This window comes from Glycine soja, chromosome 7, assembly GCF_004193775.1.
Source record: "Glycine soja cultivar W05 chromosome 7, ASM419377v2, whole genome shotgun sequence".
NCBI lineage: Eukaryota > Viridiplantae > Streptophyta > Magnoliopsida > Fabales > Fabaceae > Glycine > Glycine soja.
Genome location: NC_041008.1, coordinates 12,565,269 through 12,633,841, shown reverse-complemented (window position 1 = coordinate 12,633,841; position 68,573 = coordinate 12,565,269). Strand labels below are relative to the sequence as shown.

Sequence of the window (68,573 nt, the reverse complement as noted above, 5' to 3'; positions counted from 1 at the left end):
TGAATAGTATAAATCTATGTCTTATATGTTTTCCATTTCTCTTTTCTTCTAATTTGACCTAAGGTTAATTTGTTTTTTTTATAAATATTTTCTGTTTTGCAAAATCTGTTTCTATTGTTTAAATCTATTCTTTAGATGATAACTTTGTTGTTTATGAAAAAGGCTTTAAAATTTTAAAATCTTAATTCAATTCTCATTCTTGTGATATCTGCCTTTACAAAAAAATCACATAGAAAACAGAAAATACAATTTTATCATTTTATGCCTGATAACTGCTAAATAATTGTATTTTGATAATAGAAAATAAGGCAAAATTGTCTTTAAAAATAATTATTTAGCAGTTATTTGCGCTTAAATATTAAAGAATTGATGTTTTGTTGAATTTTGACTGCAGATATAAAAACTGGAGGTGTAACAAGCAAAAAGGCCAGAAAAATTGAAGAAAAGAAGAAAATCTGAAGCAGGCCCAGCCCAATACGCGCGCTGAGCGCGCGTCACGCGCTAAGCTCATGATCCAACAGAAGCGCGCGCTAAACCTGCAACACGCGCGCTAAGCTCGCGATCTAACAGAAGCACGCACTAAGCCTGCAACATACGCGCTAAGCGCGCGATCTACACGCGCTTAGCGAGGGGGTGTCGCGCTGAGCGTGCCTACGAAGGCCCAAAGCCCACTTCAGCAGCTATAAATAAAGAGTCAGTCTAAGGGACAGGACACACCACGACAGAATCCCCTCTCCTAGGGGTTTCATTTATTCTCTTTCTTTCTTCCACCCCCTTCTCATTGTAAAGCCCTCAATGACCATGAGTGGCTAAACCCCTTTAGTTAGGGCCTGGCAGGCCTAGAAGCCAATGTGATGTATGATGTACTCTTCACTATTTATCAATGCAATACCAGGTTTTTTTTTCCTATTTTCTTTTCTGTTTTTATCTTGCATACTCATCTTTATATTCTGTTAGGGGTTAGATGCTCGGGAGAGGGTAACTTCTAAATAAGATTTAAAGAAGATATGCATGCATTAGTTTTAGGGGTTAGACGCTCGGGAGAGGATAACTTCTAATAGAACAAGAAGAAAAGATATCATAATAAAATCATTGCTCGGCATAGAGTGATTGCATTATGCCCATGCGTCAAAGCAAACATCTAGAATTAGAACGTCATGCATTTTATCTATTGAGTCTTTGCAAAGGCATTTGGGAGATAGATAGGTAGAATAGGCTTGTCATCGTGAGGCATCAGGGGCAAGTAAATGAATAGATGTGGGTAGGGTAGAATCACTTGAATTGATAAAGAAAAAAATCATAAACTCATACATCCTAGGCAGACAAGGCAAGTCAGTTCCTAATATTATTTTATCGTGAATTTATCCTTTATTTAAATCTTTTATCTTTCTTATCTTTCATCTTTTTCTTTATCTTTAAATATCTTATCTTTTCTTTAGCTTATCTTCTATCTTTCTTTATCTTTTATTTTAAATTCTTATCTCTTGCTTTTAAATTGGATTTGCATTAATCTAAGTACAAACAAAGTCCCTGTGGATTCGACACTCGGACTTCCGAGTACTTTACTACTTGTGACGATTTGGTACACTTGCCAACGAGTTAACAATGCCAAACTTTTTATAAATATATAAGGCTAATTCTGGTAGCTAAAATTAATTTGAGAAGGAAAAAATGGTTCTTCAAGTCTTATAACCAATGAACAACTTGGCTTTGGTCATGTTAAGGGTATAACTCAATTGGTTGACTAAGAGTACCTGAGTTGTTACAATCCCCCTACACTATCTTCGATTTCCATTGATAAAAGAAAATTTTGGCTTTGGCCATATTTTTAACTAGTGCTATGAAACATTTTAAAACAACTTAAATATAAATTATGAGCATTGAAATTATTATCTATTAAATATAATAAAAAATGATTATTATTGTTATACTCTCTCTATCTTATTATAATTATTATGTAAGAGAAAAAAATTATCCAAAAATAATTATCATTTTATCTTTTCAATATAACATTAATTACATTTTTAATCCCTCATAATATTATTGGTAGACAACAAAATCTATAAATGAATTAATGATGATATAAGGTTAATTTTATAAAAATACTAATTTTTTTTATTTATTTATTATTTTTTCTTGATCCATGTAAAATAACATATGACAACTATTATTTTGAAATTGAGGGAATAAATGATTTCTTTTAGTTTAATTTTAATGCATTATTAATGTATGACTTAACAATTTTTATAGTATTAATTAATTAAAAATCATCATAAATATGTTTTAAAATAATTATTAAAAAGTCATTAATCTTACCGATATCATACCAAAATCCTGAATCCATAATTTGATCAGAGCCGTTTTGAATATTTAGATTTTTTTTAAAATAGTAATTTTATCAGTGTTCTTATTAACTACTAATATCATCACAAATATTAGGGTCGGTCTATTGGTAGAATTTTAATTTGGATAATTTATATATGATTCTAAATTCTAATTTTATTGCGATCATTATATTCTTTTTTTGGAAATTATCAACGTGAAAGAAAAATTTCAGAACCAACATATTCATCTTAAAATAGCGTTAGAGTGCAATTGTTAGTAAGATGTCTAACATTTAATAGAAATATACACGTAAAGTAATATATAAGTGACAAGCATAGAGAAACTTAACCTGTATGTTTTAGACTAAATATGGTATTATGTGGTCAACTTGTGATCATTGGTAAAGATCATTCCAATATTTTATCTTCTTATACTTCCAAACAAGTGATATCAAAATTAGATTGATGGTGCAACTAGAGAAAAGTCCTAACGCCTGACAATGTGATGAAAGTGCTGGTGTGACTAGGTCTTGAAGTTATACTCACAACAAAAAATTAACAATAGTAAAAAAAACAATTTACACGTAATTTTAAAAAATTGTAGTGACACAAGTATTAGTGACAAAAATTAACAATAGTAAAGAAAACTTTGTCAACAATGTTTTAATTGGTCCCATGAAAAGCAGTGCTAATAATGGAATCAAAGATAGAGTCATAGAGACATTGTTATAATTACAAAATATTTGAAAGAACTATTTGCAATTAGTTAAAACTTTATTTCAATTTATATATACATATATATTAAATCGTAAAAATTGATGATTTTTTTTTATAAAACTGTTAACATCATGCCATTTTCTCGTATATTGTAATAAACCCATGGTTCATTTTCAAATAGAAAATGTATAAGCAAAACTTTAGGCTTGTAATTAATAACTATTAATTAAACGAGCAACCTAGTCATTACTTAATTAGGGATGATTAGTTTATGGTATGAAATTTATTAACCATATTATTTTAGCTATTAAATGTTACCTCCATCCCAAAATATAAGACTTTTTTTTTTTCAAAAAAATTATCTCATTTTATAAGTTTATTTTTAAATTTTCTCTTGTATTAATTATTATTTGATCAAAATACCTTTAATTATTTTACAACGAATGTTATAAATTAATACAAAGATAAGTACATTCTCTCTCTTATGAGGATCGAAGAAAATGATTAAATGGAAAAAAAGAGATAATATGTTCCAATAGTTTTAAGGATAATTTTAAAAAAATATTATAAATTATTAACAAATTTGATGTTATTAATTAAATAAATTAACTTTCTTAATTAAAAAGTATGAATCTTATGTTTACGGAGGTAGTATGATTTTACATTTCAAATTTCACTTTCTGAAATATGATAGTAATTTTATTTGCATATGTATAATCCTCACATCACATCAACATAAAGATTTTTCTATTCATCTTATAGGCACTAATGACTCTGCTGACGCAAAACCAAACATAGGTTTTATAGGTCTTCTTTGCTAACACTAATTATGCTTAATCCACTAGGGAGTCACCGTGGACTTAGTCTCCAACCTCCTAAATCCCTTCGAATAATAGAGGAGCACAACTTCATCTTGAAAAAAAATCCACAAATAAAGGGTGCCTAAAAACCTAACCCTAAGTCCAAAGTTTTCAATTATGCCACTTCTAATGAGGTCAAGAACTCAAGAAGTACATCTTGCTCTTTTTTTCCTATGGCATTGTCCTTTTGGCCGTAACCATGTTTCAGAAAGGGATATCATCTTGTTGTTTGACCTCACAAAGTAAAACCAATGTTGATTAAATGATTTTTGGCCAAGGATCACCAAGGTATTGGAGTTCTTCCATCTCATTCTTGGTTAATGATAAACCCCTTTTTTATCTTAATTTTAACAAGGTTTTTGACATAATTTTTATGATAATAAGCATATGGATTGATTGTTTTAGTTTAAATTGTGTTAAATTTGTGCAGATCCTACAAATTTCCAAAGGATTGAGAAAGATAAAAAAAAGGGAGCTAAATGTTAATTTCTATATGCAGTGCTTAATCTATTCATGGGCGTGCTTATCAGACTTTGTTTCGGATTTGGAAGCATAACCCCATGCACAAGGTATGCTTATTAGCCAACAGTTCAAACTTGAAGTATGACCCTATGCTTAGCATGGGTTGTGCTTACTCATGCATATTGGTCAGTGCTCCGAACTTTAAGCACAACCCTATGCATAATTAAGTATGGGTCGTGCTTATCTTGCATGACAAAACTAATTCCTTTGCCTATGAATAGCTTAGGTTTTAATTGTAAAGGAGTTTTTTTCTTATTTTTTCGAACAACAAGGGTTTTTGAGTGAGAGAACTACATCAAGAATAATTGAGGTTCTAATTTAAGGATTTTTTTATCTCTTTTATTATCAATGTTATTTTGTATGTTGTTTGGCTATATTGTGGCCATAGTTTGCTAAACCATTAGAGATAGGATTTTGATGTAGCCCATGTACTCTAATCCCCTATTTTAATTAACTTTTCTGATGTTATTAAGTTAACTTTGTTATTCTACTATTCTATCTTTTATGTTGGAATTGGTCATTCTAATTCATAGTTGATTACTTGCTAGTGACCATCTACTCATGATTAATTGACTTGTAGAATGATAGGGTTCATATATAAAACTTGCATGATATAACTGGTGGCATGAACCTCCTTTTTTACAAACTTCTCTCTCATTCATCCTTAACTCTTATTAGAATCCCCAAATGATCAATTGTGAATTAATTTAGAGGAAAAAGTATTTTCAGACCTTGACCATAGGCTAATAATTAAATTAAGAGGTAATTGGTTAATAATTGATAACTTAGGATTCTTAATTAAAATTGGAATTAGGAGAAAATGGGTACATGAGAATTCATAATCCGAGTTTGTTTTTACTCATACATTTCTCTCTAAGAAACTATTGCTTGACTTAATTTTTATCTCTTAGACGTAATTGATAAACAATCTTCAAACTCAAGATAAAATCTGTAACATTATTTAGTTTATGCAATTTGAATTATTTAGGAACACAACAAGTCTCTAGAGTATGATATCCAAACTTTTGAGTCTACGATACTACTACGTAAGGTTCACTTGCTCTTGTGTGAGTACATATTTATGCATCGGTTAACCTTGTAAATGGGTTTTTTTAGCAACATTATATCAATGTCCTATGAAAAAGATGTTCCACGTGAATTAGAGGGAATACAAGTTGAGAAGTGATATATGTAAACAAAATAAAAAAAATTGAGAATTGAAATTGATGAATCTTACATTCAACTATTCAGTTTTTTATATGACAAGTTGAGAAGTGATATATGTAAACAAAATAAAGTATTGTTGATTCTCTATCTCTATGCTTTTTTGTAAGTACACAACCAAAATTGAGAGTCCTATTATACATATTGGTGCTAATTTGTGGGAGGGAGGTTAAAGATATATACATGGCTATGGTAGAATGCTCATATATTAGAAAAATGTCAGAGAATGGTCATAAACTCAAATGAAGATAGAATAAAATTAAAGTAGTGTTGATACTGAATTTGAACATATCAAAGGAATAAATATTTGTTACAAGATGAACAATAGATAGAAATTATAGAATCCTTCTTTGAGGAAGAACTAGCTTCTTCATTTAGCTCCACCAAATATTCCTTCTAAAAAATTCCTTATATATATTCCACTCGACTCCCCTCTTTCCACCTATATAGAAAAAAAATGATTAATGGATACTATATGTTATTTGATACTTAAAGAGATAAATATATAGGAGAGAGAGAAGTATAGATATATAAGTATTATGATATGATAGGAAAAGTAAATAAAGAGAAAAATAAGTGTTAATGGAGTGTTTATAATATAATAGTCCTTTTGGGATTATGTTAACTTATAGTGTTTCTAATTTGTCTGCTAGAACAGTGGTGATGGTGGAAGACCAAGTAGTGGAAGTATTTTTGTTGGTGGTTTTGTATTGGGAGGACTAATCGCTGGAGCATTGGGTTGTCTATATGCACCTCAGGTATGTCTGCAGAACCAACTTTGTCCATTTTAAACACGCCACTTACACATTTTCTGTATTAATTAATGTCCATCACATTACTCTTATAAAGTTGCTAGAAAACTCCCATCATTATGTAATATGTACTCATGCATCAAATTTCAATATGATTTCTTCATTTTTTATTGTGGCACATCTGCATAGACTTGGTTCTATTTGTGTTGGCTCTCTTTGTAACCACACATATATGTTGGCTTTCAACAACTACTGGGGTTTGTTTTCACATGCTTGAAAAGAAAGAGCTTCATGAATGAATTTACTAGATTTGTATCCTAGGAGCAACCTTCCATTTTCTTTTATTTATTTTGTTTTTAAATTTTGTTAACTAATATGCTTGGGATATGCCTCTATATTTGTAACGCTATAGGCAATTATATTATAGCTAAGACTACTTTTGAATAGGATAAATGATGCTTTCTGTCACACTCCAACATGGTCAGTTTTACAAGGTTGATGGTTGGTTGTTGCTGTTTGTCGTGTGATAATTTTTTCTTTTTAAAAATGTTTGTTATTTGATATACTACTGATCAAAGAAGAAAAATAAAAAATAAGCAGATTAAGAATGTTTGATTTCTCATCTAGGCTCAAGTACTATTGTTTCATTCAAGCAATATAGTTCCCATTTCCACATGGTGGACATGCCTTGCTCTATATTATAATTACAACACAATGGATAAAGTCAAAGTATTTGAACCACATACTGATTACATTAGGTGTATGGCAATTCATCCTACCCTTCCTTATGTGTTTTCATCATCATCATCACTCGTAGTGGAAATTGGAATATTTGCTAGTCGTTGACTTGTTACCTTAGAGAATAAGACTTATATGGGTCTGCCTTTTTGTTTTTTGAACATTATGAATTTATGATATTGTGGTTGATGTGTTACTTCTTCACCTTATTTATTTGATGTTTGCATTGGTACATACAAGATTGGAGAGATTTATTTTGGTGACTATAATGCATAGATTTTGATGAGAAATTAATATGCTAGGTGGAGGCATTTGAATGCTTTTATAAGACGACTCTATGAAAAATCGTTTTAAAATATCTACTTTTTAAGACGATTTTTGGAAAAAATCTTCTTATAGTTCTCATCAATTTTTATTTTTTTATTTTTTAAAATGATTCTGAGAAGGTTCTTTCAAAAACCTTCTTATAAAATTCTTAATTTTTTAAGAAAATATATTCTAAGACAATTTATAGACAAAACCGTCTTAGAGACTGTACCATTTTAAGATGATTTTTGGGAATCATCGTAAAAAATTTTGACTTTCTATAGCATTGGCTTCAAAAATGGTTCAGAACCATCGTCGAATGTACTTTTTCTAGTAGCGTGCCTATATATCAATACTGTGTAGAATTGTTTCTATCTCCCCTCTACTCATTACTTGATTATAAAACAAGTATTTTGACCTACTACTCCTAGTTGTACAAGTATTCTTAATATAACTTCTGGTACTTTCTTAGACTCCCTGAGAATTTAAGAAACACAAGTATTGTTTAACACTAAGTCACTCTTGGCTTTCACAAATAGTAGTTTGAGTGAATACAAGTATTCAATAACATTCAAGGAGTGGATTAACAACAAAGCTCAAATAAAAAATGACTTTGCTTAGACAAGAATAAACAGATGAAAACTTTGTATTAGTTGTCCAATAATTTTAGTAGAGTTTTGCTTCAGATAAGTTCTGGCTTTTTCGTCAGTTTTTTTTTTCTTTTTGGGTAGAGATTTCCTTTTATAGACTACAATGAAGGATTCACTATGGGGTCATCATAAATTTCTTGAAAAGACCATTGTCTCACATTGAAAGATGAGGTTACGTGGCATGCTCTGATTTGTGAGGATTTGCACGATAGTACAGACAACACCATGTGTTTCTTGTCTTTGGCAAAAGTGACCTTTTGAGAATATTTTGTGGGTACCTTATATTCTCTTCTATTTTTTCCTTTCCTTAAATTCAAATGTAAGCAATTCAAGATAAAGAGAGGCAAAATGAATTTGTATAGGGAAGAACACATGTACTTCCCATTTTCTTTTAACACAGACTTTTTGCTCAATGTTGATAATTTCAAAAGGTGTGTGATGCTTATTGATTTTAATTCGTTGGACGTTGGATAGATAGTAAATAGGACAATAACTCTTGGACAATACAAAGTATTGTTAAGTCCTTTAACATTTGATGTTGTCCACTTGCCAAAATCTCATTAGAGCATTAGTAATTTATACTTATTGTCATTCATCAAAATCCAAGATAGATGAGGAGAGTAGTTGTCTGGACCATAACAATCTCCCCCTTTTTTTGATAATGACAAAAAATATAAATTTTGATGTGTATTAAAGTTTTAAGAGAGTTGGATGAATGAATATAATGCATTTAAAACTCCCCATAAGTTCAATCATGGCAAAAATATGACAGATAAAATTCATGAGGAGGCCACTTTTATTTAATAAAAATATCTCTTTACACTTCAAAATTCGTTCTTCTCCCCCTTTTGTCATAAGAAAAAATAGGGTTTGAAGAAGTAATAGAGAAGGACATCATTGTCAGTTCTGAGTAGGTGGTAGTGAGAAGGTGAAGGTGAAGATGGAGGAGGTGGTGGTGTTGGGCCAATGGTTGGTGGTGGAGATTCAAGAAGTTGAGGTGCAATTAGAGGTTGAGGTATAGGTGTAGGTGCATAAGCAACTCCAAGCATGGACATTTGAGCCTGTTGAACATTTTGGAGGAAAACGACACCAAGATTGGAGAACTGAGTGGTGATGGAATTCTACATGGAGAGCCAAAATTGCTCATTTTCTTGGTGTTGTCATTCAACGAAGGATTCCATTGCTTGCTATATCATGTCTCGCACTTGATCCCTAGTCAAGTAGTAGGTTATGCATAGTTTAAAGGAGTAGGTCCTGAGACGGTGGAGTAGACGATGATGACATCTAGTTCTCCCTTGTCTCTAGAAGTAGCCTCATTTAAAGTTATTGATTGCTTGGATGTGGGCTCTAGAGTGTCATGCTCAACTTCATCCGCTATGGCTGCATTGCATGCCTCAAGAGTTTCATCTAGGACACTAGTCTTGGTAAGATCAATGATGACCGTACAATGGTGTCATCCATAGCTTTAGTGGACACTTCAGCTTGGATGGAGGCAACATTTTCTTTCATAGCAACAACTACAACTTCATCTTCAACCTTTTTTCTTTTTTGAGCTTCATTGAGCTGAGTCATATGAGCTAAAAAATTTTCTTCAGTCATTTTCTTTAGACTATAAGTTCCTCATATTAAATAGTAAGAAGTTCAAGTAGGCGTTGAACGAATAAGTCATTGTCAGCATCCTTTGTAATGCATATGCAAGCATCATAAAAGTGATACTTCATAACTGGATGCAATACTTGAATGATGTCACGGTGCTTAGCATTATCACTTCCATCATAACCCAAGGTGGAGGTTTTCTAAGTGTCTATCCACACAATCTGATTCTAGAAGATCTTGGCATCATAAGCATTAAGAGCACGAACAAGCCTTTTCCTGTTTAACAAGGAGCTTCAATTCTGAGGGTGACTGATTATTTCCACTTTCATTTTCCTTAAAGGCATCTCCTTGTTATAGTACAACTTGAATCCTTTCCTTTTTGTAGCATCCCAAATAGGTAAACATGGACACACCTTGTTAACAATTATCTTGACATCGGTGGCCCTTGAGATGTGAGGACCAGAAGGGTAGGTAGTGGCTTGATCTCTTACATACATTTGTGCATAGAGGTTGTCAAGAGATAAGCGGTCTTCTTGAGATAGATTAAGATCAGCTAGATGCACTGGTAAGAGCTTTATGATTGACATCCATATATGCACCTTCTGTAAGGGGTCCCTTCTGTGCTTCTCAAACAGATCCCTAGTGATACTATTTTGTGTGCTTTTCTTGTTTGTTCTTAAAGTTTACGTCAAGCTTCTATTGGTGAGACCTCTATTGAAAGGCGAACTCATTGTTGAGTGCCAAGTGCAAGCCAATATGGTGGCATCTTGATAACATTTGGCTACATTGGACAAGTCCATTGTGGGAGTGGAAGATGAACTATGACATTTGTTGGTATAACCTTAAAGGCCTCAGGAGGCGTGTGCTCATAGTCATACTTCATCTATGTAGGTGCTTGGACATTGATGGTTTCCTTTTAAAAAGGTTCAACAAAGATGAATTCAGAGTAAGGAATTTCAGGTATATGATTACCATTAATGAATGCTAGAGGAAACCTCTGAACATTTATCAAGGGTTCCCTTGGATTAGCTTTTCAAAACCTCTCTAGATGGATGAAGGATGAAGGTGGAGTCGATTGTGTAAATGGAACATGCTTTTAGAGAGAAACGATAGGAGTATCATCAGTGGACTTACTATCTGATGATGAAGCTTGATTCTCTTTGTTCCCTTTGAAGGAGATTGCCCACCCCTTCTCACCAATCTTGGGATTGACTTTCGTGGTCTTTGTCTTAATGCGTCTCGGTATCAAAGAAGGAATGATAGATTCTCTTGGTTCTGGGGTTGGTTGGACTTTTTTTTTTACTCTATTTGGGGTTGCAGCAACCAAGGCATCAACTTTTCTCTTATGAAGAGTAACTCGTGCAAAGCCTTCTTCCTTTTTAGACATTGATCTTCATCAACAATAATTTTGGCTAGCCTCTTCTGCTTTTGCTTGTTTATGGCATCCAGGTCCACCTGAGGAGCTTCCTTTTGACTTTATTCTAGAACAACCTTCATAGCTTTTAGGTTAGTTTTGCTAAATTTTTGTTGTTTAACAACGACTGAACCCTTGGCTATTAGGGTGTGCTTGGAATCACCGTCTATCTTGTTGAAGACATGATACATGTCTTGATCCCACAACATCTTGTTTATGAGAGGAACATAATAGATGTTGTCCAGACCACCCGATCCTTTCAAGTTTCTCAAGATGTTGATGTAGATGGTGTGTGGCAGGTCAAAGGGAAGATTCTCCATCAAGTGAAAAAAACAAACTTGTGAAGATCTGACATAGTTGTTTTTGAGTCTACCTTATGGAGAACACTCTTGTTCAAAATGTTGGACCAAATTTTGTCCTTCTTGCACATGAGGTTATACACTATAGTCTTCTATTCTCCTACTTTCTCAGCATTTTCCCTATAGAGTGCATTTGTTACATTGGAGTCGTAGTTCTTCTTCCATTCCTCTTGGTAAGTACTTCCTTCACAAGGACACCCAGTTGCCTTGGCAATGGTGTCACTGAATAGTACCACTTTAATTCCCAGAACTTTGGATGCTATTGTCTTTTTGTTAACAAACTCAACTTTTCTCTAGAAGTTTCTGATGAGTTCTGGGTATATTGTTTGCAGCTCATTGAAGAAATGCCTAGCACCACAAAACAATAGTGTGTCATTGAACCTTTGACCAACTTTTTTAAGTTCTTGTATGTCAAAAAAGTGTTCAACATGGATGGATGGTTCATTGTCAGTGTGGATGGTAGTGATTTCTAGGGTTGGAATTGTCTCAGTAACAGGGGAGTTGGAGCTGACCATTGTAGAGAGTTTGAGAGTTAGGGTATATATTTTAGAGAGGAAGATTAAGTGTTTCAAAATAGTGAGTAATGCCAAGAGTCTTTGACATTTAAATGTTTGATAATGGAACTTTTCAAAAGCAATCATTAAGCCTGCCTCCTAAAACTAACTCAGCAAAAAGCGTTACAACATTTTGATATAAAAATGTTGCGTTTTGTATAATAGAAATAAATGCATGATTAGGCGTCCATATATTGAACATCGTGAGTGTTTTGACATCCATTGGATGATAGGACTTTGGATGCAACAGTGGATGACATATAGAGATTAAATAATTCATTAGCAGAGATCATTCCAAGTCGATTTCTTAACAAAATCAACCTTTCTCTAGTTAAAGTTTTTGTAAAAATATTAGCGAGCTGATCATCAATGGGTACAAACTATAAATCCACTGTTCTATTTAGAACATGATCTCTTATGAAATGATGCTTAATTTCTATATGTTTAGCTTTAGAATGCAATGTTAGATTTTGAAAGACAATAGCAACTTTATCATCACAATGGATGAAAATTTTACTCTCATAAATATTGTAGTCTTCAAGTTGATTCTTTATCCAAAGTAGTTGAGCACAACAGCTTGCTGCTGACATATATTCAACTTCAGCTATGGACAGTGCAGTTGAGCCTTGCTTCTTGCATATCCATGTCACTAAGTTTCCACTGATAAAGTGGCAGCTTCCACTCGTGCTTTTTCTTTCAACTTTATCACCAACATAGTCACAATCATAGTAACTTGTAAGTCTGAAACTTTCTCTTTTTTGAACAGAAGACCAAGATAAGAAGTTCCAATTAGACATCTAAAAATGTGTTTAATTGCAGTTAGATGAACTTGTTAAGACTTTTGGCAAGCGTACCAATTGCCGTTGTAGGTTTCACATTTATAAAAGAGTTCGTCTCCACAAGGACTTGAGTTTACTTAATTCATTTGGATAAAGGTTATTAGTTTAATAGTTATGTACAAATTTAATTGAATGTCATTGGTTTTGGTTTGATTAACTAAAGACAACATAGAGTAAAATAAAAGTAAAAATAACGGATTTATGAAAAATATGGAATTTAGTGTGTCAGAAATACGTAAATTATAGAAATAATAATAACTACTTAAATTAACTTAAGAAGACATAAGACTGGATTTCATCGTTCTTACCCTTAGTATCTTAATAAGATTAACATGTATAAATCATTTTCTAACATTACTGATGCACACATAATTATCCCAAGTCGATTCCTTGCACTTGGAACCTAAGAACATTTACTAAATATTGATCCCTCGTATTTACAGTAAATATCCTAGCATTACAATTATATTCTCGTGCTTTTTACAATCAAAATGTTATGTCCTATTCCTAGTAATGTAACATAGAGAGTAAAATCATTTGGTTCAAATTCTAAGATTACTTTCCAGTCTCACTTAAAATCCAATGTCATGACACTAGTGATCAAATAGAATCAAACATTAAGAGTAGAATGAAATTACCAATAATGAGTATAAAAGATTAATACATATATAATATCAAAAGAGATACATAAGGGTACAAATATTACATTCAATCCTTAAGAAAAACTAATCGATCATTGTGCAAAGCACAAGACTAACAAGAGAAATGATGAAGGAAGTAATCCACGATCACAACTCTGCAGCGCCTCGGCTCCACTTTTCCTCTTCTTCTTCTTCTTCTCTATTGGTTTTAGGCTGCTGGTTTTTGTTTCTCTTCCCCTGCATGGCTATTTATAGAAAAAGCCATCTAGTGCAGGAGAAACTCGCCCAAGCGAGCCACTTGCTTAGGGCTAAAGGTATCAGCTCGCCCAGGCCAGTGGCTTACTTAGGACTGAAGTTTTCTCTTTAGCCCAGACAAGCTAAATGCTAGCCTGGGCGAATTTGGGGTCAGAAACCTTCATTAAAAGACCATTTTGCCATTCCTTTTTAGCTTTGTTTCTGGATCTAACAAACAACCATCAAAACCTACAAAATTATGGATGAAACTTTCATATTTAAACAACAATATTAGTAAATGTACAATATATATAAACAACTAGATTTAAGGGTATTTTATAAGAAAACTATTAATCAAAGGATAAGTGCTAACAATTCAATCCCAAAAACAACTAAAATTTGGCACTTATCAGAACTTCCCTTGGTTCTTTTTGAAATCTTGCACATAGACAAACAATGAACATAATATCCGGCTTGGACGTAGTGAGATAGAGCAGTGAGCCAATCATTTCTCTATATTAAGTCCCATCCACTTTTGTTGATTCCTCATCTAGTCCAAGGTATGTTGTGGGATGCATTGGAGTCTTTATTTCTCTTGCATCGTCCATGTTGAATTTCTTCAGTAATTCTTTCGCATACTTGGTTTGATGATTGTAGAAATCTTTGGGTGTTTACTTCATTTGTAGTCCAAAAAGAATTTTAGCTCTCCCATCATACTCATTTCAAACTCTGTCTGCTTTAGCTTAGAAAAATCTTCACAAAGCATTTCATTTGTAGCACTGAAAATAATATCGTCAACATATACTTGCACCAATAAAAACTGAGAGTCATAGCTTTTGGGAGAAAGTGTTGTGTCAATCTTTCCTTGCTCAAAACCATTTTTCAAGAGAAATGAACTTAGTTTTTTGTACCAAGCTCTAGGAGCTTCCTTAAGTTCATATAAGTCTTTGTTGAGTTTAAAAACATGTTGAGGAAAAGTTTCACTTTCAAATTTACCAAATTTTCATATGTATTTTGTGACGTTTATTTGACATTTTAGTTAACTTTAAAGTAGCTTTAAATTCAGTTTTTACTTTGTCTTAGGTAGAATTTTATGTTTTAGTTATTTTTAATGAATATTTGATAGATTTTCAGCCAAATCTCCCACTTAAGCGCCCAAGCTCCAAATGCCCAAAATCAACAAAAAGTTCTAGAAGGAAAAATTGTAAAAATTGAAGATAAAAGCTAGGAAAATCAAGAGTAAAATATTTTTGAAGGTTAAATCAGTTGAAGAAGAAATAATTATTTGAATTAATTAGAGATATTATTTGTAATTTATTGTGATTGTCATTTTATAAATAGGAGGCTAGGCATTCATTGTAATGATGTAGAAGTCCCAAACAGTTCTTAGAATTATATTTTAGACTTTCACCTACTAGAAACCTTCATTATTCTATTAGACACTCTAGGTTTCATCGTATTATTTTTATATTTTAGGTTGTAGGAGAGTACTGATGGATCCAGACAAATTTATTCCAAATTTGGGGGAATATTTTTGGGTGATTTTCTATTGTAGGAAAATGAATAAACAACACAAGTTAAATTGAGTCACAAAACATGGTTTTACTCCAGCCTAGCATGAATGTCTAGTTACATTTGCAAAAAAAAAAATATTAATTTACTTTAAAGAATAAAAGCTGGGGTAAACCATCATCAAAGGAAATGAATGTGCTGAAAAGAGTAGCAAAGCAAAAAAATTGGTGTTGTGAAAAATTCTAAGTTGTGGTTTGTTAATAATTTTGGGGAATGAATGCTCTCCTAGATCCTAAGTTTTGAATCCTAGAAAATCCATGATTTCATTGTTAGCCTAGTCACATTACAAGCTTAATAAAGTCCTTAGTGATCCACATTGTGCGTCTATGATAGCATTGACTGAGATGATGTGCAAACTTGAGAAATTCATTATTCAATTGTTATAATTCAAACACTTTTACCAAGACACTTGTGGGATTGAGAGAACCACGAGCCTTGTGAGGACTGAAGTTTGGTGATTATTTCTTGTGATCTATCATTCTTGCTAACCATTTCATTTGAAGTTCATCATGTCATGAGACCTGTGAATTTGACAAGCATATTATGGAGTTGCAAGTTCAAATAACATTAATGTGTTAAACCAATCACCTATGTTTAATGATGTTTTGCAAGGTCAAGCTCCTCTAGTGCAATTGACAATTAATGGAACCCCACATAGTACGGGATACTATCTTGTAGAGGTATTGATCCTGATTGAGCCACTTTTGTGAAGACCATCCCAATGCCACAAGGAGAGAAAAAAAAGTAATTTGCAAAATATCAAGAATTGGCAAGAAAGGATGTGGAGAAAGCATTTGGTGTCCTAAAATCTTGATTTGCAATTATATGTGGTCCATCGCGTAATTGACACATCGATATGATGAAGAATATTATATTGATATGCATTATATTGCATAACATGATTGTTGAAAACTTACGAGATACATACAATGGTAATGTTTATATTAATTATGATCATATAGATGAAGAGATTTCAAACGTCGACGTATCTCGCACTGCTCCTCTTGACTTTGTTACATACCTACAAACAAGATGTTATATCTATACAAGAATAATTCATCAACAACTTTAAGCAGACTTAGTGAAACATATTTGAGCACATTTCAATATCAACAATGATGAAATTTAATTTTTCTTGGTGAATGTTTTATGAATGTTATGTATTTTTTGTGGGTTTAACTTTAAGTCATAAATAAAAAATTTAATTATCAATATTTTTCAATTTTTAGTATTAAATATTTGATAATTAAAATGTTTACAATTGATTTAAAAAATTCATAAAATATTTAAGGGGGTCCATGTGGGACCCACAAAAAGTGTCTCAAGATCCCAAATTGGAATTTACCATTAGAACAAAAAAAAAAGATCTTGTACCACACATGACATTATAGGCCCACCAAAAAGTACTCCAAGATCCTAAAATGGGATCAATATTAAGGGGTGGTTTGGTTGGGGTCAAATTATGGAGAGAAGGAAAGAAAGGCAAAGAAGAAAGGAGGAATGTACATGAAGTGGTGATTTAGTTGGGAAAAGATGTGAAGAAATTTTTTAAAAAAGCCATGGATCCCACACTTAAAATCTTCCCCGCAAAATTAAGGAGATTTGAGTGGAAATAGGTAGAGGCTACATGATTTCTCTCTCCAAATAATGACACATCCATGAAAATAATTAAAGAATAAAAATTTCTCTATTTTTCTTTTACTTATATAAAAACTTTAATTCAAGTATTTTTTTTATCTTAATTCTCATCTATTTCTCTTCAACCACATTACCTCTATTTCTATTTCATTTCTTCTTTTCTTCTCTCCTCTATTCTCTTTCACTCCTTTTTCTCTCTTCAAAGCCAAACATACTCTAAAGATGCTCCTATGTTCTAGATCGACATGTAACCTATTGGCTTTTGTTGTCCTACCATTTGATGACAACCTTTCCCTAGAAGGCGGGTTGGCTATCTTATCCATTGCAATATTTAGTATCAAGAACCAATCTATCTTAATATCGAAAGTAACTCTTTCATGTAACTGACATGTACTGGAGTGATTTGACATGTCAAGATTGATTATAATTTTCACCATGTGTCCCACATGCATTGTAGACAATTTATCCTTTTAGGTATGAATCTAATCTTTACTTTCACTCACATATCATATACACTAACTTGAATATTAGGTTTCTTGTAGGTGATCACCACTAAAGTTGTTTGCATGTTGCGAGCAAAAGTGAGGCGGGGAAGGAAATAAACAGAAAGTAGCACTTTCTCTCATTACATATGAATGAAAGTCATAATGAAAGTGGTTGAAAATGGAGGGGCCCACACTTTTCATTTTCTCTCCAAAAATGACATGAAATGGGAGATAATGAAACTGTTGTTTCCAAAAGTGTCCCTTACTTCCTAGAACTCATGGGAGAGGACACAAAAAATGAATAATACTTCACGCATATTCGATTATGCTTCTGTGCATAATCAAATATTCTTCTATCTTGCAAAATTTCACAAGTTCAATTTTTTCAAGGATATAGCATAATCAATTATGTCTTTTGGCATATTTGATTATGCACTTTCTTTCATTTTTTGTTATAACAACAGTTGTGTCAAAATAATTTTTTTCTAAGACCATATTCAACTATGCAGATTGGCATAATAGATTATTCACCTTTTTTTTTATTGCCGTAGACCAAAAGAACGATAAAAAAAAGGTTATAAATACATGGATAAAATTGTAATTATAAAAATATTTAATTTTAATTTATTTATTTTATTAATTATTAAATTATTTTAATTCAAATCTTTTTCTCTTTTTTCATCTTAATCGAACAACTTCACTTTTCACTCCTTTCATTCTTTTTTATTTCTCATACTTTGGTTTCTTTTCTTACCAATCGAACACTGCCTAAATCATCTCTCGTCGACGTTATTCTATACACCATACTAGTTCGAGGTCTACTTGTCAAAAATCGTCACTGCCTGCTTCGTATGTATCCAGTATCAACCCTAGTTCAAGGAATCAAACAAGTAAACAATTGTTCAACTTGCGTATTTAATTTTCTTCGAGTAAGATAAATATAAACCCTGTATAAATATTCATTTGAATTCAATTATTTTTTCCTACGACGAATCAGAGAGATTATCCCCTATTTCTAAAATAAATTTACCCAAAAATAACACTTCTTAATCACGAAGGCTTAGTATTATTAGGATCGGTAAAATAATAAGTGAGACTTAAAACATATTTTAAGAGATTTTTTTAAATTTAAATGAGAGAATTATTTATCAAATATTCGTCATGTGATTTTTTTAAAAAAATTAATAACAAATATATTTTTATTAATGAATCTAAAATATAAATTTTAACTGTTTTATTCTTGGACGCACCTGAGAATTATCACCACTTATTACACTTTATACTGTTGTAGATAATAAAAAAATACTTATTTATACTGTTGGTGTTTTTCACGTGCTAATTTTAAATTATTTTTTAGCCTACCACGCATCCCACGCATCCCACGCGTGTGTTGAAATCTTATATATATAAGTGTCTAGAAATGTCCTAAATTATTAATTATGATGTACATGGATTTGGGAATCTATAAAGAAAAAGTGAACTCTAAAAAAGAAATAAATAACAGGGGGATAAGTCGACCATATACACAAGCATGGGAGGACTTAAAATGGACAGCACACTACTATTGATGATGGACTAGCTAGTAGTGGATACTACAGAATCATGATGGGACGATGAACAACACAAAGACAAAACAAAACAAATACCAACAAGTATTTTAAAAATATTGATTAAGTAATTAAAAGTAAAAAAACAAGTTGTTAAAAATATTAGTAATATATTTTTATAAGTAAATATAAGTAAAATTAATCGACTACTAATATTTTAATATAATTTAAAAAAAATTATATTAAAAAATTTAAATTCAGTTATCAATAAAATAATCTCTTTAACAATATTTATTGTAAAATTGAATTTATTTGTTAGTATTGAATAAAATCAATTAATCTTAATATTTTAATATGTAATCAAAATTTAAAATAATATATTAATGTTTAGAAATTTTAGTTATTCTATAATATTATTTTATCGAACGATGATACCAATTAAAAGGGAATCGTCCAAAATAAATTAAATAAATTTATCAAATAAACTGATAATTATTTTTTGTACTTTTAATTTATCAAATAATTTTCTAATTTAATGGTATAAAGTATTCACATTACAAAATTTCATTCATGTACTTTTTGTTTCTTTGCATTAACTTAGTTAATTTAGTTTTTCTTATTTCTTTTAGATCTTTTTAACTTGTTTTTTATTATCTTTTCTTAAATATATCTATTTCATTGTTACTTTATTTATTTTTTCATTTCAATTTTAATCTCTTTTTATTTTATTTATTTAAGATGAATTTCTATGTATTTTTATTTTCTTTGAATAAGTTTTTTTTCTTCTAAATTTTCCCTACTATTTGAGATTTGAGTTTTCTTATTAGCATTTGGTTGCAGCTTTTAAAATTTTCAACTAAATGGGATGTAAAATATTATTTAAAAACGAGTCTTATTATACTACAAATATATGATTTTGATTTTTTTTAGAATTTCATTTTCATATTTTGTTTTCTTAGAGTATACTATTTTCATTAATTCACTTTTTAAGTTCACACACGCACCGCCCGCCCGCACATACACACATACGAGGTATATATTTGACAATTGGCCTCAAAATAAGCAGACATATTTGATATTTTTGCTGAAAATTTTCGAAAACAGATTTGAGAATTGAAAGCAAAAATTTTAGTATAAGAAATGGATAAACTTGGACCTCATGATCACGAGAATCACGAACCCAAGAGAGCAATATTTGTTTTAAGACATATAAATTTATTCCTGAAAATGTGAACTCATAAAGTGATATTCTCAGACTATATTATATTTTTTTTAAGAAAATTTTTAAATATTGTCCATTCCCAATAAAGCAATACTATTTTATTTTATTTTTATTTTCAAGGTGAGTGGTGAAAAGATTATACTCCCATGAGGACACGAGAAACTCATTTTTAAAAACTGTAACTTTCATTTTTTTTCTGTCTTACTTTTTCTCTTAACTATTAGAATTTTAAAAACCTTCCTGAAATATTAAAATATAACTTATGTACTTTTTAAATCTAACTAAGAATAAAATTTCTAATTTTAATATTTTATAAAACGTCATTCCTGAAAATGCAATGTTAGACATGTTGAAAAAACACCATATGTATATTGAATTAATGCTACAAAAATGCATGTATCTTTTGATACTAGTTCAAAATTACTTGTCACATCAAAAGTATTGGTTCTTATCCTTTGTTCAGCTACCAAAAGAACTTGCAAGATCAAAAGAAAACAGAAAATACAACAAAGCAACAAGCAAGAGTCTACACCATGAGTTTACGTGGTTTGGCAATGTGCCTACATCCACGGGAAATATCGCTCATCATCATCACATTATCATGAAATATTACAAGTTCAATACAAGCAGCAGCTAGCTTTGATCTCTCTTGGTTTCCCTTTTTCAAAACCTTTCTCAATCTCCTAACTCTCTTTCTCTATTGAACTCTCTGTTTTTCTGCAACAACTTTGATTTTTCAGCCTCTCTGTTTTTCAGCCTCTCTCAAAGTCACTCATTTTGCATTACATGATCAAAGAGTATATATACACTCTAGCTATGCTTTTGGTGCCAAAACCAACTCAGTTATCATAATTGAATTCAGTTATGACAGCACCTCTTAGAGCCTTCTCACTTGTGCCATTTGTGATTTTGAATCACACACCACAAATTTCCACCTTGACTCCAAATCAGCAAGTGTATATCTTGTGATTCAGAGCTGCACTTCTACCAATCTGCTTTAGGCATCTTCAAAATTTATCAAGTCCAGGCAGTGCTTGAACTTGACACTAGATAGGGACTTTGTGAACATATTAGCCGAGTTTTCTTCTGTTGAAACCTTCTCCACCTTTACCTTCTCAGATTCAATCACATCTCTGATGAAGTGTAGTTTCACATCTATGTGCTTTGTCCTCTCATGGTACATTTGGTGATTTGCTAAGTGGATGGCACTTTGACTGTCACAGTGAATTGTGACACATGACTGTTCTATTCCAAGTTCATTTACCATGCCTTTAAGCCAAATTGCTTCCTTCACTCCTTCAGCTAGGGCCATGTATTCTTCTTCAGTAGTTGAAAGAGCAACAACTGATTGTTGATTTGCTTTCCAACTGATTGTTGTACCAAACAAAGTAAACACATATCTAGTTAAGGACTTTCTTGTATCTATATTTCCTGCAAAATCTGCATCTACATAGCCTGTGATTGCTGCCTCATGTGTTGTCTTCTTGTACCTTAATCCAGCTTTCAAAGATCCATTTAGATACCTTAGTGTCCACTTCACAGCTTCACAGTGTGCACTGCCAGGATCTCCCATGAATCTGCTTATAATACTTACAGCGTGAGCCAAGTTAGGTCTGCTGCAAACCATTCCATACATTATGCTTCCAACACCATTGGCATAGGGTGTTTGATTCATTTTAGACCTTTCTTCAGCTGTTTCTGGTGCTTGAGTGACAGATAGCTTTGTATGATGGCCAAGTGGTGTGCTAACAGGTTTGCTTTGATGCATCCTAAACCTTTCCACCACTTTCTTGAGGTAATTGCTTTGGGACAGGAATAGTTCGCCCTTTGCTCTATCCCTATGAATATCAATCCCGAGTATCCTTCTAGCTGACCCTAGATCTTTCATCTCAAATTGTGTGTTCAAGCTTTCTTTGAGTTTCCTAATCTCTTCCTTATTAGTACTCGCTATGAGGATGTCATCCACATACAAGAGAAGGTAAAGAACACACACTTTCTCATTTTTCAGGATATATACATAGTTGTCATATCTGTTTCTAATGAAGCCATATCTGATCAAGAACTCATCAAATTTCAGGTATCACATTTGAGGGCTTTGCTTCAGTCCATACAAGGATTTTTTTTCAGCAAGCACACCTTGTTCTCCCCTTCTTCAAAACCTTCAGGCTGGTTCATGTAAATGGTTTCCTTTAGATTTCCATGGAGAAAAGTTGTTTTAACATCCAGCTGTTCAAGTTCCAAATCATACTGATTTACCAGACCAAGTATGATTCTAATTGAACAATGCTTCACAACTGGTGAAAAAATCTCATTGTAATCAATTCCTTCAACCTGTGTAAAGCCTTTTGCTACCAATCTTGCCTTGAATCTAGGCCTTTCTACTCCTGGAATGCCTTCTTTCTTCTTGAAAATCCACTTACATCCAACAACCTTCTGCTTCTTGGGTTGACTCACAAGTATCCAGGTCTTGTTCTTTCTTAAGGATTCCATTTCTTCATTCATTGCCTGAAGCCACAGCTGGTTGTCTTCACTTTCAATTGCTTCCCTCTAGGTCTTTGGTTCTGAATTTTGAATCTCTTCAGCAACACTCAAGGCATAGCAGATAATATCAACATGACCATACCTCTTTGGAGGCTTTATCACCCTTTTTTTCTCTATCTCTAGTCAATTGATAATTGGACAAGTCATGTTGAGTAACCATCTCTTCATTATCTCCAGCTTCTCCTTGATCAGTGTGATCAATAGCATCTCCACTTTCATGATCTGAAATCTCAAAATGCTCCACCTCAAAATTGGTATTCTCACTACTTGAGCTATTATCCTTCGGCTCTTTACTTAGCATTGTCATTCTGCTCTCATCAAAGGTTACATCCCTACTGATGATGCATCTTGTCTCACCAGGTTCCAATTTCCATAGCTTGTACCTTTTAACTCCTTTAGGATAGCCAATGAACACACACTTTACAGCCCTTGCATCCAGCTTTCCTTGTTTAACATGATCAAAGGCCAGTGATCCAAACACCTTTAATCCTGAATAATTAGGTGGTTTCACCACTCTAAGCTTCCATTGGTGTCTTGAAACCTAAGGTTGATGAAGGGCATCTATTAATCAAATATGATGTTGTGTTTGCAGCTTCTCCCCAAAAGGTCTTTGGCAGTCCTGCACTTAGTAGCATGCACCTCACTCTTTCCAAAATGGTCATATTCATCCTTTCTGCTAAACCATTCTGCTATGGTGTGTGAGGGACTATTTTGTGCCTTTTGATGCCTATTTTCCTGCAAAACTCATTGAACTGCTCTAAAACAAACTCCAGGCCATTGTCAGTCCTTAAAAATTTTAATTTTGTACCAAGTTGATTTCCAATAAGAGTATGCCATTCTCTGAATTTTTAAAAGATTCTGACTTATTTTTCAAAACATACAGCCATACTCTTCTTGAGAAATCATCTATGATGGTGAGAAAGTATGAGCTTTCACCATGAGTTTTCACTCTAGATGGTCCCCATAAATCAGAATGCACATACTCAAAAGGCCTAGATGAAACATGAATACATGTGCCAAAGCTTATTCTATGTGATTTACCAAGAACATAATGATCACAAAATTCAAGTTTATCTAGTTTATCACCACTTAATAGATTTTATTTCTCAAGTTCATGTAATCCTCTTTCACTAACATGACCTAATCTCAAATGCCAAAGTTTTGTTTTATCAATCAATGTATTACTAGCTACCGATGCATGCCCAATAATCGTGGAACCTTCAAGAATAAACAAGCCATTACTTTTATTCTTGTTACCTTTAGCTATGATTAAAGATCCATTTGAAATCTTAAGAACACCATTTAAAATTCTAGTTGAATATCCTAGATCATCAAACATGTTTATGGAAATAAGATTTCTTTTGAGTTCTGGAATGTACCTTACATTTTTCAGAAGATACTCTATGTTATCAAACATCTTTAGTCTCACAGTTCCAATGCCTTGTACCTTGCAGGGGTAGTTGTCTCCTAGCAGTACAGCTCCTGCTGGTTTCAGTTCCAGGGTCTCAAAATAGTCCTTTCTCGGGCTACTATGATATGAGCATCCAGAATCCATAATCCATTCTGTTTGTGTTTTGGTATTAGAAGCTACTAAAACACTTGCACTCTCATAACCTTCAGAGGCTTCAACTATGTCAGCAGAGTCCAAAGATCCTTTCTTGATCTTGTCTGGGCAGTCGTTCTTGAAATGACCAGTTTTGTGACAATTAAAGCATTTGAACTTTGTTTTCTGGCCATTCTTTGAATCCCTTAACCTTGATCTGGACTTCTTTCCTCATGTTCCCTTCTTTTCATTCCTTCCCCTTGAAATATTCAGACTTTCACCATTATCCTCAGATTTGGAGTCTTGCTATTTTTGCATCTCCTTGGTCCTTATTGAGGTTTGGACTTCTTCTAGGGTAATGTCTTGATCTTTGCCATAGAGAATTACATCCTTGAAATGTTCAAAGGATTGGTAAGGAATTCAGAAGCAAGAGAGCTTTATCCTCCTCTTCAAGCTTTGCTTCAATATTTTCCAAATCACCAAGAATCTTGTTGAAATTAGCCAATTGTTCAGTGGTTGTTCTTGACTCTGTCATCTTGAAGGTGTACAGTTGTTGCTTCAAGCATAGCCAATTAGCAAGGGACTTTGTCATATACAATGACTCCAGTTTCAACCACATTGAAGTTGCTGTCTTTTCTCTTGCAACATCTCTTAAAGCTTTATCTCCAAGGCATAGAATGATTGCACTTCTGGCTCTATCAATCATCTTTGATTTCTCCTTTGAGCTTAGAGATTCAGACATCCTTTCTTCTCCTTTAAGAGCTTCTGCACAACCATGTTGAATCAAGATTGCTTCCATCTTGATTCTCCATAACTCGAAGTCATTTTCCCCTTAAAACTTCTTATTCCAATCTTTCTTGATCTTGATCTATGCCCCACGGTAGGCACCACTTGTTGGTTCTTATCCTTTGTTCAGCTACCAAAAGAACCTGCAAGATCAAAAGAAAAACAGAAAACATAGCAAAGCAACAAGCAAGAGTCTACACCATGAGTTTACGTGGTTCGACAATGTGCCTACATCCATGGGAAATGCAGCTCATCATCATCACATTATCATGAAACATTACAAGTTCAATACAAGCAGCAACTAGCTTTGATCTCTCTTGGTTTCCCTTTTTCAAAACCTCTCTCAATCTCCTAGCTCTCTTTCTCTATTGAACTCTCTGTTTTTCTGCAACAGCTTTGATTTTTTAGCCTCTCTGTTTTTCAGCCTCTCTCAAAGCCACTCATTTTGCATTACATGATCAAGAGTATATATACACTCTAGCTATGCTTTTAGTGCCAAAACCAATTCAGTTATCATAAATGAATTCAGTTATGATAGCACCTCTTAGAGCCTTCTCACTTGTGCCATTTTTGATTTTGAGTCACACACCACAAAAAGGAATTAAAACTTTCATGGTATAAGAATTTTCGAGAAGAATTTTTCCATTAGCATTGTTGTATAAGAGTTTTTTAGAAGAAATTTTCCAAAACCTATTTGACTTGTTATACGAATGGCTTACGATTTTTTTAGGCAAAATTGCACTTTTGGTGCCCCACTTTAGCTCCAATTTTGCATTTGGTCCTCCGGTAATTTAATTCACAAATTTGGCCCTCCTGTTTTATAAAATCCTGCAATGTTGGTCCCGAACACCTCAATTGGATGTTGACCGTTAAGCAGTAACGTTGACTGCCACGTGTCAACGTCTGATAGGCACTTGAAACAGTTGGCGATTTTTAACCTGCAGTGGTAGTTTTTTTTTTTACGTTGAAAGACTTTGCCACGTTGACTGCCCTTTACTTTTCTAATCCAATTCTATCAGTAACCTTCTTAAAAAAAATACTATATTGAATTTGAACCCAATCGCCTAATCAGATCTTATCCCAACCAAACGAAATGCTCATGAGAAAAATCACACTCCAACCAATTCTAGATTGCAATTGCAACAATAAGAAAATACAATATTATAAAGCATGAATTTTAATACGAACCAAAATATTATAAAAAAATGAATTGGAAATCGAGAATACCAGAGATTCAAGGTGGTTGTCAATGGAAGAAACTTCCTGGTGAATGGCGATTAAGGCGTCGGCGGCGGCAATGAAAGATCGGTAGTTGCCGACTGCGACCTCCTGCATTTGGTGGTGAATGCAGTCGGCGTCGACGCAAAGGAGTTCGGGTTCCTTGTGGAGGCAATCGAGCGTGAAGGAGAGAAGTTCGGAGACGCAGGGTTGCTGCGACTCCGACGCCAGAGGAAGAGGAAGCATCGTCTCCAACTCCGATGATGATACCGTTGTTGACTCCATTGTTCTCTTCTCCGCAAAACTGCGAAATGAAACTCAAATCTGGATTCACACAAACTCAAACTATCATATTTATTTGTTGTTGCCAAATCAGCACCAAGGACCACTCATTCCTCCTCCGAATCTGGATTCGCTGCAAGCAAGTTTACTCTGTTAAGGTTTCAAGGTTCACTAATGGCGTTGGGATAGCGGATAACATTTTGGTTTCAGACCAAATTGTACCAAATATTTAGCATGTTTTTAAGTTGGTGTAAAAAAAGTTAGTACCCGCAAATTATGTTTGTTTTTACTAATGGCACTTAAAAAATGTTTATTTTTAATTGCCTATCAGACGTTGACACGTGACAACGTCTTTCGGTGTAAAAAAAAATTACCACTGCGGGTAAAAAACGCAAGTAGTTTCAAGGTGCTTCTCAGACATTGACACGTGGCAGTCAATGTCACTGCTTAACGGTCAACATCTAATTAAGGCGTCCAGGATCAACATTGCAGGATTTTATAAAACAGGAGGACCAAATTTGTGAATTAAATTACCGGGGGATCAAATGCGAAATTGGATCTAAAGAGGGGGACCAAAAGTGCTATTTTGCCTTTTTTTTTTTAGATTTTCTTTTCTTTTCATGACTTATGCAACATTAAATTTTATGATGAAACTCATCGATACAAAAATATTATGATTTTATTGACAAAATACTGATTTTTTTTTCAAATGTGACCTATAACTCTTCTGATATTATTGCAACTATTATGTATTCTGTTTCCAGTGCACTAAACTTTGGTTGGTTACTAGTAGTTTATTTTCATGCATTGCCCAAGTGTTATGGAAATAAATTATTTAAATTAAAAAAAATTCATATATTACTTAAACCATGATACATAATATATATATATATATATATATATATATATATATATATATTAGTAAATTTCAAATTTTAGAATTGAAATTCAAATTTGGATTTGATTAAATAGAAGTAATAGTGTTTAGTTCTAGAGATGGAAATCTGATAAAAAAAACAATATGACCCAGAGTTGAATTGCAAAGGCAAGTCCAAGTGGCGGAGCATGGCGATGTCAATGCGAATCCCATGGTGGTGTTATGGTGTCTCCATACACTCGGATGCTCAAGTTAATATTGGCAGGAGGTAGTAACATACTAGTGTTTGCTTCATTTTATATTATGCTTAATTGCAGGGGAATCATTATCATTGTGTGGGGCACACATCTCTAATTAAGGTGCCATGCATGTGGCGTGAATCTCCCTTTGTAGTTACGAGGAAGGTTATCACTCTAGTCTAAGTGCTAACATTCCCAGTGCAGACTCATAGGAAACATTGAGAACTTGGTTCTAGGCAGTTTAGATTAAGATAGTATCCCAGTTTATTTGTTGTCAGATCAATTTGTTAGAACTTTTGGCAAGCGTACCATTTTTCGTTGTAGGTTTCACATTTATAAAAGAGTTCGTCTTCACAGGGACTCGAGTTTACTTAATTCATTCGGATAAAGATTATCAATTTAATAGTTATGTACAAATTTAATCGAATGACATTGGTTTTGGTTTGATTAGCTAAAGACAACTTAAAGTAAAAGAAAAGTAAAAATAATGGATTTATGAAAATAATGAAAATATGGAAAATACAGAAATAATGGAATTTTAATGCGTCGGAAATACATAAATTACGAAAATACTAACAACGACTTGAATTAATTTAAGAAAACATAGGATTAAATTTCATCGTTCATACCCTTAGTATCCTACTAAGATTAACATATATAAACCATTTTCTAACATTACCGATGCACACATATTTATCCCAAGTCGATTCCTCACATTTGAAAACCTAAGAATATTTACTAAATATTGATCCATCGCATATGCAATAAATATCCTAGCATTACAATTATATTCTCATGCTTTTCGCAATCAAAACATTATGCTCTATTCCTAGCAACGTAACGTAAAGAGTAAAATCATTTAGTTCAAATTCTAAGATTATTTTCCAGTCTCACTTAAAATCCAATTTCATGACACTAGTGATCAAATAGAATCAAGCATTACGAGTATAATGAAATTACCAATAATGAGTAGAAAAGATTAATACATATATAATATAAAAAATGATACATATTTAAACAACAATATTAGTAAATGTACAATATATATATATATATATATATATATATATATATATATATATATATATATATATATATATATATATAACTAGTTTTAAGTCAAAGGATGAGTGTTAACAATTTAATCCCAAAAATAATTGAAATTTGACACTTATCAATTCCCCCCAAACTAGAATCTTGCTTGTCCTCAAGCAAAGTTGAGAAAAATTACAAATAAAAATGGTATAAGTATAAAATAAATATGCTTCAAAAATTATGAACATGTTTTGTAAAGAATCAATCCCCAAATTGATTAGAACAACATTTTTGAAAATGCAACAATGAGAAATGAAAGCACAAAGGTGGAATTCACAGAACCAAAAATGAGATTAAGATCATTTTGCATTTTGTTTCTAAAGAACATTAGAGAAAACAATGGATTCATTCAAATAGATAAAAACCTCTCAAAGGTGTATAAATCTCACATAGGCAAGTGTTTCATCTCAATTCCAATCACAGATATGTCATAAATCAATTTTGCAAGTCATTTCCATCAAGTCAAAGATAATGTGCATAATCATCATGGATTAATAGGTCTTTTTAAGGTTGGGCCTGGTTTTGAAGGAAATCTTGGTTTTTTTGGATATTCAAACATACCTTGAGAATAGGAGAGCAGACATAAAAATCTAGCTAGTAACTTAAACGAATGATCACTTCCTATCCTTTTTCGTTTCAACCAAGTTATCACTTCTTTCTATTCAGATATTTACAACATCTCTGTACATGATTCATACATTTATTTATTCATAAAGAACATGTTTCTCCTTGTCTTTTCTGATAAATATTTAATTTCCTTTAATACCCATAAAAATAAAGTATTTACATCATAGTAGCCGCCAAATGATAGAAATTCCCATCAAAACACCCTTGCTCTCCTAATCCTAAGGTAAGGTAGGAAATTTTATCCTAGGTTAGTTTTCCAACAAAATATCAAATGTTTGGCTCAAAGGGCTTTGCAAATGGTAAAATAATATACATTGGGATAGCTATTTGGTCAGTGGCTTAAAATGTAAAAAAGAAAGAATGCCTAGATCATATCCATGAATCATATGTTATGAAAATTAGAAATTCATGCAAAATCAACTGTAGAACATATCAATGAGGACACTCAATGTAAAATCTGTGGTTACACACATTCACTAAAGCTTAAGGCCTGTTTCCATATTCAAATCAAATCAGTGTTTCAAAAGTTGTTCTTTTATCAAATCCATGCAAAAATATATAAGTTCATTTGGTATTTGGGAAAGTCCTTCATTGTTTTCATTCTCAATGTTTTCCAAAAAATCCTTTTGTTGTGTTTTGATCGAAAAATAAGTTTCAAAAATACTGGTTGTTGATTCTTTCCAAAGCATGTTATGTTCAAGAAATTTTTTTTGTTTAAGTCTCAAAAAGAATTATAATTTATAACTATACTAACAGAATATCAAAGCATGCACAAATTTAGTCAAAATGAACTCACGCAAGTAAATAAGGTAATAAAGTATTGAAATTTAATACAAAGCGATAAATTAAACATAATGAGAAGTTCACGAGTTTTTGAAGATCATGGCTGAGGCATTACTTCTCCTCCAATGAAATAATCAACCAAATATGCCATGTCTTCATCTTCCTCGACTCTTCCTCCATCTCCTTGAGCATCTGTAGGTTCTTCCTCCTCTTGAAAAATAGACTTGTCTCCAGGCCATGCAACAATGGCTCTAAATTGCTTAGCCAAGGGTAAAGGCTAGGGTCCTAGCAATGCTAGTGTAGTGCATAGTGGTAGAAGCTGCCATTCAACTGCATCTGACCCCTTTGATTTGATGATTACTGGTCGGCCAAGTGACGTATGTACATGTGCATTTGGAGCTTCATCCTCTGCAAGTGGGCTGAGATGGACTCCAAGGATGGTGGCCGATGTGGAGGTGGTGCTAGTGCTGGTGCATCTGCTACTGGCTGATGTCGCTGATCCTGCTCTGGTTGCTATACCTACCTTGGCATGCAGTATTTTTCAATAAATGATCTATTAATTGAAGGTCGGATGTGTTTTGTTAGTGTGACCGGTACTCCATAGAACTGGCAGAGACTTGTAATTAAGGTAGGAAATCTTAGTGCCTTGTTAGACTTTTTCTGGGTCCACTGGGTGCCTAGGAGGTTCAATACCAACAAACTGATGGATAACATCTAAAATGATTTGGGCCACATCAACATTGATATGCTCCATAATTTTGTAGACTAGCTGACATTTAGATAGGGTAAGATCAGAGTTATGGTCACTTGGAAGGTTATTACTAAGTCATCTAGATTTGAGTCAGAGTCGTCATGTTGGTGCACATGATTCACAACAGCTTCCCTGCCATGCTTCGTACAAAATCATGTCCTGGGAAGCAAAGCAGCTGACCGATAACCTTTTCATCAAAACCTAAAGTTTGACCTCTTCTTGTCATGTGTTCACATTGTTGCCCCTCCTCTAAGATCAATGGATTCCCTAAAAATTGATTGATAGCATCTGTGTCATAAGGAATCCATTGGCCCTACACTTTGGAGCACTTATCCATAACACCTTTCTCAGTAGGCCAAGCATTTGCATAAAATTTCATGACGATTTCAGGGTCATATTTAGGCATGGGCTCTGCAAGCTGTGTCTGGTGCCTCTTAACAATCTTTGTTTGGAATTCAATATAGTCACCCTCAGCTAATTGAACCCTTATTTCCTTAAGGAAAGACCAATCTTTGATCACTTCAAAGCGGCGTTGATGTTCCTCACTACGAAAGCGATGTCCGTCAAATTCAAGTTCTATAGGTGGAGCTATGTTAGATCCTTCTCCTGCAATGGTCTTCCTAGCTCTCTTAGAGGTGAGTTTATTTGGAGCCATCTGTAACAAAGACAAATTCAACTAGAATTTTAGAAAAAATTATTTTTCAAAGAATAGCTAACCATTGTGAATTGGTCAATTTTGTTAGCAACCAAGACATCAATGTGTGTGAAAGTTCACTCCAAAAAAACATTTTAAACAACAATTCAATCCACCCAAATGCAGAAATTTTAAGTCCAAAAGAAAATGGTGGTCATTCAAACCCAACAAGTTTATTTGCCCACTAACAACTCATGAAATTACATTTTAAGGAAATGTGGTAATTTTGAAACTCAATTCACAGCCCCATTTAAGTTATCAATGTGAGTTGATATCACACCTAAACTAATTACTAAACATGTTTAAACATTCAAAATTTAAAAGAAAACATAGTCTAGCCATTGTGACATTTTATCGAACACTTGGTGTGCACACGTTTAGGCATGTATAAATGAAGGATTGAGAATAATAAGAAAAATGCAACTAGTAGAAAAGCAAGAGTAGGCCTATTGCGAGTCAGAACACAAACCTTTTGAACAAAGGGTCATCCAATCATTCAAATGTTTAAATTGCATTTTATTGAAAGGAAAACACAAGTTCATCAAATAACACAAACAAAATGAAAAATTTAGATAGAACATGGTTCTTACTTGAATAAGATGAAGTGAAATGCAAAATTTGAAGAAAAGGATGGCACTTGGATGAATTTCGGGCTTTTGAAGGCGTAGCCTTAGTATTTTAAGATGAAGAAGGAAAACACAAGTTCATCAAATAACACAAACAAAATGAAAAATTTAGATAGAACATGGTTCTTACTTGAATAAGATGAAGTGAAATGCAAAATTTGAAGAAAAGGATGGCACTTGGATGAATTTCGGGCTTTTGAAGGCGTAGCCTTAGTATTTTAAGATGAAGAAGGGTTTTGGAAGTTTGAGTTTTTGAAATGAGTAGGGTGAAATCTGATTCCACCCCCATTTTATTTTTCTCGCAGACGTTCACTCGCCCAGGCAAGTGATTTAGTTGCCCAGGCGAGTTAAAGGTCTCTTTTTTTTAGTTTTACAAAACATGGACTTTAATCTCTTATAAATAAAATGATAATCCTAAAAAATAAAAAGTAGTTCAAACAAAAAAAAATTTAAATAACACAAGTATGAAATCAAAAAAAGAATTTTTTTTCTTAAAAAAGTAGGGTTCATAAATACTAGGTTGCCTCCCAAGAGCGCTTCTTTAACGTCTTTATAGCTGGATGTCTTTGTTGTGGTTCAAGCCTCTTGTAGCTGGACAACAATGATTATCCTCTCGAAATCTGCACCTAGGTAGTGTTTGATTTTGCTGCCATTCACAGTCCATGTCCTTTTGGTGGTTAGGTCCTCCAATATCACTGCTCCATGTGTAGGGGTGGGTAAATGGGCTTAGGTCCATGGACTGACCATGGTTATGTTGTATTTTTAGGCCCGCCTTGCTTAACCCCCGGGCTATGCGGGTTTGGTCTGCGGGGTCCATGGGTTGCCCATAAGCCCGCTTAATCCATTTGAGAATCTCACATCACATCTACAACAATAGCCTTGTTTTATTTGTGTGACCCACATTAGGTTAGATTTTCTCTCTTTCACTTTAAGGACCACTTGACCAATACTGCAACTTTTCTTTCTTCTTCTCTTCACGGACTCACCGTTGGAAATCTTACATAGTATTGCAGAAAAAAATTGTATTTTGTATCTCTATTACCAGTGATTCTTTAATTATTATTATATGATAAAATCATGGGATAAGGGAATGAACCATGCAACTCTTGATCTGCATGTTATAAACATGATGAATTGAGTTTTTGTGTGATTTATTTGAATTTAGAATTGAGTTCATTTAATTTTATTATTTCAGATTTTAAACATGGATTCTTTTGGAGTTAATGTTGATGAGAATGACAATGAGAGTATTGATGTGGATGTGCATAAAAATATTATTCATGAAGATGAACCTATTGAATCTAAAATGTCAAAAAAGAGGGCTAGAAATTATTCATCACATGTGTGGAATTTTTTTGAGAAACCTGTTATACATAGTGATGGAAATGTGAGGAGTAAATGCAAATATTGTTTGAAAGATTATGTGGGCGGTGACAATAAGAATGGGACTTCAACCTTACAATGTCATATGGGGAAATGTGATGTATATTTGAAGACACGTTCTAATAGTGATCTTGGAAATATTATTCTTGATCATGCTGGGAGATTAAGAAATAAAAAAATAGATCAAAGTGTGGTACATGAGATGATATCTATGATGATTATTGAGCATGATCTTCCATTCTCTTTTGTTGAACATAGGAGGTTTAAAGAGTTATTACAATATTTGCATTCTGATGTGAAGGTACCCTCTAGGCGTGTTGCTACCATGAATGTGAATAATATGTATGATTCTAAAAAGAAAAAAAAAATGAAATGCATGTTGTCTAAAGTCCCTAGTAGAATAAGCTTGACATTTGATGTGTGGACATCTTGTACTTCTGAGGGCTATATTTCATTAACTGCACATTATGTTGATGCAAATTGGATGTTGAATAGTAAAATGCTTAATTTTTCTCATTTTCCTCCTCCACACTCGAGGCGTGAAATGGCTAAAGTTATATATGGTTTTTTGGAAGAATGGGGGATTGAGCAAAAAAATTTTTCATTAACTCTAGATAATGCTTCTTCTAATGATAAAATGCAAGACTATTTGAAGGAAAGACTTCTTTTGCATAATAATGGTTTAGTAAGTGGTGGTAAATTTTTTCTTGTCCGATGTTGTGCTCACATTTTAAACCTTATTATTGAAGAGGGCTTGAAAGTAGTCGATCCTGCTATAAACAAAATTAGAGAAAGCATTAAGTATGTTAAGGGATCAGAGGGTAGAATGAAAGTTTTTAATGCTTGTGTTGCAAAAGTTGGTGGTATTCATACAAAGATGGGTTTGCGCTTAGATGTCATTACTCGGTGGAATTCTACTTTTCTGATGCTTGAGAGTGCTCTTGTATATCAACATGCTTTATGTGGTCTTGCATTTGATGATAGGAGCTATTCAAGTTGTCCTACTAATGAAGAATGGGAGAGAGGACAAAAAATGTGTGATTTTTTGCGTCCTTTTTTTCAAATCACAGAGTTGATATCTGGTTCCTCTTACCCAACATCTAATTTGTATTTCATGCAAGTGTGGAAAATTGAATGTTTATTGCTTCAAAATTTGAGTAATAAAGATGAGTTGATTAGAACCATGGCAATTGATATGAAAACAAAGTTTGATAAATATTGGAGTGATTATAGCAATGTGCTTTCCTTTGGGTGCATTCTAGATCCATGCTTTAAAATCAAACTTTTGAAGTATTGTTATTCAAAACTTGGTCTTGATCCAATATCTTGTCAAGCAAAGTTGAAATTTGTGGAGCACAAGTTGTATACTCTACATAATGAGTATGTGTATTCCAAAGAAACAAAAAACAATGTTGGTTTAAGTCAAGGTTCATAATGTATACTACTAGTACTATTAGTATTGCTCTTAATTTTTTTATGGATGTAAGTCAAGGTTTCTCTTAATTTTTTTAACTACCAATCATTTATTCTTATTTACTTTGACTAACTATTTTTTATTTTTGTGTAATTAACATAGGAGTTTATACAATTTGAAGATGAAGATATGTCACAAGTGGGTAAATCTCAACTAGATACATATTTGGAAGAGGCAAATCTTTCAAATAAATATCATCCCAATCTTTATGTTTTGCAATATTAGAAGGACAATAAGCTCGGTTTCCAGATCTTTCATTATTGGCTTGTGATATTTTAAGCATCCAAATTACAATTGTGGCTTCCGAATCAGCATTTAGTATTGACTCACGAGTGCTTAACAAATATCGAACTAGGCTTCTTGCTGACAATGTGCAAGCCTTGATATGTACTAAAAATTGGTTACTAGGATTTGATATGCAAGGTAAATAATATGTTATAATTTTTGTCTTTTAATCACTTAACTTGAGTTTATTCTAATATTTATTATTATTTTGAGTTTTAGGAAAAGAAGATGAAGATGTGGAGATGGAGAAGGCTCAAGCTACTTCAAATATGGAATCATTTGTTGTTGATGTTTAAGTTTCATATTTTAGATTTATTGTTAAGAAATTATTTATTTTATTGATATAATTGACTAATTGTTGAGATTTTATTTACATTTGTGTTGAACTTAATTTAATTGTGTTATATTTTTGTTAAAATTGTAATTCTTTTAAAACTAGGTCCATGGGCCGGCCCGTTTGACCCGCGGGGTTCGCGGGGCGGGGTGGACTAATTTTTTAGGTCCGTGTAAGAAAGCGGGGTGGCTAGCCCAATCCATTGTCGATGCAGGCTTATGCGGACGGACCTTATGCAGGGCGGGCCGGCCCACCTACCCACCCCTATCCATGTGGCATAACTTCTTTGATGATGAATGGTCCAGACCACTTGGATTTCAACTTACCTGGAAACAATCTTAATCGAGAATCAAATAATAATACTTGTTGACCAAGCTGAAAACTCCTTTTTTAGATTTTTACTTTTTGCTTATAAATCTTGGAATTCTCATAAGCTTGAGCCCTCAGTTCCTCCAATTCATGGAGTTGGAGCTTCCTATGTTCACCAGCTGTATTTGAGTCGAAGTTTTGAAATTTTAATGCCCAAAAAGCTTTATGTTCCAACTCAACAGGTAGGTGACAAGATTTTCCATAGACCAACTGGAAAGTAGTAAGTCCTGTGGGGGCTTTGTATGCTGTTTTGTATGCCCATAAATCTTCATCTAGCTTTTGGGACCAATCCTTCCTTGATTGAGCAACTATTTTTTCTAGAATTTTCTTAACTTCTCTGTTAAAAACTTCAGCTTGCCCATTAGTCTAAGGGTGGTAAGGTGAGGCTACCTTGTGTTTGACATTGTAATGTTGGAGGAATTTTATGAGTTAGGCATTACAAAAATGAGATCCTTCATCACTTATTAGTACCCTGGGTGTGCCAAACCTTGAGAAGGTATTCTTTTTTAAGAAGCAAATAACAGTTTTTGCATCTACATGTTGTACCACTACTGGCTCCACCCATTTTGTTACATAGTTCACAACCAATAAAATATACTCATGTGAGTTAGATGAAGGAAGTGGACCTATGAAATCTATCCCCTAATAGTCAAAAGCTTCAACTTCCAAAATACTTTGTTGTGGCATTTTATTCCTTTTGGAGAATCCACCTGTTCTTTGACATTTTTCACAACTTTGGATGTACACATGAGCATCTTTGCACAAGGTAGGCAAATAAAAACTAGATCAGAGAACCTTGATACTAGTCCTCTCTCCATTATAATGGCCTCCATAAGGTGAACTATGGCAATGCCATAGTATTCTTCTTGCCTCCTCTTGAGTTACACACCTTTGTAGGAGATTGTCTACTCCAATTTTAAATAGATAAGGATCATTCAACACAAAATATTTAGCATCCCTAAAAAACTTCTTCTTTTGGTGCCAGGTTAGATCATCACGGAGTGCACCAACTGCTTTAAAATTATCAATCTCAACAAACCACGACCTTATTGAAATGTTAAATAGTTTTTCACCATGAAACTTTTCTTGAATCTCAGGTCGTTGTGTGGTTACCTCATCAATAGTCAGCCTAGACAAATGATCAGCTACATAATTTTCACTTCCCTTTTTATCCTTGATCTCTAAATCAAATTCCTACAACAATAGAATCCAACAGATAAGTTGGGGTTTAGAATCAGCTTTAACCAACAAATATCTTATAGCAGCATGATCAGTAAAAACCACAATATTAAATCCTATCAAATAAGATCTAAAATTTTCCAAAGCATATACTATTGCAAGAAATTCTTTCTCACTTGTGGCATAATTTATTTGAACTTCGTTTAAAACCTTGCTTGCATAGTGTATGACATGAAAAAATTTATTTTTCCTTTGACCCAAAGCCGCTCTTACTACATAATCACTTGCATCACACATTATTTCAAAATCTGGTGTCCAATTTGGAGCAGTGATTATGGGTGCAGAGGTTGGTTTCTATTTCAAAGTATCAAAAGCTTAAAAACATATTTTATCAAAATGAAATGAAACTTCTTTATTCAAAAGATTGCTTAAGGGTTTGATGAAATGCCTGTAGAATCCAGCATGTCCTAAAAACCTTCTGATGCCTCTGACACTTGCTGGTGGTGGCAATTTTTTAATGACTTCCACCTTAGCTTTGTCAACTTCAATGCCATGCATCGAGATTTTATGACCCAACACAATGCCTTTAGTCACCATAAAGTGGCATTTCTCCCAATTGAGTACTAAGTTTGTTTCCACACACCGCTTTAGTACAATGTCAAGATTAGATAGACATTTATCAAAAGAAGATCCAAAAATAGAAAAGTCATCCATAAATACTTCAATACTTTTTTTAATGAGATCAGAAAAAATAGAAAGTATGCACCGTTGGAATGTTGCAGGAGCGTTACACAGGCTGAAGGGCATCTTTCTGTAAGCAAAAACACCAAAAGGGAAAGTAAAGGCTGTCTTTTTTTTATCTTCAGGATTAACAATGATTTGATTGTATCCTGAAGACCGATCAAGAAAGCAATAATATTGTTGCCCTGCTAGTCTCTCCAGCATGTGATCCATAAATGGTAATGGAAAATGATCTTTTCTGGTGGCCTTATTGAGCTTCCTGTAATCAATACACATTCTCTAACCTGTAACAGTACGAGTTGGTATTAGCTCATTTTTTTTCATTTTTTATAACAGTCATACCACCTTTTTTGGGAACTACTTGTACTAAACTTACCCACTGGCTATCAAAAATAGGATATATCATTTCAACCTCAAATAGCTTGACTGCCTCCTTTCTTACCATTTCTTTCATTGTTGGATTGAGGCGTCTTTGTGGCTGAGCTACAGGTTTATAATCCTCTTCCATTAAAATTCAATACATACAATAAGAAGGACTAATACATGTGAGGTCTGATAAGGTCTAGCCAATTGTTCCGATGTTTTCTTGCAAAATTTTCACCAGTCTCTTTTCTTCTTGTTGAGAGAGATTTGAATTGATGATGACAGGTTTCTGTGAATTACCTGCAAGAAAAACATATTTCAAGTGTGGACGTAAGGCTCTCATCTTTATTGTTGCTTCCTAGACTTCTCTTCTTTTATTTCTTCAAAGAGAGATTGGTTGTAAGGAATTTCTCTAAAGGCATCTAACTGTTGGAGACATTCTGAATTTTTCTTTGCTTCAACTTCACTCATCTCCTTAAACGCTTTAGTCAATGTTTTTTCTAACCCATCTTTTCTTTGAATATATTTTCTAGAGTCAGAAATTACCTCATCCAAGACATTCGTTCAAAAACACTCCTTTTTTATCTTTTGGGTGTTTCATGGCTTCGAAGACATTAAATTGCAATTCATCACCTTGGCCTCTAACAGTGAGTTTTCCATCATTAACATCAATCATTACTTTGGAAATCTTCATCAAAGGTTTGCTGAGAATTAATGGAACTTCATTGTCTTCATCCATGTCCATCACCGTGAAGTCGATTGGAAAGAGAAATTTATCGACTTTGGCCAACACATATTCAATAATACCATAAGGATGTTTGATAGTTCTGTCACAATTCTTCGATGCATTTGATCATAGATAAGGGCATGAGGTTGATGCTTCACCTAAATCAAGAAGTGCTCTACCCATCAATAATCTCCTAATAGTCACAAGAATTGTGAAACTACCGGGATCTCGTGATTTTTCTGGAATGGATTTTTGGATGATTGCACTGCATCCTGCTTCTAGCTCTACTGTTTCATCATCTGTGATTCTCCTTTTCTTTGTATGCAATTCTTTCATGAATTTGAAATATGTTGGAATTTGCTCTAATGCTTCTGAAAAGGGAATGTTAATCTGCAATTTCTTTAAGATATCTAAAAATATAAGTATTGCTTTTCCTTATCCTTTTTTGATGGAGCGTGTGGATAAGGAAGATGTTGAATTGGTAGATGATCTAATATAGCTTTGCCTTTATTAGATGTTGTCAATTTTTGCTTCTCCACTTTACTCATTTCCTTTTCTTCCTCTTTAGCTAATACTTCATTTTTTTGCTCTTTTTCAACAATTTCTTTTTCATCACTTATTTTCACAACTCCTTCATTTGTCTTTTTCTCACTAAACTCATTTTTGTCCTTCAAACCAACCATTGTCCCCCTCCTAGTTGTAACTGCCTTATATTGTTCTCTTGGGTTGACCTCTGTGGTTGCTGAAAAGGATCCACTTCCGTGCTGAGACATTTGTTTCGCCAATTGTCCCACCTGAACCTCTAGATTTTTAATAGAAGCATCAGTGTTCTTTTGGTTTGAGATGGATACCTACATAAACTGGTTTAAAGTATCTTCCACATTGGATAATCTATTTGGCCGAGTTTGTTGTTGTTGTGGAACCTTATTTGAAGAACTTCCATAAGAGTTGTTAGAAGGACCTACAAAAGACGTGTTATTTGGACCAGAATATGCATTATTATGTGGTCTCCAGTCATAAAGCTGATTTGAACCCGAGCCACCCCTATAGCCTTGTTAGCTTCCATGAAAGTTTTGTAGAGGTATGGCTTGGTTCTATAGATTATGGGCCTTCTCTTCTTGTTCTCCATCACCAGGTGCTAAACAGTGGCCATTCTGATGGTTACCTCCACAAAAATCACATCTTAAAATTTGTGGAACTTGGTGAGCTTGATGTGTTTTGTGTAGTCCACCTTGGTGATATGGCTGAGGAAGTTGGCCTATCTGCTTTGTTAAGGCCTCAATTTGTTGCGTCAAGAGTTTTTTGTTAGAACTTTTGGCAAGCGTACCAATTGTCGTTGTAGGTTTCACATTTATAAAAGAGTTCGTCTCCACAGGGACTCGAGTTTACTCAATTCGTTCTAATAAAGGTTATCAGTTTAATAGTTATGTACCAATTTAATCGAATGTCATTGGTTTTGGTTTGATTAACTAAAGACAACTTAAAATAAAAGAAAAGTAAAAATAATGGATTTACATAAATGACAGAAATACGGAAATAACAAAATTTTGTGCGTCAGAAATACGTAAATTATGGAAATACTAATAACGACTTGAATTAATTTAAGAAAACATAGGATTGAATTTCATCATTCATACCCTTATTATCCTAATAAAATTATCATATATAAACCATTTTCTAACATTACTGATGCACACATAGTTATCCCAAGTCGATTCCTCGTACTTGAAAACCTAAGAATATTTACTAAATATTGATCCATCGCATATGCAGTAAATATCCCAGCATTACAATTATATTCTCATGCTTTTCGCAATCAAAACGTTATGCTCTATTCCTAGTAACATAATGTAAAGAGTAAAATCATTTGGTTCAAATTCTAAGATTATTTTCCAGTCTCACTTAAAATCCAATTTCATGACACTAGTGATCAAATAGAATCAAGCATTACAAGTATAATGAAATTACCAATAATGAGTAGAAAAGATTAATACATATATAATATCAATAATGATACATAAGGGTACAAAGATTACATCCAATCCTTAAGAAAAACTAATTGATCATTGTGTAGAGTACAAGACTAACAAGAGAAATAACGAAGGAAGTGATCCATGGCCACAACTTTGCAGCACCTCGACTCCACTCATCATCTTTTCCTTCTTCTTCTGCATTTTCTCTGGTGTTTTAAGGCTGTTGGATTCTCTTTAACTTCAACCTTGCATGACTATTTATAGAAAACAACCAAGGAGTACAGGAAAATTCTCCCAGGCGAGCTGTAGCTCGCCTAGGCAAATTGTGGCTTAATGGTGAAGGCATCTACTCGCCCAGGCGAGTTATAGCTCGCTCAGGCGAGTTACTTACTTAGGGTTGAAGTTACATCTTAGCCCAGGCGAGCTGAATGCTAGCCTGAGAAAATTTAGGGTCAGAAACCTTCATGAAAAGAGCATTTTGCCCTTCATTTTGGCTTTGTTTCTAGATGTAACAAACAACCATCAAAACCTACAAAATCATGGATGAATCTTTCATATTTAAACAATATTAGTAAATGTACAAATATATATATATATATATATATATATATATATATATATATACACACACACACACACACACGCACACACACACAAATAGTTTTAAGGGTAGTTTATAAGAAAACTATTACAATAAAAGAATAAGTGCCAAAAATTTAATCTGAAAAATAACTAAAATTTGGCACTTATCACACTGCTACAGTAATTGCCCCCTAGTCAATTTCTTCTTTGTAGAACCTACCGAATTACAAGACTTGACTTCAACAACCCAAGGAGGAAGAGTTTGGCTTGGGTGGGATCAACATGGATGGACCAACCACTTGAGCAAGGAGTAAGAGATTTCAAGAAGAGCTTCGCAAGAGACTAAATTCTCTAATGGAGGAGAGAGGAGAAGAAGCGAAGCTTATAAATTTTAGCCAACGTTTAGAATATGATTTATTTTCATTTTTAATTGTATTACGGACCTATTTTTTGACTTGTAATGGGTTGCAACCTTTTATTGTTATTTTTAAGCCTTTTAATTATTAGATTAGTTATTGGGACTTGTGTCGAATTTAGGGTTATTAGTAGGAGTATAAATAGACGCCTTATACACTTAGTTGGAAGTTTTGATGAAAATTCAAATTAGACATAGTTAAGAGAGTGTCTCTCTTGGTTCTTGTTTGAAACCCTAGGTTCTTATAAGAGAATTCTATTCTTTATGGCGAGTCATCCTTAACTTATCAATCTTCCAAGATTGTGGTGTTGTTCTTTCCATCTCATTCTCTATTCTTTATGGTGAGTCATCCTTCTTATTTTCCCCAACTTCAAAGAGTCCCAAATAGGTTCCCCATTTTTTTTATGCTAAAAATTAGATCCGCGAATTAGGGTTCCATCAACTGGTATTAGAGCTTCGATTCTTGAAATCCAGTGTTATCTATCCTTTGTGTTTTCTTTCTTCTTGTGTGTTTCTTGCTTTGTTTGTTATTTCCCTTTTGTTTAACTCAATATTATTATTTCATCCTTCTTTGTTTTTTTCTTTGGGTCTATCTTTCTTTTTTGAACTCTATCTAATATCAATATCTTTTTATCTTATATATATATATAATCAAAATTCATGCAGAAAAAGGAAACAAAGAAGTAAAAAAAAAAAAAGAAATCTAGTTTTCAAATTAAGAGCCAAAATTCTGTTATAGGCTAGATTTTGATGTGTCCAATCACATATTTGCATTCAAATTTGAATTTTGTGCCCAAAAAAAGTGCAGAGAAAAAGAACTCGCAAAAAAAGGTTATGCATTCAGAGTTGTTTCCCTTCTAGATTTCACATACCTATACTTCAAAAAAAATTGTGTCTTTTGGTTATTTACATCTAGTTTAGTTCAATTCTAGGACAATCTTTTTCTTGATTCTGAAGTCTTTCAGTTTGTCTTCCTTGGAATTCCTTTTGGGTATTCATTCATTATTTTTGCTTGTCTTTAAAATTCCTTAGTCATGTCTTAGAGTATTTCTGTTTTTTGCTTCTTGAGTTGAGTTTTGATTTGTGACATATTTCATATTGAATACTTCTTGATTTTGAGCTCGAAGGTTCTTCTTAAGAACTGAAGAGAAGCAAGAGTGGTAAAAGGCAAGAGTGCAAATTATAAAAGAAAAGCCTTGAAAGAGTGATACATGAGTGAACTTGAGTGATACACTAAGTTGAGTGGTGAGGTCTTATTTTGTTTATTGCTCGTGCATTAACTTTACTTATAGGTATGACTTCTACAAGTAGAGATGCTACTTCACCATGTCCAAAAACCACAAGGCTCATGGTGAAGATGATTAAACTTCTTGATAAAATTAGAAGAATAAGTTATGAAGATGAATAAATGATGGAGAGAATGAGAATAAGGAGAGTTTGGGAAGAATACACAGGAGTAGTGAAGCTTTAAGTGTGAGGCTTGAAAATATAGAGCGAAGAAGAAAGGAAAAATCATCTAATTTTTCTTAGAGAGAAGATGAGGGAGGAAGGAGGAATGAGAGGTATAGGGAGAGAAGAAATCATAGAAGATATGGAGGTGGGCAAAAAGAGGAAGGGATTGAAGGAGTGAAGGTGAAGATCCTTACTTTGAAAGGGACTTGTGATGCAGAAGCGTATCTTGAGTGAGAGATGAAGGTTGAGCAAGTCTTTGCTTGCTACAACTACAATGAAGAGAAGAAGATCAAATTGGCTTCCCTAGAGTTTGAGGGATATGCCTTAGTGTGGTGGAACCTAGTGAGGAGTGATGTTGAGAGAATGAGAAGACCTTTGATTAACACTTAGCAAGACATGAAGAAAGTTTTGAGCGGTATATTTGTTCCGTCCTATTATGGGAGAGACCTTCACAACAAGCTCCAAAGACTAATTTAAGGATAAAGGATATGGATGAGTATTACAAAGAGATGGAGATTTTCTTGATTAAGGCTAAAATCGAGGAGTCTCAAGAGGCCACCATGGCATGGTTTTTGCATGGTCTCAATAGGGAGATCCAAGACATTGTAGAGTTACGCCATTATGTCTCTTTGGAGGATCTTATTCATCAAGCTATCAAGGTGGAGTTGCAATTAAAGATGAAGCAAATATATAAGAAGCCCCCCTATGCCTCTTCAACTTGGAAGCATAAGGAGACATTCAAGAATAAGGGAGGATCTTAATTCAAATCTCATTAGAAAGGTGTTTCCCTTGGTAAAAATAATTCTAACCCTACTCCCACTTCCTTAAAAATGAGTTCTATTAAATGTTTTAAGTGTTTTGGAAAGGGTCATATTGTAGAACAAGTGGTCTCAATAACTTAAGAGGGGGGAGGGTGAATTAAGTCTTAAAAAATTTTTGACTAACAAGTTTTAATCCCATTTTCTTAAATGATATGCGACAGATTTAGAATGTAGAAGAAGAAGTATCAATCAATTTAACAATATTCTTTAAATGTGCAAGACAAAAAAATTTGCAATAAAATAATCAAGATAAGGGAAGAGAGAATTGCAAATTTGATTTATACTAGTTCGGTCACTCCTGTGCCGACGTCCAGTCCTCAAGTAACCCACTTGAGATTTTTCACTATCCTTGTAAATCATTTACAATCTTTGAACACAGCTTAGGATCCCTCACCCTTGTGTTCAAGTTTTTCACACGCCAAGAGACAAACAATCTCTTGTTACAACTGAGTTTTCAAAAGACGAACAGATTTATTTCTCTCTTTTAGAGTAGATGATACAATTTGAAGTTCCAAGAAGAATTCTCAATAATTTTGCAAGAGTTTGGCCAAAGTTGTTTTGAGAGATTTTGAAAATTAACTTCTATAAGAATTCTCTCACAATTTTTCCAAAGTAAAGACACACACATATAATCGATTACACATATCAAAAATTCAAATAATTTTTTGTCCTTAGTTCATTAGTTCAAAATTTCAAAAATGTCATTTTCACAATCTTTCTAGTAATCGATTACACGAACCTGGTAATCGATTACCAGTTCAAAAATATATTATTTTGAACTGATTTAACTTTGATAAAAGAATTTTGATAGTAAAGATTTTGAGGCCAAACTATAGCAATCAAATTTGAGATTCTTTTAACAAATTGACTAAGTTCTTATCTTAGATTTTCTTGATCTTGTTGTTGACTTGATTCAACTGTGCTCATCAAGTAAACATTTTGGCATCATAAAAAACCTGCACGATATACATTCACACATATTGCCTCCCAATGTCCTAACAAAAGGACTATGGTTGTGTTGGGTAATGGGGATATCACTAGTACATCTTCTTTTGGCTCTTCTAGTTCTTCTAGTGAGAGTAAAAGTGAATGTGATGTACAATCCCTGGAAGTTGATATTTTGATGGTTAGGGGGTTAATGGGTTGAGTGTGTAAGGATAGAGATGAAAGTCAAAGGGATAACATTTTTCATACTAGGTGCATGGTCATGGGGAAAATATGCTCTTTGATTATTGATAGGGGTAGTTGCACCAATGTAGCTAGCCAAAGATTGATTGAAAAACTTGCTTTGAAAAGTTCCCCTCGCCTTAGGCCTTACAAACTACAATGGTTGAGTGATAATGATAAGCTAGTTAAAGATAGACAAGTTTTGATATGTTTCTTCATTGGAAAATATGTTAATGAGATATTGTTTGATGTAGTCCCTACGGAGGCTAGTCATCTCTTACTTAGAAGGCCTTGGTTGTATGATAGGGATATTGTCCATAATGGTGTCACAAACAAATTTTCATTTATACACAAAGGGAAAAAGGTTATCCTCACACCTTTATCTCCAAGTGGGGGTTTGTGAGGATCAAATAAAAATAAGAGTGAAAAGATAACAAGAGAGAAAAACAAAATTGAAAAGAAAGAGTATGAAAGGAAAGAAAAGAAAAGAAAAGAGTAGGAGTGAAACTATAAAAAAAAAATGAAAATCAAGAAAAGAGAAAAATACAAGGCTTACTCATGAGAGAAAAAGAGGTGAAAAAGGTGATGCTAGCTAAGCAACCTATGTATTTACTAATACCTCATGATTATTGTGTGTCTTCTATTGCTAGTTCTTTTCCTATAAGTGTGGAAGAATTATTGAAGGAGTTTGCGAATGTCTTCCCCAAAGACACCCTTCATGGGTTACCTCCTTTGAGAGGAATAGAGCACCAAATTGATCTCATTTCAGGAGCTTCCTTACCAAATAAGTCAGCATATAGAAGCAATTTATAAGAGACAAAATAGATCCAAAGGCAAGTGGAAAACTTGATGGAAAAAGGATGGGTGAGAGAAAGCTTGAGCCCATGTGCTATGCCCATCATCCTGGTAAATTAAACTCTATCTCAACTTCTAAGGTACTTGGTAGGTAAGAATTTGAAAGCTTGGGAGGAATGCCTACCCCATGCTGAATTGGCTAATAATAGAGTAGTAAACTCTACTACTTCTTATTCTCCTTTTGAGGTAGTTTACGATTCTAGTCCATTGTTCCCTCTTGATTTGTTACCTTTGTCTAACACTTCTGCTATGATGAATAGGGATGGGCTTTCTAAAGCCAATTTTGTTAAGAGTTTGCATGAGAAGGTGAAAGCACAAATTGAGAAAAAGGTTGAACGATATGCTAGATATTCCAATAAGGGGAGAAAGAAAATGGTTTTCAAACCGGGTGATTGGGTTTGGATTCACTCGGGGAAGAATAGGTTTACTTCCAAATGGAAATCTAAACTTCAAGAAAGGGGAAATGGTCATTTTCAAGTTTTAGAGCGCATAAACTATAATGCATATAAAATTGATTTACCACTAGACTATGGTGTGAGCAATACTTTTAATGTTATAGACTTGACTCTTTGTGATGTAGGTACCTTTGACATCAATTCGAGGGTGAATTCTTCCCAAGAATGAAGGAATGATAGAGGACTATACAAGGAGGAAGAGTTTGGCTTGGGAGGGCTCAACATGGATAGCCCGATCACTTGACCAAGGAATAAGAGATTTCAAGAAGAGCTTGACAACAGACTAAATTCTCTCATGCAGGATAGATAAGAAATAAAGTTCATAAATTTTTGCCAACTTTTTATTTTCGTTTTTAATTGTATTTTAGGTCTATTTTGGACTTGTAATGGACTACAACCTTTTATTGTTATTTTTAAGTCTTTTAATTATTATATTAGTTATTGGGCCTTGGGCCTAGTTTAGGATTATTAGTAGGAGTATAAATAGACTCCTTAAACACTTAATTGATAGTTTTGATGAAAATTCATATTAGACACAGTTAAGAGAGTGTCTCCTTTGATTCTTGTGTGAAACCTTAGGTTCTTATTAGAGATTTCTATTCATTATGGTGAATCATCCTTGATTTATCAATCTTCCAAGATTGTGGCATCATTATTTCCATTTCCTTCTATAATTCTGCTTTTTCCTTCTTATTTTCTCCAATTTCAAAGAGTCCTAAATAGGTTCCCCAATTTGTTGATGCTAAAAATTGAATCCGCAAATTAGGATTCCATTAGTTGGGCTCAAGGTGATTTAAAATAATTTGAAATTTGAATATGCACACTTCTATTCTTACTTGTCCACATTTCACAACGGTTTCACGCTCCATTATCCTTATTCACCTATGTGTCATGATGGTTTCATGCGTGCCCCACATGGTCATTTATACCCTCTTTGCTTCCTTTCTTTGATCTTCGTTTTTGTTGCACTATTATTTTGTTGTGCTAGTGGATTAAAGTTCCTTTCTCCTTTTTAGAGTCTCCATTCTTTAAAGGTACATCCTTTCCCCTTTAGCCCTTTGTCTTGATTTCCTTAGAGTTTATCTTCTTATAGCGATGATTCATGTAAAGACTACCACCGATAGGAAGCAAAGGGTTGTGGTTCCCTGTGTTCCACCACTAGTGGATATCGTCCTTATGGGATGCCACTATCTAGCACTATTAGGGGTCTTCCCAGGCGGGTAGTAGCACTACCCATCAAAGGTGGTTCCATTCTTCTAACCGTCATTTTAGCCTTGAATAGATTCTTGACTTGTCCTTAGGGCAGTTTTAGGGAAAAAAAAAAGGAAATAGTCAATTTGGTCTAGTTGTGTGGGTGGTCCTCCACATGTCGATGTCCCCAAATCATGGCAAAAAGAGGTCCTTAAGAAGTTGTTTAGATTTTGTAGAGACCATCTTATATTGATTGGGATAGACCCTAGCCTTGACAAAGTTTTGGAAATATCATAGAGCACAATGGATTTTCCTTAATATATGGAATTTTCTTCTCCTAAAGTTACCCTGTGGTGTAAAGAAAGGAGGCTGCCATACCATTTCCCAAAAATATTTTTTGAAACTTCAAGCTGACTTGGTCGCGATAGGTGTTGATGCTAGCCAATAAGCTATTGGAAAGCATGCTAAAGCTGCTAAGTAGTTTCATTCTTACAATGTGAACCTAAATTTTGATAGTGAATGATCTTTGTCTGACAAGGAAACTAGTTCAACCATGAGTGAAGAGGCGAGTGGACCGACTTCTAACTTTGTGATTCTCAACACTTCACTTGGAATGGATTAGATTGATGATAATGTGTGGGGAGTTAAGTCAATTTGCGGTCCCCAGCTTGTGAAACAATTAAGATCTATGTGCCTTTCTTGAGATGGGCATGATAACATTTGGATCCTGACACTCCCTAACACGAATGACCAAATTTTCTCACAGGGGCCGAAAGATGAAGATGTTGATTAGACCAGGTGGATGAGAACATTCTAGAATTCGACTACGATGACTCATCAAAAGAATCATGCAACTCTTTGGATAATGAGGATAATCTCCCAAATAGGAATAGTCCTTCCAAGAAGAGAATATCTAAGTCTTTGCCTCTGTTCCGATATTGAGATTTCCTTCCATGTAATGTACCTTTTTTAAAGACCTTGGTATGACATTACCATTCACGGATTTCCAACTCAAGGTCCTCAACTTTTATCAAATTTTTCCTTCTCAATTGTACCCCAATAGTTAGGCCTTTGTTTTAGCTTTCAATGCATTGCCCTCTATTTCTCTGTTCAGCCACATCTTCGCTCCTTATTGGAATAAACAAGAGGATAAGGTTAATTGGAAGAAATTGGATGGCATATTTGTGGCTCTTTCTTTCAAAGTGTCTAACAAATGCAAACTTCTTAAGGCTTGTAAGAGTTCTTATTAAGACTTTAAGGATGAAATTTTTTTTTATTTTTCCTCAGAAAAAGTATTGAGAACTTTTGTTCAAAGTGGTAGGAAAAAGCTAGGATGGAAGAGATTTATTTTCCTCCAAATTTCCTTTTTATTGGACCCGGGATCACTAGAAGAATCTCTAAGTGAGGAGGAAAGGATGTGTAAGACCCTTCTCTTTGAGTTTGGCAAGAGATGACATCTTTAGTTCCTCCCAATTAGTTTGATATGTATTCCTTGGAAGATTTTCCGGCTAATATGGTTAAGGACTTTTCTTTTATATTTTTCTGACTATCTTCGTTTTCCTGCAATGCAATGCAATTTCTTTTGTTTTTTATTTTTATTTTTACATAAGAATTTATGGACGCAAGGGCTCAATTTGCCGCCTTGAAGAAAGGGAAGGTTGGAAAAGGCAAGACTGACCAAGGCAAGGCTGATAAAAAGAGAAAGTGAGATAAAAAAAATTATTTAGTTATCCCTAAGCTTCTTGCTTTTGAGAGAGCTCTTATATCGAAGACAACTCTAGGGGAAGAAAAGGACACTAAGGACCACACAAAGAAGGTTCAAGTTGAGATTACTTATCCTTTTGAGAATGTCGATGATGTGAATGCTCAAAAGGTTTGAGTTAAGATTCCTTCTCTCGAGGATGGTGACAGTGTGGAGTTTCCAGGTGGCAACGCAAGTGGCCAAACCAAACCCGAAAACCTTTGTAACATTATGTTTTTTCACAATGTCTGATTAAGTGGTTTCAATTAATTTATAAGAGTAATTAAATTTAATTGAAGTGTCATAATTAATTAATTAATTGTGAGATAATGGTTTGATATGTTTATGTATATGTCATGTTGTATGTGTGTTTTAACGAGTTTTAGAGTGTCTATATCTAAGTAGACATGTCTTGGGTTATGAAAAAGGGATGGGTGAGTTTAGTGAAGTGTGAGGTGTAAAGAGAATGAAGTGAGAGAATTGTAAACTCCTCACAAAACCCTTTTAAATTTGAAACCCAAATCAAAATATCATTCTTTATTATTTTCCTATTTTTCACGAGAATCCTTATCTTGGGAGCTTAAGTTTTGGTCCTTGTACTAAAGGAAACTCCTTTCTTGTCTTCTTGTTGTTCTATGGGCTGTTCCTAGTATGGTAAGGACCTCTCTCCTTTCTCCCTTTGTTACACTTTCTTTTTTCTCATAAAACATTCATGGGAGCTCATGAAAAAACTTCGTTTTTGGGGTTTTGATTTCATTTATGGTTGTTTTTGGGTTTGGGGTGATGTTGCTAAGATGGACTAGTTGTTGGTGGCTAACAGTGAAAGGGTCTATAGAATGGATGGGCGGACAAACTCCTAGATAGGTTAAGGTCTTTGATAGCATTACCAAGGTAAGCCACTACCCACTTTGATAAAAGCACACTTCCTCCGTAGGATAAATCTAGGTCTCCCCGAATAATCAAATCATAGAGTGCGACTATATTAAGGGATGTACTTAGGTTGATCGCTTATGTAACGTAAATCTCCATGTAGTTAAGTCTATCTTTGGTATCGATGACTGATGGACTGATCTGCACCTATAAAAGAAGAGAGAAGAACGAAAAGACACACAGAAATTCCAAGAGAATACAATTTTTTATAGAAGAAAAAGGCTAGAAGAAGGAGAAGCAAACATTAGGAGTCATTCTTTTTCTCCATTCCCTTTCTTATCTTTTCCCCCTTTACTAAATATTTCCCTTTTGCAATTGTAAAGCTTCCATGATAATGAGAGGCTAAACCCCTTTGTTGGGAACTTGACAACCAATTACTCTTGATGTAATTTATCTTCCTATCTATTTATGAATATTACATTTGCATTATCTTTTCATGTGCATAATATTATCGTTTGTGGCTTGATCACCCATTTGCATGGTAAGTTTTAGGGGTAGCATTGGAAAACATTATTTTCTAATAGAATTGAGAAAGGGTGTCTAAATAAAGTCATCACTAGGAATAGGTTGATATTTGTTTAGCCTATTATACATCTTTATTTTTAATGCAATTTACTATCTTAGTTCTACATAGGGATTTGGGAAAGAAAATAGATAAATTAGACTCTTTCATGCGGGGGACCAAAGTTAGAATATACTGGTAGATGCAAGTGTAAATTGAAATAATTATAAATAAAGAAAAATCATTAACATTACATCAAAGAGTAGCTTTGATATACTATGTTTCCAACATTTTCATCTTTTGAATTTCCTTTTACAATAATATTGGATTTTTCTCATCTTTTTTTGTCTTTAATTAATTAATTTAAATTCTAGGTTAATTTCTCCTCTTGTTTGATTTAATTTTCAGCCAATTTAAATTATTATTTTTCTGATAACCTTTTCAAGTCAATTTTTTTTAACTTATTTTACTGATAAAATATTGATCTACTAAATACAAACAAAGTTCTTATGAATACGATACTCGAACTTTTGTTTTAACTTTATTATTTAGGATACATTGGTGCACTTGTCAATCCATCAACACCAAACTAACAATAGAGATCTCAAATAAAAAAATTCAAATATTAGAGACTCAAATTAAAGAAAAAAAATTATTAAGGACCAAACTTAAAAAACATATATTTATCAAATACCAAAAATATATTTAAACCAATAATTAATACATGCGACCGATCATATATCATCGGTTACTATTGAATAATTAGACCATCTATAATAGTAGACACTGTGTTAGAATTGTTTAATTATTTTTTTATGGGTCTTCATGTACAACATCAGTTTTAGTTTTCACTCTCATAGCTTTGAATAACTTAAAAGGACATTCACAACTAGTAGCATTACACTTTTTACTAGTGGCTCCACCACATTGGTCTTTAATAATGGAAGTGCAAAACGCAACTTTGAAGTTAAAAATTATTTTTAAAAACTCTCTGCAGTTGTTATTAAAAAAAAAACTCTACAATTGTTCTTAGTTAGACAAATCATTTGTATAGATGTTATTTTCACAACAATAGCATCAACTTTTGTATTAAGCGATTTTAATTAATTTATAAATTTGATTTTTTTATAAAGTTATTTAACTAAAATAAAGGTGTTTTTATTTTTATTTTTGGTACATTAATCAAGAGAAAAGAGAAAACAACTAAATCCCACCAACTTATCAGCTACATTGTTTAGTAAGTCTATCTCGCTATCTTTATATCAATTTTAATATATATATATATATATATATATATATATATATATATATATATATAAATGATAGCTAGAAGCATAGTTTAATCTTATAATTTATAAATTATTATTTTCTATTTTTATCCTTAATATTTTAAAATAAATTCTCCTTCTCCCCTCTTAATTCAGAGATCAGTCTAATAACCCTCACCTTCTCTTAGACTATGTATACTGTTTATTTTAGTTTCAATAAAATATTTAATCATTAAATGAATATAATAAGAGCTTAAAATTGATTAAAAATATGAAGTTATAATTACTTAAAAATATATATATAAAGGGAAAATAGAATTTATAAAAAAATTCATGTAAACATGTCAATAATTAATTTTCTTAAATATTGTAATTCAATGAATTAGCTGAATAGCCTTTAATTAATTTTTATAAAAAAAAAACTATATTTTCATCTTTTAACTATCCTTTTTAATTTTTAAATAATATTTGTCACCTATATTTCCAACAAACACTTATCTAGGTACAAACAAACCATGAATAATATGATTAATTGATGTAGGGTTATTCCAACTTAATTATCTTTAGATTAAATTTTGAATATATAATTGTACTAAATATTTAAAAGGATAATTTTGTAGTTCTAACCGATCTTATCCGACATAAATAAAATTGTTTTCAGTAGAGATTACATGTAGTTTAATAATAAAAAAAATACGTGCGAATAGGCTCTCAGCATCTTTAATAAATAATTATCGTATATTCCCAAAAAAAAAAATTGTGGCTTTTGTTTAGTGTTGGTATTTCCATCGATCGGTTACACAGTTTATAAATACCTTCGTATTTGCAAAGAACAATACAAGGTGTTCATTCTTGACATCCCCTTCAACTTCTATTCTCTTTTGAAACACTTAGAAAAGAAAAAAAAAATGTCTGCGTTCCTTTTGCTTTTCCTAGTTTTTTCTTCTCAGTTGATCGGTGGACTCAATACACCTCTACCATCTCCAATCTATGGAAACCTCGTAACCATTCTCAGCATAGATGGAGGTGGTATAAGGGGTATCATTCCAGCTGTAGTTCTTGACCACTTCGAAAAGGCTCTTCAGGTCAATGACCAATATATACACTTTTTATTTTATTTTATCTGAAGCATTAATTACTCGCACAAGACACACGTATTTATAAATTAAAATACGTTTATGAGTGCCTTAATTGTCCTAGCTCATTAGTATTTTTCATGTTGATGAATTCTCGAGGTTCATGTTTTATGTGGTAATCCTCTTTTCCTTTTTTTTTTACTCTACTAAAATGAACAAAAGTACATAAAACATACATTTTCAAGTTTTGGTGATGATATTAGGAGATCATATTTCAGCAAATTCATGAATTATTATGTACATACACGTAATATTAGTACTGTTAGTTTTTTTCATTAATCAGTTATATAACTTATAATACCTAGCTTCTATAGTGAGTGGGAGTCGAATGCCACTCTTTCGTGGTGGAAACAAAATTTTAAGTTTGAAGATTTTACTATCTATAAGATCTTTCAACGCATAAAGGTTTAATATGCTTGCTTATCGAATTAGTTTCTTTAAATGAAAGAATAATTAATATGAAATTCATTTGGTACAACTCTTTCACTATATGATGATTTTAGTTTTCATGCTTCACAAATGTTACATTGCATACTTTTGCTCACAGTAATGATACTCAACGAGCAATATCCCTCGAAGAAAATATATATTACATAAGTTTTAACAATTTTGTTTGTTTGAGTTGCAGGCATGGGATAAAAGTGCATCACTAGCAAGTTATTTTGATGTCATAGCAGGGACTAGCACAGGAGGACTCATGACTGCTATGCTCACTACTCCTCACCCAGACGACCCCACTCACCCTCTGTTTACTCCCAGCGGAATCATAGAATTTTATAAAAAATACGGTCCTTCTATATTCAATGAAACTAGGTATTTAATTTATATATTATGAAATGAATTAAAGCTTAATTATATAATTTATCTCTTAATTACAATTAAAAGTTAAGATCCATTATTATTAAAAAATTCAACTCAAATTCTTCAAATTATTTAAAATACTTCTCTAATTATTAAAAAGTTCAATCAAATTCTTCAATTGTTTAAAAATATTATAATCATATAATTTTTATCAATTTTGTTAGTTTGATAGACAGAAATTATGTAAATAAACATTTTTACATGAATTGCATTGACAACAAATGTAAAAATGTTTATTTACGTCTCCGACAAATCTTACAAGGATTTCTAAAGTATGGTTAGGGTAAAAATCATTAGAAACGCTTGAAGGTGGTACGTGCAAGTTAGATGAATTTTTTGTTTTACCTTGTGGAAGCGTTTGATTACTAATTATGATCGAACAATATGCAGTGGTTGGGATAATGCATTCCCGGGTCCCAAGTACGACGGCAAGTTCTTACATAATAAAGCACGTGAGTTGCTGCAGGATACGCGATTGAGCCAGACACTGACCAATGTTGTAATACCAACCTTCGACCTTAAGAAACTTCACCCAGTTATATTCTCAAACTTTCAGGTTCGTATAACATACTATATCTTTGTGTACAGCATTAACTTTTAAAATTTGTATAAATAATAATACTTCAAATAATTTCATGCTTATATATAAACTTAATAATGTATATATATTCAACTTGAACCACTTAGCTCGACCTAATAGTGGTGGATTTTGAGTAATTTACACAATACCTTAGATTCTATTTTTTATTATGATTATTGTACATCAAAAGAATATTCTTGTTTTTATTTTTTAGCATATTATCTCATTTTATCCCTACTTTTCTTCTTATTTTTCTCTTTATTTCTCATTATTTTATTTGTAATATATTAATTTTTCTCTTTACCTTTACTTTCCTTTATGATCTCTTCCTTTTTATCCATTCATTCTGAAAAAAGGATAAACGATTATGATTTTGCTATTTTGATCATGCAGCTGAAGACAGTTCCTAGCTTTGATGCGAAGCTGTCAGATATATGCATTGGGACCTCAGCAGCACCAACTTATCTTCCACCCTATTACTTTGAGAATGATGGCACTGAATTCAATTTGGTTGATGGTGGCGTTGCAGCAACTAATCCGGTAAACTAAAAAATGAAACTGCTATGGTTACTGTGAAAAAAATCATTTTTAGCAAACTAATACATTAATGGTAATTACAATAAGTGTTAACTATATCTTATATACCTTATTATAATTTTTTTAAGCCAAAATTTAATAGTGGGGCACAAGGAATCGATTAGTTCATTATTTGTAAGTTTCTTAAAGGCCTTCGTTTATGCCGTCAAAATTAAGAGAACTATATAATATGCAGTAAAAAATATATAAAAATTCGCTGTATAGCTTAGTTGAATACTGAAACTAAGATCTAATTTTAATGTGATCCATATCTAAAAAAAGTATCTTACAATAAATATTAAAAAAAATCTAATGAGATTAGATCTAGCAGAAATGATTTCATAGCGTGATCAATTAAGATTTGAATTATCGCAGAAAGAAATACCCATATTTGATGGCATACTATTATTTCAACAAGATTACTTTAGGAGAAAAATCTGTAAAAACCAAAAAATAAATATTAAAAAATAATTAATGAGCTTTGTGCATTTATGTTACCATATAAGAATCTGATGGGTTAGATCAATCAAACCAAGTATCAGACACAAAGCCATATATTTAAACTTGAAAATGAGCCATGTAAAGTAATGGATGTAAAAATGATTAAACTAGTTCAGAATTTGGCTGACTAAGTAAAATAGTTTTATTAGAATTTTTGTTTTACTAACTATAACGGATTTATGGAAAAAGATTTTTTTTCATAAAATTAATATTATTGTAATAATTGATACATTTTCAATCAATATTATAATGATTGATGGTTATATAATTATATATTTTTTTAACTTTAGTTTCTAATTAACATTATTGTGTCTTGATATTATATGTTTAGTATGACATTTATAAATTATAAAGTTATGAATTTTGTTATTTTTTATTTAATATATCATATTAAAATTAAAATAATGTTATTTAACTCTTATAGTTCAACAACAATTAAACCTTAAGTGTGTTTTTGGATGAGAGTTTATGAAATTAATTTTAAATTAAATTGATTTTGGTTAAAATTTATTTTCAAGTGAATTGATTTATATAGATTTTTTTTTTGCATGGAAAAAAAGTTGGATTTAAAAACAGTAAATTCTTCAAGTCATCGCAAGAGTTACTTTATATCGTTTCTAATCAAATTAATGCTCGGAAGCAAAATGATCATTATCGAACATGAATGACAAAAAACATTGTATTTTGACGAAAATAGAAACAAAATCAATTTTGGCATGTGGGTGTACAACCAAAAAAATACATTAAGTTAATCAACATTTTCACTTATTTAATATATGTGGTCCCAGTTTAAAGAACTTTATGGAAACTCAATAATTTGTGCATGATGAAAAATTCTGTTTCCAGGCCATGGCTGCTGTCAATGAAGTGATAAAGCAACAGAAGCTGGAAAAGAATCTCGACATCAGTTATAAAAAGTCAAATGAATATACCAAAATCCTGTTATTGTCTATAGGCTGTGGAACTGCGAAGGCTGTGGGTTATGATGCCCAAGTTGCAGATCAGTTCTCAGCAACTGTATGGGCGGGGTCAGGCCTTGCAACTAATGCTTATGATTATGCTTCTAAAGATATGACTGAGTTTTACCTTACCACAGTCTACCCAGGCCTCCAATCTTCTGACTACTACCTTCGAATTCAGGTATGGTGCAATGTGGATTTTGGTTTCAGATTATTGTTATTCGTATATTTATAGACTTTCTGACAATTAATCTGGGTTTGAGAATTGATTGATCACCTTTAATCTCCAATTATAGACTTAAGAACTTATTTAAGGATACCAAATTCATTTTTTCTTGCACCAACCACTTGTTGGTGTGACTTTGGATTTTTAAAATCCCTGATTCTTATGGCATAAAAAGTGTTTGATATGTGAAAATTTGATCAGTTTTACTACTTTCATTTAAAAAAAATGTAATTTTGATCTTCTTTTAAAAATATAATGATATCAGTAAAAAAAAACAAAACGATTTAAAAAGGATACCACACTTAATTTGAACTTAGGTAGTTCAAGTGCAAGGAACATGGATTCGGAAAGTGGATATTCATCACATTAAAAACTTAATTAAAGGAAAATTAAGGAAAAATTATCTGGTAGTCCAGGATTACAATGTGTCCATAGTTCCAACCAATCTCTACATGATAGTATCATTTAAGTTTTTCAATCGACAAGAAAAAACTAATGACAGTTACTTACATGTCATGTAACAATTAATTTATGAACCACATATGGTTCAAGATCAAAATAATATCTCCAAATGAAGAGGGTAAGAGCGCGCATGTTTACTTACAGTTTGTACCCTTAAATTAAGGTGTGAAAGTATAAACCGAGTTTAATAAACTTGTCAGACGAAATTATGGTTGTGTTATGCACAGACTTTCTCCTTCTGCTTTTGTGCTACAACAATAAAGAAATTAAAATCAATAATTTTCATCTTAATTCAATATTTTTCGTAATAATATATATAAGGTTTTCATTTGATGAATATTTTACTTCGTAGCAATCTATAACATGAGGAATCTTAATGCACAGGAATATAACTTGGATCCATCCATGGATGCCCTCGATAATGCCACTGCTATGAACTTGGAAAATCTTGAAAAGGTTGGACAGAACTTGCTGAAACAACCAGTTTATAGCATGAATGTGACTACTTTTCAACCAGAGGAAGAAAAAGAATGGGGAACAAATGCTAAAGCTCTTAAAAGGTGTGTGAACTATATTTTATTGTTTGTTATATGGAATAAGATAGTATATATGGATGAAAGTTTGGCTATAGTATATGGTATTTTTCAATTCACTCAAGTGAATAAGAAATGCTAATTTCATGAGGATTTTTTTTTAATTTTCATGAAGGCTGGCTGAGGTTCTGTACACTGAGAAGCAGCTGCGTTTGAGGAATAAATCGAAGGAAAAAAGGGGACGACCATTTATTAAAGCTGTTACAGACCTGTTTGACCGTTCTTAGGCATGAAGAATAAATATACTAGAATAAATGCCAAGGTGCATAGGCTTGCACTATATATGTTGTGAGTTCTGTGCTTGATGGAAAATAAACATATCATGCCGTAAATAAATCATGGATGGATCGTGAATGTTAGAGTATTATGAAATTGGTCCTGAATTTCTATTTCTTGCCTTTTATTGAATTGTTATCTTTTTTGTATTTATGTTTTTTCTTCTCAGTTGCGAGGTAAATGAAAAATACCATGAAATTAAAATATGGTGGAACATACGGTTGAATTTAACAGAACTATATATGTTAAGGAATTATATATTGATCGACAGGACAAATTCTTCTCTACTAAAAGAACTACATATAACTTTTGTATAAGAGTTAGTATCTCTAGTATATTCTATTAATATTCATTATTTTTCTTATTAGAAAGACGTATATAACTTTTAGCTTAAGTATACTTTTTAATTTAAGTATTTTTTTTCTTGTAAGGGAATCTATTTAACACTTTAAACAGTAAAAAAATATTATTTAAATTATTTTAGAAACTAAAATCAAAATAAATATAATTTGTAAGAAATAAATATTATAAAAATGAAAAGTAAAAAAATATTAAATTATAATAACTAAAAATATATTGAAACTTATATGTATTATTTATGTCACAATCTCATAAAAATAAGTCACCTTTGGCTGAGGTGGGGGATATTAGACAAGGTGGTATGCTTATTCTTCTCATGAAAACTCTTTTGGTACCTCTGGAGCCTAGTTTCGTTTGTATATTTTAATTTGCTGATAAAAAAAAAATATTTGTGCATCACAATACTCGTGGTCTCTTTGAACTTCTATATTGTCTTCTGAAGCATTTAGATAAATTCATGGGCCATTTTCTTTTGTTTGCTTTCGTGTGTTTGCTAGTCAACTGATTGTTGGATTAAGTACGTACAATGTACTCATATCAGTTATTTGTATTCATGACTTCTACTAATTAATAATATGAGCAGAAAGAAAGAAATTAACATTCATTCTATCAAGTTGTAAGAGTAGGACACTATTATAATTCTCACACAAAAAAGACACCATTATAATAGTCCTTGAAATTAGAAAAATATCAAATATGTTGATGATAAAATTTTAATTGTTTCCTCCAATTCCTAACTTCAATAACAATTATTCTAGTTCCTAATTATCACTTAGTTTACACCTGCATGAACCAAAGTGACATTACATATATAAATTGGGAGGCTTAAATAATAAAACTAAAATCTTTAATGATTTATTTTATATTATTCTAAATTCAAGGACTACCATAGCCGCTTCTCATGATTTCAGAGACTAAAAGGGTAATTAGGCAAACATTGTTTGGGGCTACAACTATAATTATATAATTAAGGCTACATTACTGTTTTTGTTTTATAATATTTTTAATCAACTTAGTTTTTTAATTATTAAATAGTTGAATTGGATCCTTCATTGTTAAAAACCATCCAATTCTGTTCTTTAACCTTAAAGTCTTAATGGCAAAATCTAACATGGCCCGTAATGTGTCATTTTTTTCTGTGGAATGCTGATGTGCCATGTTACAAGTAATGTGTCGTAATGTGAAGGGATAGCATGAAAACGACGCTATTAATTTTAGACAAAAATGACGTCATTTTTTCTCTAAGATACACAATACTTCATGAATATCCTGCGACTTTCCATTATTTAACAAATACAAACCAAGGATGGGTTTAAGCATTTGGCAGTCCTGCATTTCTACAGTAGCACACAAGAATTATTAATATCTTTGATGTCGGGGGAATTTAGGATCCCCAGTTAGAATTGGCATTTTTATGGGTAGTTGGGTACAAGGACCCTCTAATATAACATATTAACTGCTAACATTCGTCTATATAAACAAACTAGGACCTACTATGACATTGGCCTAGGGACCTCGATTTGGAGCCAAGGAGAAGAGAAAAAGGAAAGGGATGTTCCATCAGGGGTGGGGGCACAGTTAGGAACTTGCAAAAGCCAATCAAGTGAGCTAGGCTCATGGGATTAGTAAGACATTAGCTATATCAATGGGATGAATTCCAAGAACATAAAACTCTAATTATTTTATCAGTAAATGAGTGGTGATAGGTTCTGACTTCAGAACTACAATGGGGTTCACTATTCAATGGACATCCTGAAAAACCGATGACACTCCATACTTCTATGCTTTGTGAGGAAAACTCGGAAGTTAAACACCCAAAGTAACATAGTGCAGTGCATAAAAATGATGAAGAGCTTCGCGTCAGGATTGCGAACTTGCATTGTTGGCTGCGTTTTGTATAGACTGAGTTATTCGGAGACTCACTTAAACTTATCTGATGACGATGTTATTAAACTTAAAGGGAAATAATATATTTTATTAATTAAGAAGGAAAACTGAAAATAAATAAATAATTAAAAATTTTATAACTTTGATCAAAGACGGCTTTCAAAAATGATAATAGCTAGGTCAACTAACAAAGACAATTTTTATAAAAGTCTTCGTAACGTTCATATCAAATGGTTTTAGTGGGATTAAAATAGTTTGTATTATTTTCAAAAATGTTACCGTATCATTTACTACATTAATTTTTTGATAATCAATATAAATACGATAACGTGAAAAAACACTTTTGTAATAGTGTAAGACTCTCTCACACACACCTCTTTATTCGGTGTGAATAGAGTTGGGGTTGCTCCACTGTGTCAGAATCCTATTCCCACCGTCTCTATTGAACAGGTATAATTTTCAAGCAACTTTTAGCCATTTAACAAGCTGATTTAGACATACCTCAAATTTATCAAACCAACCAATAAGAAATGTTTGATACATAATTTCTTAGAAATTTGTCTATTTCTATCACTGAACTTATTTGGATAATGGGAATACCAGTCATTTTTCTTGCCATATCAATATATCATCTATGAAAGCATCATGAAAACAAGATAAACACTCAAGCCAAAACTGCACCCACAAACGTAAGCAATTATAACTAAAAAGAGTTAGGGCAACATCTGATTGCCATAATAGGGTTGAGAGGTGGCATTGACAATATCAAGTTTGTTAATAATAATGATAAGTACATTACAATTATAGTTTCTCATGGAAAAATATAAAATGTTTTCATATATACTGAACTAAGGAATCCAAATTCTTTTCAAATTGGTATTTTTAGTTTATATCATCTTACCTATTATATATACTAGCATAAAGAAGGTTTGGTATATAAAAAATGGTCTAATATATACATTTTTAATATCTAATACAATTACTAGAAAGATTGCACAAAAAGGTGCTCAATAGATGAAATTGTCTAATTTATACATTTAATAACTAATACAAACATCTTGCCATCTTTTTTATTTTTAACCCTCTCTCGTATGCACGCAACTTCTCATTCTTTAAAAAAATACTCTCCCTTTTCTTCCTTACATCTGCCAAACCCTATCCTTTCCAACCAACACTTTGATTTTTTTCTCTTTTCAGCTTTAATTTGATTCCATCTTCCATGACATTCTTCATTTCTACCTTGACAGCCTCATATCGACTCTCTCTCTCTCTCAACTCCCCTCAAGGCTTGAAAAAAGAAGATGTTCAATGGTGCCTCTACCACACTCTATATGTCTTGGATAAAGTCGTGTTGTTTCTACGTCTCAAGACTAAACCCATTATTGCTCCCGCAAATTCATGGGGAATTGGAAAGAACCAAATTGCAAAAGTGCCTGAATTGGTATGCAAGTACCAATTCAAGGTTTGCTAGGGTGGGGAGAAAATCATATAACTATGGTTATGTGGTTATTTCATAATAGTCACCAAGCCATTTATTTAGTTTAATCGATCGGTCCATCGAGTTTTTATAACAACGGAGAAAAGAGCAAAAATAAAGAGAAAAAAAATGATAATTGCGATAAATTATACATATAAAGAGAGAAAAGTACATGTGTTGAAATTTAATAAAGTAGATAGCACAGAGAAAGGTAGAGTGAAAAACGTGTGTTTATGTAGGTAGGTATTGATGAGGTGGTTGGGTTGGTGAGAATTTGTTAATGAGATGGATACGAGAAGGTAGAGTAAAAATGTCATATATATATATATATATATATATATCCGAAAAAGAATAAGTTGTAAGATAATCTATAACTTATAACTTCTAAGTTAAAAATCATAAATTATTTTATGATTTTTTTTATATTTTTTTTCATTGAAATTGTAAAAAAGTTTATAATTTTAATTTTTTTTAAACACAATTTTAAAGTTGTACGAATTTTCTATTCTTTTTTTTTACACGACTTTAAAGTTGTAATGATTTTTTTTTATTGAAGTTGTAAATTATTTTACAACTTTAATTTTTTTACACGCAAGGTATTTTTTAAATCATAAATAATTTTTTATTTTAATTATTTAATGAATTAATGTATGTTTTCATTTTTTAGTTTTGTTTAATATTTTTTTTATATTCTGTTACTTAATATTTTTTGTATATTATTTTATTTGATATATTTTTTGTTACTAATGTTAAATATTATTATTTTGATTCAAATATCATGTCTTCATAAAGGTCATATGAGTCATTCTTACTATCACTCCCTCTATTACGATAAGTTTAAATTTTTACTTAATATTTTTATTTAATTTTTATTTATTTATAAAACAAATAATAATTCTTCACATCAGTAAAAAATATAGAAAATATTGAATATAGTAAATATATTAAATAAAAAATATAAAAAATATTAAATAAATTTAAAAAGAAAACATACATTAATTCATTAAATAATTAAAAAAAACTATTTGTGATTTAAAAAATACCTTACGTGGAAAAAGTTGAAGTCATAAAATAATTTACAACTCAATAAAAAAAAATCTATTTCAACTTTAAAGTCATGGGAAAAAAATTAAAAAAAAACTCTTAAAACTTTAAAGTCGTATTTAAAAAAATAATAAAAAATCAAAGTCATAAAATTTTGATTAAATCACTCATTTGGTTCCTATAATTTGATGGTTCTTACCTTTTTAATTTCTATAGTTTGAAAATGGTCTTTTTAATTCCTATAATTTACATTTTAATTCTCTTTTAATCTTTGTAGTTTAAAAGTGTTCTTTTTAGTCCCTATACTTTACATTTTAATTTTCTCTTAGTCCCTATAATTTGAAAACTATAGGAACTAAAAAGTAAGAATTATGAAATTATAAGGACTAAAAAGACCACTTTCAAAACTACAGGGACTAAAAGAGAATTAAAATGTAAACTATAGGGACTAAAAAAATCACTTTCAAACTATAAGGACTAAAAAAGTAAGAATCATGAAAATATAGAGACTAAATGAATAATTTAACCTAAAATTTTTTATAACTTCAATAGAGAAAAGAAGAAATTATAAAATACTTTGACTTTTAATTCAAAAGTTGTCGATTACTCTATGACTTACCCCTTTCATGGTATTAATTTAAAATTTACCTCATTTGGTAAAAAAATTTAAAAAAATGCCCCTTTTAGTTGTTTGCCTGATTGGCATACGTGTGTTCACCATTTAAAGGTAGGCCAGAAGCGCAATATAGATATATAGAAAGAAGTGCAAAACCCAATGTGATTTAGTGATATATATTATGACTAAATGATGAATTTAGTTTTTGAATTTGTGTTTTGTGTATTTTAGCTCTTGAAACTACGGAAATTTTAAATAAGTCCTTAAAATTGTTTTAGGGTTTTCATTTTAATCCCTTGCAATACAAAGACTTAATAGATAATAATAACATAAATTTTGGGATCAAAATAATAAAAAAATGTTAATTCAACTAACTTAAATGAAACACTACGAAACTTCAAAGACTTATTTGAGTTTTCCTAAGAACTAAAATGAAAGTGAGATTAAAGTTGAAGGACTAAATTGATTATTTAGTCATATATTTATTGTTCTTATTTTCAATAATCATTAAGAGTTTTTACTTGATTTATATATGTGTATCTAGTAAATATTCCTTTATAGTTGTGAGAAATGATAAAAAAATTATAAATCATAATCATATATAATCATTGATGAATGATTAAAATTTAAAACTAATTATTGGCCGTAACTATTTAAAAAAATATCTATATTTATCTTTTAATATTAACCATTCAAATAAAAATTAATTTATCATTTTATTTCTTATGATAATCAAGAGTTTTCACTTATACACACCTTAAATATAGGGCATGTTTCAAGTAATAGCTTTTTATTATTGTGAAAAATGAGAACTGTAAATTTAGGTCTTGCAATTATATGTAAATTGTATAACTATATATCTGTATAAATTTGTATGGACAAAAAAATAGAAAAAAATGAGAAAAATTAAAAGAAAAGTAAAAAAAAAATTAAAAAAAACTATTTGCTATTTTTTAATCCAATTAATTTAGAAACCAATTTCAAATTTACATTAATTTCTTTTAGTTTAAAGTTATGATTTAATTTAAAAATGTTGATTTAAATAATTGTAAATTAATGATATTATTATCAGATTTTTTTAATCATTATCCTAGAGAAAAGTGACACCTGCACAAATATTTACATGCAACACACTTTTTTCCCCACAATTTCCTCGAACTTAGAGCTGCACTCACTTTGGAGAATAAAAAAAATGATCTGTCACAACAGGTACGCACCGACTTTTCGCTCATGCATAAGCACCTCAATACCAAATTCAGTTACGGTAACGGAACAATTCACCTCTTATCGGTATCAACCGTACTATTTTGTACAAATGCGATAAATGCACATAAAATAATCAATCCGCCTCATATTCTTCCAATGTAAATGCAATAACACGTCAGATTCATTAACTTTAATTTCTTTCAGTTACATTTTTTTGCCATATATCATGGTTCTCCTCTGGTATTCATTCAAATATTGATAAATCGGACACTCACACACAAAAGCACAAATAATTCACCCTCTTCCATATTTGTTTGTGAAATCTGGTCGATTGGATCGGTGGTCGATTGGATCGGTGTAATTAGAACTCAATGACCTAACACAATTAATTTCACTATTAGATTAGTCATGTACTTAATTCAAGATGATCCAGTCAAATCCTATCCTACCAGTTAAGTATCGGATCTTGATTGGATTGATCGAACATGCCTGATCTTACAAAATAAAATAAAAATTAAATTATTTTTACGATATTATTTTTATGCCTCTTTATTATTAATTGTTTTTTTTTTATTTTGATTGAAGTATAAATTACTCAAATAATGTTAATTATATACTTATATATAATAAATAGATATATAATTTTAAATTTTTAATATATATCGGATCAAATCAGACCAATCATTATCAATCACTAACCCATTAATTCAACTAATGATCTATCTTAACCAGATCAATAATGGGATCGAATTTCACAATTATAATCTCTTCTCTCAAGATTTTTATGCCGTTAAAAACCTAACTGCAAAAGATCCCAATCCTCATTCACGTGTTCTCCACATGGATATGATACAACAACCCTGTCGGCAGATTTTGATCCTATATACAGTTTTTAGCAAAACCGAATGAATCTTGTCAATTCATTTTATTTTATTATATAATAAATTAGTGTTAAATAAAATTTTAATAACTTTGATGGCTAGATTTATAACTGCACACCTAGCAGTTCTTTTTATGAAATTGTAGAGGATTGGAATATATATATATATATATATATATATATATATATATATGACTATTTTAATTTATTTTATCTTTCTTCTATCCACCTAATCAGTACACATCAGTACACATAAATGTATGTACACACATATACACACATCCAGTAATGGATTCAGAATTTTCTTTTTAAGGGAGAGAAAAAATAATTTACAACGTTTTCATAGAAAAACATTACAATCTTCTTATAAAATATATAATGTGATCCGAAAAAATCTAAAATACTTATATTTTTATAAATTGAATTGCATTCTACACATTTCAAATTTTAAAAATATCAGATGTATTTTTATTATAAATATTATAAAAAAATTAAAAAAGATAAAATAATATAATTAATATCATTTTCAAATTAATATCAATTTATAAATTTTAAAATAATTATTTTAAATTAATAGCATTACAAGGGATTAAAATGAAAACCCTAAAAAACTTTTAAGAATTTATTTAAGTTTTCCTTAGTTTCAAGAACTAAAATTACACAAAACACAAATTCAAAAACTAAATTCATCATTTAGTCAAATATATATCACTAAATCAAACTGGGTTTTGCTCTTCTTACTACATACTATCTATATTGGCAGCCTACCTTTAAATTAGATATGGCAATGCGGCAGGGCGGGAATGAGTATTGTCTCCTCAATCCTCGATCTCGCCTCTCCAACATGTCTGTCTCCATACTCGTACTCGATACCCAACGAGTTAAAATTTATTATCTCATTCCCGTACTCGTTAGATATCAAGTATCTTGATCTCATCTCGTACCTGATTCAAATTAGAAAAATAATTTTTTTTGTAAAGGAAATATCAAATATTTAATTTTAGAAAAATAAATTGATTGTTAAACATTTATTTTTAATTACTTATATGTCAATAAATTTATTATAGCGCACATGTCTACAAAAATCGTTAAGAAAAGAATATTAAATTATGTAAAAATTCTAAAATAAAATTAACTAGTAATAAAAATTCTAATCCTTTTGATTAAATTATGTAAAAATTTTAAAAATTTTAAGTGGCGGGACGGACCGGACTGGAGTTGGGGTCGTGACGGATGTAGTAATCTCATATCGTATCCGAATTTTAGTTATCGGGAAAAATCCAAACCCAAACTCATACCCAATCAACTCAAATATTACCTGTCAAAATCGAGACAAATTCAGATCCATATGAATTTTGTTGTCATGTCTACTTTAAATGACCAACACACACACGTATGTCAATCTTGCCCATGATGCCTCGATCAATAATTATGTGTGGCCAACAATTACATTACCATTTTGTGTGGGAGCAACAGCCTGGTCGATGTAGTTGGATCATTATTATTTGATTAATGACGATGGTACATTTGAAAATGATTATTGTATATTTGGAAAATGTTCATTTAGCGTCCACTCGGATAAATAGTTAATTACATACATACATATCTAAATATAATTAATTGTTTCTAAAAAAATCTAAATATAATTAATTATATATAGTTCATAAGTGGTTAGGAGTTTTTTTTTTAATCCAAAGTGGTTAAGAGTTAATGGATGTAGTTATATATAACTATAATGTGATTAATATTAATAATTTGTATGTTCATATGCTAGTAAATAACCTTATAGTACTATTAATCACTTGTACCATAAAGTTGACTGCCATTAAGTATTTCAATAACTTCAATACACTATTAACCACATATTGATTATTTACAATGAAGTTCATTCACTCTTAATCACTCATAAAGAAAAAAAAAACTATATTTTAATGAATAATTCATCACATGTTCAGGTGGATGCTAAGTGCACAAATACTTGTAGTTTATTATTATTATTATTATTATTATTATTATTTTCACATGTATCCTCTTGCAAAAACGATCCTATTTAAGAAACGGTCACACACGAAATTTAGATACATCTTCCAATGTGGATCCAAACTTTTGCTACATTGTGAAAGACTTACCCATTTTGCTAGCTAGATCCAATCTCTATTGGTTGTGCCTCTTTTATCATTTTGTTTATAAAAACATTAAAAGATAAATGTAGAATTTTTTTTAGGTGGTTATGTAACCATTAAATAAATTTTAATTTTGATTTTCATGTATGATTATATTGCCAAAATTTACAGTTTTCATTGTTTACAATAACCAAAAGTTTCCACTTTCATACACTCCCTTTATTATAGGAAATTGAACAGTATATATATATATATATATATATATATATATATATATCATTAAGCCATATTTAAATCATCAATATTGAAATATAAATGTACATGCCTTATTTCCATTGTTCAGTTAT

The 68,573-nt window shown here is 32.0% G+C and overlaps 1 protein-coding gene across 1 annotated transcript; it reads left to right on the top strand.

The window, feature by feature from the left end:
• The first annotated feature begins 53,296 nt into the window (after positions 1-53,296).
• LOC114418778 (patatin-like protein 1) lies at positions 53,297-58,760 on the top strand. The gene is made up of 7 exons (XM_028384281.1): positions 53,297-53,548; positions 54,228-54,412; positions 54,851-55,016; positions 55,434-55,580; positions 56,964-57,257; positions 58,149-58,324; positions 58,473-58,760. Exons 1-7 carry the CDS (start codon positions 53,372-53,374, stop codon positions 58,582-58,584), a joined length of 1,257 nt encoding a protein of 418 aa, XP_028240082.1. The 5' UTR covers positions 53,297-53,371; the 3' UTR covers positions 58,585-58,760.
• The last annotated feature ends 9,813 nt before the right edge of the window (positions 58,761-68,573 follow it).

Coding starts and splice junctions, on each gene's coding strand:
- LOC114418778 (XM_028384281.1), top strand. CDS start 53,372: ATGTCTGCGTTCCTTTTGCTTTTCCTAGTTTTTTCTTCTCAGTTGATC. Junction 54,413..54,850: donor TCTATATTCAATGAAACTAG/GTATTTAATTTA, acceptor AACAATATGCAG/TGGTTGGGATAATGCATTCC. Junction 57,258..58,148: donor ACTACTACCTTCGAATTCAG/GTATGGTGCAAT, acceptor CTTAATGCACAG/GAATATAACTTGGATCCATC.